Below are 65,149 nucleotides of genomic sequence, written 5' to 3'. Positions count from 1 at the left end.
ACTACCATGGTATCTAAATTGTAAGACTTGGTACTGTAATACTGACAACAACTACCATGGTATCTAAATTGTAACACTTGGCACTCTAATACTGACAACAACTACCATGGTATCTAAATTGTAAGACTTGGTACTGTAATACTGACAACAACTACCATGGTATCTAAATTGTAAGACTTGGTACTGTAATACGGACAACAACTACCATGGTATCTAAATTGTAAGACTTGGTACTGTAATACTGACAACAACTACCATGGTATCTAAATTGTAAGACTTGGTACTGTAATACTGACAACAACTACCATGGTATCTAAATTGTAAGACTTGGTACTGTAATACTGACAACAACTACCATGGTATCTAAATTGTAAGACTTGGTACTGTAATGCGGACAACAACTACCATGGTATCTAAATTGTAACACTTGGTACTGTAATACTGACAACAACTACCATGGTATCTAAATTGTAACACTTGGCACTCTAATACTGACAACAACTACCATGGTATCTAAATTGTAACACTTGGTACTGTAATACGGACAACAACTACCATGGTATCTAAATTGTAACACTTGGTACTGTAATACGGACAACAACTACCATGGTATCTAAATTGTAACACTTGGTACTGTAATGCGGACAACAACTACCATGGTATCTAAATTGTAACACTTGGTACTGTAATGCGGACAACAACTACCATGGTATCTAAATTGTAACACTTGGTACTGTAATGCGGACAACAACTACCATGGTATCTAAATTGTAACACTTGGTACTGTAATGCGGACAACAACTACCATGGTATCTAAATTGTAACACTTGGTACTGTAATGCGGACAACAACTACCATGGTATCTAAATTGTAACACTTGGTACTGTAATACTGACAACAACTACCATGGTATCTAAATTGTAACACTTGGTACTCTAATGCGGACAACAACTACCATGGTATCTAAATTGTAACACTTGGTACTGTAATGCGGACAACAACTACCATGGTATCTAAATTGTAACACTTGGCACTCTAATGCGGACAACAACTACCATGGTATCTAAATTGTAACACTTGGTACTGTAATGCGGACAACAACTACCATGGTATCTAAATTGTAACACTTGGTACTGTAATGCGGACAACAACTACCATGGTATCTAAATTGTAACACTTGGTACTGTAATGCGGACAACAACTACCATGGTATCTAAATTGTAACACTTGGTACTGTAATGCGGACAACAACTACCATGGTATCTAAATTGTAACACTTGGTACTGTAATGCGGACAACAACTACCATGGTATCTAAATTGTAACACTTGGTACTGTAATGCGGACAACAACTACCATGGTATCTAAATTGTAACACTTGGTACTCTAATGCGGACAACAACTACCATGGTATCTAAAATGTTACACTTGGTACTGTAATGCGGACAACAACTACCATGGTATCCAAAATGTTACACTTGGTTCTCTTATACGGCCAACTACTACCATGGTATCCAAAATGTTACACTTGGTACTCTTATACGGCCAACTACTACCATGGTATCTAAATTGTAAGACTTGGTACTGTAATGCGGACAACAACTACCATGGTATCTAAATTGTAACACTTGGTACTGTAATGCGGACAACAACTACCATGGTATCTAAATTGTAACACTTGGTACTGTTATACTGACAACAACTACCATGGTATCTAAATTGTAACACTTGGTACTGTAATGCGGACAACAACAACCATGGTATCTAAATTGTAACACTTGGTACTGTAATGCGGACAACAACTACCATGGTATCTAAATTGTAACACTTGGTACTGTAATACGGACAACAACTACCATGGTATCTAAATTGTAACACTTGGTACTGTAATACGGACAACAACTACCATGGTATCTAAATTGTAACACTTGGTACTGTAATACTGACAACAACTACCATGGTATCTAAATTGTAACACTTGGTACTGTAATACTGACAACAACTACCATGGTATCTAAATTGTAACACTTGGTACTGTAATGCGGACAACAACTACCATGGTATCTAAATTGTAACACTTGGTACTGTAATGCGGACAACAACTACCATGGTATCTAAATTGTAACACTTGGTACTGTAATGCGGACAACAACTACCATGGTATCTAAATTGTAACACTTGGTACTGTTATACTGACAACAACTACTAACACTTGGTACTGTAATGCGGACAACAACTACCATGGTATCTAAATTGTAACACTTGGTACTGTAATACGGACAACAACTACCATGGTATCTAAATTGTAACACTTGGTACTGTAATACTGACAACAACTACCATGGTATCTAAATTGTAACACTTGGTACTGTAATACTGACAACAACTACCATGGTATCTAAATTGTAACACTTGGTACTGTAATGCTGACAACAACTACCATGGTATCTAAATTGTAACACTTGGTACTGTAATGCGGACAACAACTACCATGGTATCTAAATTGTAACACTTGGTACTGTAATGCGGACAACAACTACCATGGTATCTAAATTGTAACACTTGGTACTGTAATACTGACAACAACTACCATGGTATCTAAAATGTTACACTTGGTACTCTTATACGGCCAACTACTACCATGGTATCTAAAATGTTACACTTGGTACTCTTATACTGACAACAACTACCATGGTATCTAAAATGTTACACTTGATACTGTAATACTGACAACAACTACCATGGTATCTAAATTGTAACACTTGGCACTCTAATACTGACAACAACTACCATGGTATCTAAATTGTTACACTTGGTACTGTAATACTGACAACAACTACCATGGTATCTAAATTGTAACACTTGGTAATCTTATACAGCCAACTACTTCCATGGTATCCAAAATGTTACACTTGGTACTCTTATACGGCCAACTACTACCATGGTATCTAAAATGTTACACTTGATACTCTATACGGACAACTACTACCATGGTATCCAAAATGTTACACTTGGTACTCTAATACTGACAACTACTACCATGGTATCTAAATTGTAACACTTGGCACTCTAATACTGACAACAACTACCATGGTATCTAAATTGTAAGACTTGGTACTGTAATACTGACAACAACTACCATGGTATCTAAATTGTAAGACTTGGTACTGTAATACTGACAACAACTATCATGGTATCTAAATTGTAACACTTGGCACTCTAATACTGACAACAACTACCATGGTATCTAAATTGTAACACTTGGTACTGTAATGCGGACAACAACTACCATGGTATCTAAATTGTAACACTTGGTACTGTAATACTGACAACAACTACCATGGTATCTAAATTGTAACACTTGGTACTGTAATACGGACAACAACTACCATGGTATCTAAAATGTAACACTTGATACTGTAATACTGACAACAACTACCATGGTATCTAAAATGTAACACTTGATACTGTAATACTGACAACAACTACCATGGTATCTAAATTGTAACACTTGGCACTCTAATACTGACAACAACTACCATGGTATCTAAATTGTAACACTTGGTACTGTAATACTGACAACAACTACCATGGTATCTAAATTGTAACACTTGGTACTGTAATACTGACAACAACTACCATGGTATCTAAATTGTAACACTTGGTACTGTAATACTGACAACAACTACCATGGTATCTAAAATGTTACACTTGATACTGTAATACTGACAACAACTACCATGGTATCTAAATTGTAACACTTGGTACTGTAATACTGACAACAACTACCATGGTATCTAAATTGTAACACTTGGCACTCTAATACTGACAACAACTACCATGGTATCTAAATTGTAAGACTTGGTACTGTAATACTGACAACAACTACCATGGTATCTAAATTGTAACACTTGGTACTGTAATACGGACAACAACTACCATGGTATCTAAATTGTAACACTTGGTACTGTAATACGGACAACAACTACCATGGTATCTAAATTGTAACACTTGGTACTGTAATACTGACAACAACTACCATGGTATCTAAATTGTAACACTTGGTACTGTAATACTGACAACAACTACCATGGTATCTAAATTGTAACACTTGGTACTGTAATGCGGACAACAACTACCATGGTATCTAAATTGTAACACTTGGTACTGTAATACGGACAACAACTACCATGGTATCTAAATTGTAACACTTGGTACTGTAATGCGGACAACAACTACCATGGTATCTAAATTGTAACACTTGGTACTGTTATACTGACAACAACTACTAACACTTGGTACTGTAATGCGGACAACAACTACCATGGTATCTAAATTGTAACACTTGGTACTGTAATACGGACAACAACTACCATGGTATCTAAATTGTAACACTTGGTACTGTAATACTGACAACAACTACCATGGTATCTAAATTGTAACACTTGGTACTGTAATACTGACAACAACTACCATGGTATCTAAATTGTAACACTTGGTACTGTAATGCTGACAACAACTACCATGGTATCTAAATTGTAACACTTGGTACTGTAATGCGGACAACAACTACCATGGTATCTAAATTGTAACACTTGGTACTGTAATGCGGACAACAACTACCATGGTATCTAAATTGTAACACTTGGTACTGTAATACTGACAACAACTACCATGGTATCTAAATTGTAACACTTGGTACTGTAATACGGACAACAACTACCATGGTATCTAAAATGTAACACTTGGTACTCTTATACTGACAACAACTACCATGGTATCTAAAATGTAACACTTGGTACTGTAATACTGACAACAACTACCATGGTATCTAAATTGTAACACTTGGCACTCTAATACTGACAACAACTACCATGGTATCTAAATTGTAACACTTGGTACTGTAATACTGACAACAACTACCATGGTATCTAAATTGTAACACTTGGTACTGTAATACTGACAACAACTACCATGGTATCTAAATTGTAACACTTGGTACTGTAATACTGACAACAACTACCATGGTATCTAAAATGTTACACTTGATACTGTAATACTGACAACAACTACCATGGTATCTAAATTGTAACACTTGGTACTGTAATACTGACAACAACTACCATGGTATCTAAATTGTAACACTTGGCACTGTAATACTGACAACAACTACCATGGTATCTAAATTGTAAGACTTGGTACTGTAATACTGACAACAACTACCATGGTATCTAAATTGTAAGACTTGGTACTGTAATACTGACAACAACTATCATGGTATCTAAATTGTAACACTTGGCACTCTAATACTGACAACAACTACCATGGTATCTAAATTGTAACACTTGGTACTGTAATGCGGACAACAACTACCATGGTATCTAAATTGTAACACTTGGTACTGTAATACTGACAACAACTACCATGGTATCTAAATTGTAAGACTTGGTACTGTAATACTGACAACAACTACCATGGTATCTAAATTGTAACACTTGGCACTCTAATACTGACAACAACTACCATGGTATCTAAATTGTAAGACTTGGTACTGTAATACTGACAACAACTACCATGGTATCTAAATTGTAACACTTGGTACTGTAATACTGACAACAACTACCATGGTATCTAAATTGTAAGACTTGGTACTGTAATACTGACAACAACTACCATGGTATCTAAATTGTAACACTTGGTACTGTAATACTGACAACAACTACCATGGTATCTAAATTGTAAGACTTGGTACTGTAATACTGACAACAACTACCATGGTATCTAAATTGTAAGACTTGGTACTGTAATGCGGACAACAACTACCATGGTATCTAAATTGTAACACTTGGTACTGTAATACTGACAACAACTACCATGGTATCTAAATTGTAACACTTGGCACTCTAATACTGACAACAACTACCATGGTATCTAAATTGTAAGACTTGGTACTGTAATACTGACAACAACTACCATGGTATCTAAATTGTAACACTTGGTACTGTAATACGGACAACAACTACCATGGTATCTAAATTGTAACACTTGGTACTGTAATGCGGACAACAACTACCATGGTATCTAAATTGTAACACTTGGTACTGTAATGCGGACAACAACTACCATGGTATCTAAATTGTAACACTTGGTACTGTAATGCGGACAACAACTACCATGGTATCTAAATTGTAACACTTGGTACTGTAATGCGGACGACAACTACCATGGTATCTAAATTGTAACACTTGGTACTGTAATACTGACAACAACTACCATGGTATCTAAATTGTAACACTTGGTACTGTAATGCGGACAACAACTACCATGGTATCTAAATTGTAACACTTGGTACTGTAATACTGACAACAACTACCATGGTATCTAAATTGTAACACTTGGTACTGTAATACTGACAACAACTACCATGGTATCTAAATTGTAACACTTGGTACTGTAATGCGGACAACAACTACCATGGTATCTAAATTGTAACACTTGGTACTGTAATGCGGACAACAACTACCATGGTATCTAAATTGTAACACTTGGTACTGTAATACTGACAACAACTACCATGGTATCTAAATTGTAACACTTGGCACTCTAATGCGGACAACAACTACCATGGTATCTAAATTGTAACACTTGGTACTGTAATGCGGACAACAACTACCATGGTATCTAAATTGTAAGACTTGGTACTGTAATACTGACAACAACTACCATGGTATCTAAATTGTAACACTTGGTACTGTAATACTGACAACAACTACCATGGTATCTAAATTGTAACACTTGGTACTCTAATGCGGACAACAACTACCATGGTATCTAAATTGTAACACTTGGTACTGTAATGCGGACAACAACTACCATGGTATCTAAATTGTAACACTTGGCACTCTAATGCGGACAACAACTACCATGGTATCTAAATTGTAACACTTGGTACTGTAATACTGACAACAACTACCATGGTATCTAAATTGTAACACTTGGCACTCTAATGCGGACAACAACTACCATGGTATCTAAATTGTAACACTTGGTACTGTAATACTGACAACAACTACCATGGTATCTAAATTGTAACACTTGGTACTGTAATGCGGACAACAACTACCATGGTATCTAAATTGTAACACTTGGTACTGTAATACTGACAACAACTACCATGGTATCCAAAATGTTACACTTGGTACTCTAATACGGCCAACAACTACCATGGTATCTAAAATGTTACACTTGGTACTCTTTTACAGTCTGTCACTACCACGCAATGTTAAATGTAACACTTCGTACTTTATGCATAAATTCACGTAGGCAACTTTGCTTTGTTACACTGGTGGACTAAAATCTGTTTTAAGAATTTGAACAATTTTAGCGGAGTTCAACTATTTAATAACAACTACATAGCATTAATTAGACCACCAAAGTTTGCAATTTTGGAGACACACAAAATAGAAAAAAAAATATAAGCAACGTTTAGTGTTAAAGACTTTAAAGGTGTAACCGACCATATTTTTAAAATAACTCTCAAGTATTGTCGCACTTCAAGAAAATCATTGACGTAATGTTACGCATAAAAACTCGCTGTTCGTTCTCACAATGTATTATATTTCATAAGGTCTTTGCATGAACATATTTACATTTGAAATATATCAATATATTGATTAAATATACACATGGTCGTTTAAAAAAATCGACAAACATTTATTTACAACATTCATTCTTTTTTTCCTTTTCGATTTATATTTACACATTATATACAATTCTAGCTTCAGCTTTTTTGATGTTTTTGTTTGTATGGTAAAGCTCATGGCATGGCATGAAGCACATGCGAATGCCAGTCAGGTTCATATTTAGCGTCCTCGTATATTTAGCGACCAATGCCTCCACCAAGAGCACAACCCTCATTGCCTCACAGGGACATTTTTTAATCCGCTGCGTCTGAGAATCTGAAATTTTAATTAGCAATATTATTAATAAATGTTCTGTGAAGAATATATTTTATGCATTACTGAAACAGTTTGATGATAACACGAGAATAAAATTGAAATAGCAACCCCAGACCATTTTTTTATAGTTAAATATAGCTTATTTATGAATTCCATTGAAACCATTAAGACCTTTACAGAACATTTTGATTTTTTTTTTAAATATTTTATCAAATTTAAAAGTTATGGCATTCTAAAGTCAACAATTCCTGGCGACAGTTATGCATTTTTGCCCTTAGAAAATCATATACTGGGCATTTGCTTAATTCCGGATTTGCCTAAAAAAATAGAAATCGTTAAAAAGCGTTTCGACGACCATGATTAATGTAGAATGATAACAATCAACGCAACTGACCTCCATAGCAACAGACACAACAAAAAATGCAGCTATGTGAGAATAATCACAAAATTGATACCTCTAAAATGTCACTTTTCCAAATGTCAATATTAAGTCACGTGGAGATGACGTCATACAGCGCGAGCTTTTATATTGAGGTATCGCAGGATGCACAAAATGCAAAAAGTAAAATATAAAATATATAAATGTAAAGTAAATAAACTGCTGATACCATTGTGTTTGTGTTGTGCAGCATTTGGTATGAAAAGAAGAAAAAATGAAGCAGATTCGTTCTTTCAAAATTTTGCAAATTCGGACAAAAGAGTATTTCGGATAGGCCGAAAATACACATAAGAATATCTCGGAGACGTATAAAATATATATGCAGGTTAAACATTGAATGCATGCTGTTCAATCAAATAGCATTTAGATATTTGTTTATTGACTTGATGATCTTAACTTTGTTTTTTCAATTAATCCGAATATTTAGGCACTGAATGCATGTTTTCGGACGTCGTCTTTGTCCTCATTTCGTACTGAAAATTATATTATAACTAATTGTTGTTGTTTTCTTTTATTCTCTTTCCATTTCGCTTAATTTTGGACTCAAGATCTTTCTGTCAAATTTGCATGCACTTATGTTAAGTAATTCCGTCTGTATTTTAAGAAAACTTCAAAACTGATCCGGAGGCAACTGCCCAGTATAGCGGTTCGGGTGTCGCGGAACTCGTTTTTCAAGAAATTTCACTATGTTTTCATAACATGTGTTTAAACAATGAAACTTAATTACATTAAAACACAAATCTTATACTTATATAATTATTTCAATCCAATATCAGTCGTGAGTGGAATTAGTCACACGAGGGGGCTGTATAGGTGTGCGAGTGTGATTTTTGAAATTTGAAATTGAAATTTGAAATCGCTAATGATTTCTAACTTTAGCTCGTACACCTATGCAATGTAAAAAAACAACACCAGAAATCATCAGGAAAAAAATGAGCCGCGTATCTTGGTTTCAGAAAAAAGCTTGTTACTCTGTGTTCTTATAAATATCTTAAGCTGCTGCATATCTGATTCACGTGTTTTTCACGATCTGCCAAATTGCTAATGAAGTTGTTTCTGACATGTTTGACATCAACCGAAGAGTGAATGAATGACTGTTATTCGAGTTTTAAGAGCTTAAAATTATATGCAAACATGATTTGTTGTAAATGTTTGAATTTTACTAAAACATGAGATGAAATCTAAAAAATTGCTTTATCGTGAAAGTGAAGTAATCATTCCAGTTTGAAGCTTTTTTAAAGACGAAAGTGTTCATGATGCTTAATTTTTCACTCAATCGTTGCATTACTATTGCAAATTTCTCATGTACAACACTAATTCTAATTTCAGTTACAGTTTTATTCAAAATGTAAGCAGATAACAAAGTACAAACAAGCATGCACACTGAAAGCATAACAATATACATAATAACAGATTCGATTCATGAAAAACAAACAAAAAAGTCTACAATTGTTACAATGTCAAAAATCCAAAGTAAAAAGAATTGTTTTGACATGTAATGAGGTAACTCCCTGTTTTTCATCCAAACTTGTGACTGGCATTGGTCAGGTTACCCTCCGCACCAGCGAGATCGAAAAATGGTAACTCTGAGCCAAAAACCTATTTTCCTAGTGTTATGCACTACGCAAAGTCCGCACCCTTTAGATACCTCCTCTGCGACCTTCAACAATTTCTTACATCTAAAGTGTAGAGTGCTTGGCTACTCGAGTGTAACACACATGGTATTGCTGACTCTTTGTAGGCATAACGCCGAACAAATGATCCAGATACATGAATGACTATACTGAGGCGACAGCCGCATAGATCGATTTAGAACGATTGCATGTATGCTATCAATCTCATGTACCTAAACCACAAACCAAGCTCAAAAACTCGTAGTCTTATATCTCTTTCGATCGAAAAAAAAGGCTACATAAATCACTTTCAAACCCACCTCACATAGAGGCGAGTTTGTTCGCTTTACTCGCAGGAAGGAATGCTGACTACGATCTCAGAAAGCATTTCCATTTTTGAGTTTTGTATCGCACCTTATGAGTAAAGAAGCGATTGTTTTAAATTTTGAATTTAATGCTAAAGGCAACTAATCGATAATGCGCACTTGGGACTAGCGTCCCATTCGCTGCGTCCACGCTCTGTGTGTACAGAAAAGGGTACTCGTGAGCTTAGAGATACAATACAAAAAAAACTTTGCAGTTTGTTCATTATCAATGCTATTCACTTTATTTTAAGATAAAATAGCACTAACTTAATTTGTCAAATAAAGTTATACTAAAACCAGCACATTCTAGTATCACATATAATTCAACTTAAAAAACAAGTTTTCGTATCCTTGATATTTAAGGTCAACTGCGCAGTATGTAGGGAAAAACCACTGTCTTCCAGAGATATTAGCCTCTGGCGCAAGTCCACAGCACAAGATAAATTATAAAATAAAAAAAATAAAAAAAATAAAAAAAATATTAAAATTATTTGTTCACTGTTTGTGAGTCTTTTCGAACTGGCCACATGAACATACCAGCAGTAAAACATGGTGCCATAAAGTTTACTACAGCCGTAGTTTCATTAACTTCTTCAACACATCCTTGGTACCAGGCATCTTGAAAATTATGAGATGGCAAGATGGTCATTCACACGAAAAGACTGAATTGTAGAGTCGAGAATTGGCTCCGATTCTGGTTGGTCAGATGTCTTACTGGATTTTTTTCTCTTGTGCTTCGATTCAACTTGCATGGTGTTAAAAAGTTCACGTTTGACTAAACTCTCCTCAGCTATGTGTGCCTTTCGCAAGTCACGACCACCACTTTGCGCAGCTTTTATGAGTGTGGCCTTTTCATTCTCAGATTTTTCATCACACTTCTTGAAAAGCTGTCGCATATTCCTCTTTATGAGCTGAACAATGAAGTGGTGGTGGAATGATGCTCCGGCCGTCTTCGCCGGGAGCTGTCCATGTCCGCAAGGTTGGTGACGTTGGAGAAATGGGCCCTTTGTAGGTATAATTTCGATGGTGTCCCTGCATAGCGCCCACCTTAAAGAAAATCTACCAGCTGTTTCTCTACAATGCGTCGCATTGCACCACAAAGCACACGGATTAATTTTTCAGGAGCAATTCATATGTCGGGTTATTTAAAAGTGTACTTAACTTTAAGTACGATGTGGGTAGATCGCGTAGGAATTTCAATTTAGCAATTAAACTTAATGACTTAAATATTGGGAATCTTAATTTTGTTTGCAATAATACACTTCACTGGCAATCGATTTAAACTTAAATCTACAAATACAAGCTAAAACACTACATTTAATGAATAATATGATTAAAAGATTTACGCTATACTTCTTCTGATGTACTGGCATACATCCGATGTTGTTTTCGATAAAAATGGCCATGGAACTCCGAATGGAAAAATAACTATGGGCATGTCTATTAAATAGACAGGAAACAGTCTACCATATGACGTCATAATATATCAGGTTATAAAATAGTAATTTACTTATGAGCTGTGAAATGTGCAGTAAATATTGACCTGAAAATCATTAATGACCTTGGTTTTTTTTTATTGTCTATAATAAATTGTTGATCATCATAATGGGCAGTTAAGCAAAAGTCAGTGTTGACTGAAGCGGCCTGAAAAAACATGGATTAAATCCTCGTTTCCAGGGTAGGTCATATTTAAAATACATTTTGTGATTTACTTGAGATAATGAAAACATGATACACAAAGCGATTAACGCAGTGGAAAATTTGGAATATATAGAAATTTAATAAATGCAGGGACTTCTTCACAAATGAGTAAATAGTTTTGTAATTTTAGGCATTAATGAGTTTCTATACGATTGATTTATAGGTATGTTAGAAAACTTTCAAAGATAAAACAACTTATTTGAAATATACCTTAATGAGGGAATTTAGATAATATTTAACCTCTCTCTCAGTGCGCAGGATATACAGCGCCTACTTATTGAGTCATCATGCTTCAAAGGACTTGCAGAACCATCAAACGTAGCGCATAACAACAGGATTATAATGTTTCGATATGATTTCACTTAAAGCTGCACTCTCACAGATATACCATCTTTACAACTTTTTATTTTTTTTATCTTGGAAAGAGCATTTTCTTGCATAAATTTCTGCAAACCAATGATTTAGGATTGCTGACAAAAATCAGATCGCAGATTTTCCGTTTATGGCTTAAACCGTTACTAACGGTTTAAGAAAATGTATAAAACATCATTTTTTGAACTTAAATATAAAAATCTGCAGTCTAAGTTTTTGTCAGTAGTCTTACATGAATAGTTTCCATGGATTTTCGCAAAAAAATGGCTCGTTCCAAAACAAAAAATAAAAAAGTTGTCAAAACTTCAATCTGTGTGAGTACAGCTTTAAAGGGAACTTCAAAAAAGGTTAACTGATTTTATTTCATTGCCGGAACGATCTATGTTTTAGAAACAAAACTAAAGAATGGACTTGTTATAAGGTTTCCATAATTAAATGACTCTTTGCTTTAATTTATAGATAATAACGTGTACTGATTTGGCTATGTTAAAGCGTCGCATCTAACTATTCTAATTGAAAAATGAAGTTTGATTTACCACATTTAAAAATTGCGTTTAATTAGTTTAATTTGAGGTCAGTATGAATTTGTTTTCATCAGTATTTCCGTTTTAAATCTTTCTAAGTATTCTCATATAACATAATTTTATTGAACAAGACAATGAAAAACAATTACATTATTTTTACCTACATTTTAGTAAGTGATAATGCACTGTTTCTTATTATACAGGAAACCTCATGGGATTTCAAGTTTGAAACCATTTCAACGTCAATTTGTCGTGCTGAAATACCCAATTTTATATTGAAAAATTCAAACGGTCATGGTGAAACTAGATGTAGTCTTTCCCAAAAACATGCAGACAGTTTTTTCACATATATGACCAGGTGAAACTGAGTCCTTCAATATAAAACGATGACGAGCAACAACAAAGCAACAATGCCGATGCATCGATTCCTGTCGCATTATTTCTATTCAACCATGTTTGGGCCATTGAAAGTGTGGTGATTTTCGATTGCTTGGAACTTGGAAAGTGAGATCACAAAAGGAATTAAGAATAAGCCGACATAGGACGTAATAGCCAACAACAAAGTCAATACTTATGTGAATAACTAGATCACGGAAATGGACTGTACAGCTTTGTGCGTGCAAGTTCAGAGTAAGGAAAGTATTAAAAGTATCAAAGTTGGAGGGGTATATAGTATGCAAAGTTTGATTATAAATCACTAATATTGGCTTGTTAACGTTGTTGTTTATTGGTTGTGTGCGCATGCGCGGAGGGAATATTCTCGCTCTGATGCAAGTCCGATGCCATCCGAGTTTTGTATTGAGGTTATTGTTGACAATTTATTCTTACTTATTTATTCATCTTTGCATACGTAATTAACATGTTATTGATCCTGTTAAGTGAGACTGTGCAGACTGATATGTTAAGCAAATCAGATTAGGTGGAGATGTACCTGTCATTCATAGGTGAGGCAAAGAGCCCTTGTACGATCTATTGTTTCTAAATATATAAAACAACCAGACCAACAACCCGCTTTACAGATCTGGCTCAGTACACCTCCAATTGCTAAATCTGAGGCACCGTGTCTATGACCGATTCGTCTACACGAAAGAGTTAAATCTGGAGGCATTGTTAAGGACATATCTTATTTTCGCATCTTGCCTTATTTGGACCCAAAATCTTACATTACATTAAACTGTGTCATCATACCTTTTGCAGCATAATTGTACGACACTAATCTACTGTAAGGTTTAAATTGATATTAGACAAGACGGCAAGGGCATTGTCAAACAAAAGTAAATAGGTGATGACGATGGCGTTATCGGAATCTACTACATGGAGAAATGACAATAATAGTTTTGCTCACGACAACTGAGTCATACGTTACGAAAAAAAGCATTAAGGATAACAAACCTTCAGCAAATTCAGCAAATTTAATATTGCAAGTAGCGCACATGAAGGTAGCGACGATAGAAGCGGCGACGTGCACAGTGTGAGATGTTGCGAGTTACGATACTGACGCTACTGCGAAGGTCGAAAGCGAGAAATATTAACGTAAACAATAACACCATTTGTAACATTCGTTTTATTTCTAGTTCTAAAAATAGAATGGTGGGTCAAAGTTTCTCAAAAAGTCGCCTTTTATATAATGAGTATGGTACATGACTTTACAACTATAAGTTATAAACTTCCAAGTGATTGCACACATATCGAAATGACGAGACAAGCACGTTATATTTTTCTTCCAGGCCCGCAATGCAACAACATATTAGTTGAGTTTGTGTCCTAAAGGTAATATATAACTTGGACAACTATTTCGAAATTTAAAAAAAGAAACTACGGACTAAAAACGGAAAGAATTAAATAAGATAATTTAAATACGATTGCCTCTTTAATACACCGATAGTTGTATTATATTTTGAGGAAATGTGTAGACTTGTGTGTATAACCAGGACTTCCTATTGCGAACATTTTACGCCTGATATCTGCTTAAAAAATGGCCGCCAAACGGTAAAATGACGTCATAATTTGGCTTGACGTCATAAATATTACGGCGAGGATTGGCTCATTATCAATGTCGAGTTTGGTAGGCTTGGTGACGTTGCCATATAAACTGCCTCCCACTTAGATGAGCCGTTTGTAATCGTTATTTTGTAATGCTTATCACTAAGTTGCGGCAAGCAAACTTGCTTTTAACACAAATGGATATTTTCTTTAATTTATTTAAGTGTGTTAAACTTATATTTGTGGTGCTTCAATACGCCATATTCCCATCTACTTGTGGTATTCTTTTGGAAGAGGTCCGTTTATATTGAAGCAATGAAAACACTTGACCGCGTTTTAACACCCCTAGTAGTATTTCTTTTTCAGTTTGTGCAACAGAAATCTATTCATTGGACTTATTGAAACACATTGTGAATAAAACAAGACCAATTACGTGATAACTCACTTGTCTCTGTAGGCATCACTAGTTCGTAACTTTGAACGTATTTCGGCATTGAAATGTACACTATATAGGTGATTTCAGAATTTTACAATCAACTTCTAAAGGAATAGAAAAAAAGAAAATCCCGCTTTAGGTTTTGCAATACAACCACACGAAACCGGGAGCAATCTATTACAACCTGATATTGAAAATTGATAAAAAAAAGTCGAGTGTACTTCGATATATGTTATATACGAAAATAAATAGATGTAATAGGTAATAGAAACATCTACTTTGCCTCAATGCACGCTATCAATATCTATGATACTTCTTTTGCGCTTCGTTTTATTAAAATATATCCTTTCAATTGCATTCATTTTCTAATATCGGTTACCCTTGTCCAACTCTTTTCCGGTAGCAAAGGTATTTTACTCGCACTGATATTTGAAAATCAGAGGCACTCAACAGCTCTTTTCCATAACAGACAGACAGACAGACAGACAGACAGACAAACATTTTATTTCAACTTGTACAATGTACATCGTCAACAACACATATATTTATAATTATCAATGTCAACGTGAATGAATAGTAACAAACAATATAGTACACACGGGTATATATACAAAAAATAACAAAAAGTTATAATAAATAGGTTAAATATTGTAATATTAAAATCTATCTAAATCAGAGGATGAACAATTTTTACCATATTAAGTTCTAACATTTATTAAAGAGGATCTTACTTTAAGAGAGTCTTTAACAAACCTACATAGTTTAATAAGCTCAGTTCTATTATTTGATTGCAGCAATTGTAAATATTTAAATACAGACGGTCTTATATAATAGCATTTCTTAATATATAACTTTCTCATATCATTAAAAGACGGGCACACACAGACAAAATGAAATTCATCTTCAATATCGTTGGAATTACAACATAGACAATATCTTTGATTGCGCACAATATTATTTCTGGCGTATCTACCGGTTTAGATACGAAGTGGGTGCACAGACAATCGTAGTCTACAAAAGGAAAATCGTAAACTTTTGGGCAGAATGTCAAGATAACTTTCATATTCAAGACTAGTTTTGAAATGTCTATACATACCTAACACTGTGCTGTTTTCTAGAGTACCATACCAATCTTGTTTAAACGCATCGTATATTCTACACCTGAAGACCGTCATAAATGTATTAACATTAATATTGTTGAAATCATCATAAACGTAGCTAAAACCATAATCATTTATCATCTTTCTAATGTTATACACCCAATTACGACAACCTTTATTACAATCATACTTTGCTTGTAAACAAACAGTTTTAATAATAATATTATCAGTGGTAGCAACCTTAAACCAATATGACAATATACGTACATATCGTTGAATATATAGCGGGTGTCTACCTAATTCTCCACAGTCGCATTGCAAGTATTGGTTTTGACTCTTAATAATCTTTTACAAAACTTAAGATGAATTCTTTCTAATTCCTTAGATTTGGTGTACCCCCAAACCTCCGCTGAATAATTTAAAATTGAACCAACAAATGCGTCAAATAACTGACACAATATTTTTGATTTTAAGTTATACTCTTGACATTTACAAAATAAAACATTCATTGCCTTAAGGGCTTTGCCAATCAAGTGTTCCTGGTTAAGATTAAAATTGCCAGTATAATTAAACACCACACCTAAATAGTTAAAGTCGTTAACAATGTGAATATCCTGGCCATTATATGTCCATTTTTCATTGGGTAATAACCCGCCTCTTTTACGAAACACCATAGTTTTGGTTTTATCGGAATTCACTTTTAATCCCCAAGTGTTGCAGTAATTTGCTAAATTGTCCAAATGGGTTTGAATTTCATCAGGAGATTTTCCTACAATGGCCATGTCATCGGCAAATAATAATAAAATCAATACAATATCATCTATGTGTAATCCTGAATTTATATCACTTTGCAAATATAACTCAATATCTTCTACGAATAGGGAAAACAATAAAGGGGACATAACTTCCCCGTGCCGTAAGCCTACAGCATAACTAAAATAATCAGAATATGATGATAATGATTTAACACATGATTTAACCTTTTGATACATGTCCCGAACAATTCTAAGTATTTTTCTTTGTATTCCACATTTATACATTTTCAGCCATAGTGCATTTCTATAAATAGTATCAAAACATTTCATCATGTCGACAAAAATAATATATAGCTTTTTATTTTCAAACAAATAATTCTGTATCAGAAATAACAGTATAAATATAGCATCTGTTGTAGAGCGACCCTTTCGAAATCCGAACTGGGCATCCGAAATAATATCATGTTGTTCACAAAAAGTTTCAACACGCTTATTTATAACGGTAGTAAATAATTTTGATAAACAGCTAACCAAAGTAATTCCCCTGTAATTATTAACATCAGTTTCTGAACCTTTTTTATGGCAGACGCATGTATGAATCTGTGCTATCGCTGTTAGATATAAAAAATCTTTTATCTCTCAACTATTAGCTATGAGATAAGCCAAATGCCCTCGTCTTGTGCGGTCATAACGATAAACAACGAAAGCAACACAGTAGGTAAATTGGAAGAAGAGACGTACCCTTTGCAACATGGGTATTGAAAACGCTGATGGGCTACATGCTTTTGTGAATGGGACACATGGATGATAGGTCAGTTAAGCAGTTATAAACGATAAAGCACATAAATCGACAATGTGTGCAATATATTTAGCGACAAACAGTTTTGAAATGACGCCGGAAAACAATATTTATGAAATATGTTGATAAGTAATAACTGACATAACATGTTTGACTCATACACGTAACAAAAAAAAAATAACTATGTGGCCAAGTGTTTCCCTTGAAATAAAGTGAAAATTGGAAAAATACGATGGAAAATAATTAAACTTAAAGAATCAATATATAACAATATAAAAATATGAAATTGTGTGCTGAACAAGGATCATAACTTGTACCCATCCACTGAGACGTTGTGATCAAACTTTCCACAGTTAACTCGCTTGATGTTTGGTATGCTTCAGGGAAATCAACTACATTGATGTTATTTTTGCTCGAACAAGTTCTTAGTTTAATGAAAAGGAATCAAATTGGCAGAGGTATCCCGATAAAATGCCTTCAAATTGCCAACACCGTCACAAATGCTCTTTTGCGGGACCCTCATCTTGTAATGGCTCTAGTTTCTCTTATTTTCCCACAAATCTTTATGTTTACATACATATTCCGAAATGTGGCAGCATGGGTAACATTACTCACTTTTGACAAAAAAGAGAAATATGTGTAGGAAAGTTTGTTTGAGTACAACTATCTGAATGAGTGAGATTCCTAAATGAATAAAGAGTATCTGGTAAACAGCGTGACCATGTGCATTTTATCATAATATTTTAAAATTAAAACCGTTGAAAAGAAATAATTAGCTCAAGTTTACTCACTACAACACTTAACGATAATGACATGTCTTAAGAGTTTAATTATTGTTACTGCGGAAGTAAATAACATTCATCAACAGATAGGATATACACTCGGCATTCATTTTGCAAAATGAGTGTAAAATGTGAAGAAAACGTGTTAAATAAGAAGGGAAAATATGACATGGGAACCATTTTGTGTTTAGTTGTTCTCCTAAACACGCCTTGTGCTTCATGTCTTTCAAGATTTATACTTGAAGTGGCCAAACAAGACATTGGAGATGTTAAACAAAGGCTTGTCAACATTGGATTAGTTTACGTTTTCAAGGTAAGTAAAAACAAAAAACAGACAGATAAACACTTTGAACAGACTAACCACTTCACTAACTAACTTACTGACTGTCTGTCCGTTTGTCTGGTTGACTGACTAACTGACTGACCCTTTAATGTATATATATGTACGAGGGATGATCAATATATACATATTATATAAATTGACTCTGTACAGTAGTTATTATCATTTTATATGGCTGGTGGTCACCAAACCAGTTTTATGTGAGTCAATCAGTAAATTTAAGTTTAATATATAATAGAACTATATTTTGGTTTATATTTCTTGCGACAAATGACGTCATATGGCGAACTATTCTCGAAACTTGGAAAATTATTCACAAACACGTAATGCATTGTTTTTACATTGTCAGGTTACTGACGAGTTTTACGTATTCGAGTCAAACGATGGAGCGAAACTTGCAGACACTATAAAACACGCAGCTAAAGGAAAAGTGCGTTAACTTTAATCCAGACACCAATGTTTTGTTCTTGTTTATAATGTCTACGATCAACTACGATACCGTTGCTTAATTTACTTACTAAAAGTTAGGATATGGGCTAAATACCTGGTCCCAATTTCTCGAAACTTCTTATGTCCTAAAACGGGATTAAGCTAAGCTCAGTATTTTGTCTTTCAATAATTTGCGTAATAATTACTTATTTAAGAGTTTTTATGCTTATGATAGGAATTATCATTATAATAATCACAATAAACCATTTTTCATTAATCAAAATCCAATTTAGGTATGTACTTTGCATTATTGAAATAAGCTACTTAAGCCTGTTAAGCTAAAGAAGTTTCGAGACGTAAGCTAAACTTTAATTTGTTAATCTTAAATAACCATAGATACCCATCCAAGTAAGGAATGTTTCACCCATGATTTGTCAAAATGGGTCTCGTGTATTGTGTTTGTTCTTCTTAATTCTTTTTTGCTTTGTCGCATTTATCGGGTTAGATCGTTTTAAGTATGGGCAATTCTAGTACTGTCTTTGAGTGCTAACAAAAGGTCAGCATAATAAAATCAGAGTCTTGTTGACGACTGGTGTTAAATCATACTGCGTATGCATTTATATTTGATACTCCTAGTCAGGATTTTAAGCTGCATGTATTAATTTGATACTGTTTTATCATAATTTGTGTAGCGGTTTGTTAAATTTTAGTAAGAATACATTGTTCGTATTAAAGTAAGACTAAACATATGTATTTATTGAAATAAACATATGAAAAGCAGAGAATGTAATTTAATCTGAAACGGAATGTATTAAAAGATATCCGTCCTTCCACCTAAATGTTAATATGGTTTCCTTTTCTTTTCATCGATTATGTGTGGATGGTTATGGAATCCTTTGTGGATTTGTTCAGGTGAAGAACATTTATGAGGATACAAGTATGTTTCCCGAAGCTGGTGAAGACGCCGGGACCGCTGCAGGCGACGATGATCGATGGGGTATGCCCAAATCGGTAAATATAATTAAACCTACGTATATAGGAGACATACCGTGCTCATCATTCTTCTTTTTATTTCTTAACCATGTTGTTTCCGGAGTAAAAAGCGTTAAGTACCTAAAAGAATTAATTGAAATTTGGAACTTTAAAAGATGACAATGTTAAGCTGTGCACCATGCAAAATTTATATAACTTATATACTTAATAGTGTAAGAAATTTATCACCCCTTGAATACTTTTATTACAAACTTTGAATGTTTATAGATGACATAGTAAAGTTCAACACTACGCAAACATTACTATAGTAATTTGCCTTACTATAGAAAGTATCTCCGCTTATACTTTTTAACTTCAAACTTCAAATCCAAAGAAATCTCAAACAATAACTGAACAACTTATTAACTAAAGGAAATGGATGAGACTGTAACATTGATTAAAAGCAATGTGAAGTTTTGCGAAGCTCAGAAAGTTTAACTCATAAACGTTTTCATTCAAAGTTAACTGTCTGGAAGTATGATTTTCACTTAACAATGTTTACCCAAAGCAAATCTCCGCGACCATGTAAATGAATTTCCACGCGCTTGAGAATGAAACTCGACTAAGGAAATTATTACAGTGTGCATTGTGCAATCATTACAACCATTGGAAACTATTGTTACAACGTTATCCCTTGTAATTCTATTTACTGAAAATAAAAGTGGTCTTTAATATAACTCTGAAACTACCGGAATAAATTTGATAAAGAAATTTTGCTGCGTTCTTATATGTTATTGTTTGCTTTGTTAATTTTTAATTGAACAATAGGTTGAAGGTAACAATCCTTATTTCTTACCGACTCGCTCTTTTTAAGAGGAAAAATATGACAGTTCTATATAAACTGCATAAATACTTCATGTATTGACCAAATTATTAATGGCAGTAAAGTCCAGTGCAAAGTATTTTTCACTGTGTTTACTTGCAATTTCTGTACTGGGAACACTTCGTTTAAAGCCTGTAGAACTGTTCAAACTACCTGAACGATATGATCATAAAACGTATAGTTTACGTTTTACATAAGTTTATCTAGTGAAGAGGAAACAACTTTTACAATTAGCGAATAACTTGCTCACGTTGAACGATTATAAATTGACCTTTGATACCGGAATTCGAGGAGGAATTTTCAAACTGGGAAATGTAAACAGGTATTTAGTATGTATATAACGACACTTGTACTGTCTCGCTGTCTGTTATAGCGACGCTGTAGTGTAACCATTATGTAGAGAGAAAGGTCATGGGTTCAATCTGAACAAGGTATTGTTGCAGTTCGGTCAGTCTGTTACATATACATCTGTAACAATAACGCAATGTTTTAAAGAACCTCTTCTCTTTTTAGGACTTCGAACAATGTCCTCCGTTCTTCGACACTGCTCAGCAAATAGATATGACATGGGAGGATGGTTTTACTGGAAGAAATGTCACAATTGGAGTGATTGATATCGGTATTGATGTCGACAATCCTGACCTTCAAGAAAATATTGTGAGGAATTTCGTTTTAAAGCATTTTTATTACTTTTGATGTGTTTAAACAGAATATCATGAACAAAAATAAGTAGCATTAGATCAAAAACTTAAATATATTTCTAACTTCCAAAGAATAACTGGGAATTCAAATAAAAGGATTAACCAGCAAATGTATTGGCTCTAGATAATCGTACTGTATGTGCATATTGAAAAGAATTATCAAGTCAAGAAGTGAGATGTGGGAGGGTACTTCAAACAATAAGTTATATAAAAAGAACAAACAAACCGCAAGAGTCAAACGAAATCGACTTGTTGTATCCACACAAAATATGCCCATTATGCGCAAAAACATTTTTGAAATGTTACTTATCATTGTCTGAAAGCGTCACTGCCCTTGGTCTATTTTTAATGCACTGATACCTTTTACTTCAACTGACATTTCTAGTATTTTCTGAACATGAGCCATATTTGGGTTATCACGTTAAAACATTTTAAACCAGTAGATAAGATTACAAAACAAACGTATAACTAGGAGAAAAACATAAACCTTTTCAAAAATATGTAAAACCGACTATGATAGGCACAAGACCTCAAAAAAGAAAACGTCACATTTCTATTTAATCACCGAAAGCTCTTATTTGAGGCTATGAAAGAGTAAATAGTAAAATAAATCTAAATATAAAAGATAGTAACGAAGTTTAAACACAATTTCATTTGCCCTGTCTATGAATTACACTTCAGCGGTATTTTTATGAATTGTTCTATTTTCAAGGAAAAGCCCTTTGACGTCCCATTTTAGTTAGTATGTGAAGTTACGTAATGGAGTTTAAAAAGTCAAATGCGAAGAAAGTGAGATATAAAAACATAATGCTTATTACTTCTTGCTCTTCGTCTGTTGCTTGTTTGCTTTTAAAGCAGCGGACAAGAGAATCGTCCGAACATATCAAATGTTTGAATGTGCTTGAACTGTGCGCAACAATTCAAAACTTTACGCGCGGTCATCCATTTATAATATTTATATTGATATTAGTTAATCTTATTTTATTACAACGATTGTGAAACAAATTATTTCAACTTATATTAATAACTCTCGTTGGCACGATGTTGCGCGAGAGTGTGGTCTTGTGTTGTGATATTGATATTGTTTGAATACTCGAAAAAGACCTATCATTAAATGTTCATTTTGTTATAGAGTTTTATCCAAATTAATATTAATGTTCCGTTAAAAAATGGTAATATTGAGAAATGCGTTTCACACAATTTCAAAATGAAGAAGTTCCTGTGAACAAGTATAAATATAAAACGTCAAATCGCACTTTAATACTTAATTACGGTACAGTTGTTTTAGATGACGATATTTTTGTCAATACAGATCTTCTCAACTCTCAATACTGCTACAAAGGTCCGCATATAATCTGATATTGATTTTGAAACATGTAGAAGGGAACTGACAGTTGCTTCAATGAAATACTGTACTAGCTGGGACAACAAATAAGGTGGTGAAGCTCTCTTTACCTCTTTACGTCAACATTTGCATCAAGAAGTAACCACTTATATTTGAGGAAAAAACGTTTAGGCGAGGAAAGACTTCATTCATAGCAGTAAATGATAACAAAACAACATCTTTATTTCATTTTGAAAATTATATTTACTGGATATGCACAGATGTATGTAAAGTGCGTTGTTTTGTACTTGAAAATTAGTTCGGTAAATTTGTTAAATGGAGTCTTATAGGCACACAGTAGGTATACCTATGGGAGTTAACTATGCATCTGTTCATGCAGACCTGTTTACATTTGATACGAAAGAGAAAACTTAGTTTAAACATATTTTAATCATCGGCGTATACACACATAACATAAAGACAAACAGAAACCACATGTACAATCTAGAAAAGGATTAGAACGAAATCTTAAAAAGTTATTCTCCAAAGCAAAAGTACATATTTAATGACGGACATTTGTACAGCTTACAATGTAGATGACACAATGAAAGTGAAAACTTGCTCAACAACTCAATATCTTGACACTGCTTGTTGAGAAATACCTTTAGATACATTGGTGACGTTTAAAGTATGAATAGTCCTAGATTTACTGAAAATATCAAATTAATATCTTTCAAAATTAAATCTTAGTGAACGTTATCTTTTTCCAAACCGTGTTTGGCAGAGGTGAGCGTTAAAGGCCGCGGAAGGTCTTCTTAGGGATATTGTGTCGGGATATTGAGTTATCCTTTTTCAGTACAAAAATCTGATGCTAGATGATGTTGCCTCATATATAAAAACTGTTTCTTAAAGATTATTCGACAGCATATATGTTGTTTTTCTTATAACTATATGTATACTTTGATTTCATTCCTTAGCTTCTGCTACTAAACAGGGGTTTATTCTTGATGTTTCGATTATTGCAACTGTTCCTAAGGCTATAACTCGCCGAAATGCAAAGGGGGAATATAAATAGTAGACGTGTCTGTGTGTGCATCCCAAGCGTTTTTGTCAATAGCATTACTCAGAAATTCTTTGAGGTGCAATGCGCAGGAATCATATTGCTCGCTGCAATATGTTTTTAGATATTTGTGTCTGGAGCAAAATTCCAAATTCTCTGAGGTATTGACTTCAAACGTTACATGCAGAAAGATAAGTTGCAGGAGCATTGCAGTGCACAATTATCGTAATTCTCGCTGCAATATGTTTTGAGATGTTGCCATTTCATTTTTGAATACATTAATTCAGTGAGGAACATAACTCGAAAAGCTTTTGAGGTATCACCTTCAAATTTCATATATTGATCAATCATATCGTGATGAAGATTAATGCATAGGATATGGACTCTGGCTATAATAAAAATATAATTATATGTATTGTCATTTGTTTAATTTAATTCTGTTTTTGTCAAGAGCATAACTCCAAAAGCCTTTCAGGTATTGAATTAAACGTCATATTCATATACATCATATTAAGGCGAAGTGTGCAGTGCGCATGAACCATGACTTTGGGTGATGTATTTTTAATTATTGCCCTTAGTTCGTATTCTAAGCTTGTTATAGCATCCCAAATCTAAAGACATTTCTGTGTGAAAGTTTCTTGTTTACATTGTTTGAATCCTGATTCTTGAAATAGTTTATACATTTAGTTATAATAGTAAAACTGGTATAAAAAGGGTATAAAAAGGGTGCATTTCATTAACTGAGATTTGCATTCAATATTTATGCAAGAAGCAATCATTACATCTCAAAATATGGGTGAAAGTGCTTTATAAGAGTCCGCCTCTAAACAAAATGGTTGTTATTTCGATCCCGACTAGAGGATTTCTTCTCACAAAATGACATAATTACTAGTTTCTACCAAGAAAATGGACTCGACCTTGATTCTTTTTAAAACACAACTGAGCTAACGATGATTTATATAAACTGACAAGTAACCTTCACAATCATATGTATTCTAGTTATTCTTTTCTAAGTTATGTATTTATTATACAATTTAGTCTTTACCTCTATTGATACGAATACAATTATTCTAATTTTGTCATATGATTTCAGATAGGAATGCTTTTATTTCAGAATGTGGGTTTGTCATATAATTTTGTCGATAACAACCCAAATCCAAAACCAGATTTCTTCCATGACTATCCCGAAAGTTTACCTTTCACCAAGTAGGTTATCCTTGTTTAGAAATACATATAAAAGTGCAATAAATGAAAGTGTCAACTACCAAATATCTAAATTTGAATTAGACTTGTTTCGAAGTTTTGTTTTGTGAGTTTTTACAAACAAATAGTGTGAAGACGCGTTTGTTCCGCTACAAAGCAAGAAGTATGCAGTGCAGAAGTCATATTTTAACCTGTTTACCTTATTTTCATAATGAACTCGAAAGTCATGGGAACGCTTGTGCTGGGGTCATAGCTGGAATAAGGAGCAATAATAACTGTACGGTGTGTGGTTGTGGTGTGGCTTACCATACAAACATTGCAGGTAAATATAGAACGAAAGCCGTTATGCTCATCTTTTAAGATATATCATTGAATTCTAATATGTTTAAGTTTCTAAAAAAAGGTACAAGACATTGACAAGAATAACTCCCTAGCCAGTGTATGCGTTATATGCATTGCAAACCGTTTTATGCTAAAAAGTACGAATAAAGATATTTTAAAACAAGAAGACGAAAATTCCAACTTTACCACACGCCTTTAACCTAGATAAGTGTTCATCAAGTTATTCTTTATAAGGTCATATATAATAACATACGTAGAATATCAGTCGTGAATTGATAAATAGAGTATCTTCTAGCTTTGAAGGCAGGTCGTATCCGAATGTATCACTGGGATAGGTATCCAGACATGACATCCAGCTCGTTTTCAGCCGCACTCGGCCACAAGAATCAGGATATTCATATATATTCAAACAGTTGGAACTTTGCCAAACCCTTTACTAGGCTGGAGCCTTTTACTGAGCGAGTTATTTGGAAAGGCATTGAACAGGTATATTTCCTAGAAAATATATAACATTTAATGACAAAAAATCAAATTCTCTTTGTATTGGTGAAAACACTTATTATTTCTTAAAGTTTCGTCACTTGTGTGTTCGGTTTATTGAAAAATTAACATATTATCATACAAAAATGGAAAAAATATTAACTGTATAACATACATAAACGCGTCAATATATAGAAGTGCGACGTTCATCCGCACAAACGAACTCATTAAGATGACCTACTGATTTTAATGATGCCTGCGTGACGCCCATAAAACTGCTGTGCCTTACTGAACCTCTTTAACGAATCCATCCGGCTTCAGCAAATCTCCGTAAAAGCACTTAAATTGATTCACCCTTTACCTAGACTTTCACTCTCTAGGTTTCAAAAGACCTAGAATATTCCGGCCTCGAAGTTTATATTACAAGTTTTTACGGGCTGTGCCGATATATTTTTAATCAAATGTTTCTTATCAACTTTAAGGCTTCTTGAATGCCCGTTTCTTCAAAACAATTGGTTGTGAGGAAAAAAATCCCTTTCGCAAGACTTTTCCCATATACGATGATCCGCAAAGCAAGAGGATCACGGGGGTAGCAAGAGTATTTGATTCTAAGAAACTTTGGCCTACCCGCACCCATTGCCGCATTATGGCTTGACTACGCCGTGGTGCCCTCAAGACTTTAAGTGGGTTCAAATGACGTCGCTCAAGTACTGACTACATTTCTCAATCGAATACATATATATTAGAAACGTTGATAAAAAAGAGCTTTAAACAAGAAAATCCGGGTCCGTTACTCTGCGAATATACCTTTTTGTGCTATATATAGTTTGGTAGATAGCACCGATACACAGGGAAGAACTTTCTGGAGTGTTTATAAGTATTGCGTACACCATTTTTCAAGTACTATCCCTTTTAATGCCGACAGCTATGCAATTGAGCTACTTGTACCATATTGTATCACCTTTCGGTATTACGCAGCAATGGACTGAACTTGCAATTGTTCGAAACTGAAGCGTACGCTGTAAATGTAGGCTGTCAGTGGTGTTGATTGATTTTATACACTTGTAAAAGCCCTTAGTAGTCTCATGTTCCAGTGAACTCGAGTTTCACCTACCGTTACAAGGCTGTTATCTCATCCTTTATTGTCATTCATCGGTAAGGTTTTGTGTACTTGCCTTTTGCCTTTAAATAAGGCTTATATTTGATTTTTGTGATTACTGCGACCAAAGAGAAAATATACCTCCATCGTTCTGTGGGGTACACACCATGATTTCGCAGCTACAATGCTGTGACGGCCAGGATTTATAAAATCAGAATCGTTTCACAGCACCGATATTTGTAAAGAATAAAATGCTGTCACTTTTAGAGTCACAGCATCATATTGGTCGAGTGAGCTTTCAATTATATAATTAAGTCACAATCCCATGGAAACCCGTACGACATACAAACGTCAGCGGATCAGAAGTGTGAAATGTGGCCTATAATTATGTTTGCGCTAGTTTATAAACTCATCGGATTCAGCGCTACCTGTTGTACAAAGTACTACCGATTAATCGATAATTTAAAATTAAAACCGGATAATAATTAAGGCGGTAAGAAGTAAAATTAGTTATATAAATAAACAGATGACACAGAAAAATAGAGTGTTCTTCGTTGGCCTCGGCACCTTGTACTAAGTAACCTTTTACATAGCATGCAAATGCGGTGGAATATGTCAACACTCGAATGTTTTGTTTTTTTGTGTAATACTAATACTTCAAAACAAGTTGCGTATGGTTGCATATAACTGCCGTAAAATAACATGATAACGTTCACGAATTGTTTCGTGTTAACCACCTAATTTTTGCAAAATATATCTAGCTATCTCAGTAATATTCGCCAAAATCTTTTCGGTGAGATAAATATGATCTGATTAAAACTAGGCTTGAAAATACTGTAACCCGTTCATCTTGTACAACACCAACAGGTTATTTAGTAACGGTTTGCGAAGTCCACTTAATAACCAACATAATAAACGATTAACTAGATAAGACTAGTTTCAACTTGTCTAAAAATGCATTTCTGGCTTCTAACAGTAACTGGATATTTATAGATGATTTGCTAATTCCAAGCCCAAAATATGATTGCAACTTGCTTTGAATATTTACTGACTCAAGTTTGAAGTAGGTTCTACAACTTCGTTCAATAAAACATATTGTTTGTTCAGTGTATGTATTTACACTAGGGAAGAGGAGGACTTGGAAGTGTTTACGTGTTTCCGGCTGGATACCCCGGAGATGGCTTTGCTAACCACTTACAAACAATTGCCGTCAACAATATCGGGGTAAATGGAAGAGTACCCGAAAATGCCGTTAAAAGTTCAGCTACCCTTGTGTCTGCCTTTGGACAAGGACGAACTAGATCGGACACAGGGATGGTAAAGCTAAGTCGTTTTGTTTTAGTTATGTTTGATCCTTGCATTGTTCATATCGTGCATAACGTTTCGCTGAACACAGGACAACGAAAGTATACTTATAAATATTTACTTATATGTGTACCCTCTACCATCCGACCTTATTTATACCACACCTCTCTTTCTGACCTTAGCCCAGTCTTTCCCTCTCCCTTCCTCTCGTCCCTACCCCCTTCTTTCTGTCTCGCCCAGTCCCACAATTTTTGTTTTCCATCATTTTGTTTATCTTTAATACTACCAAACTACATTAAAGAATGTTCTACAAACTATTGCCTTTAAAGTATTTTACGTTTTTAACATGTACCGGTATTTTTGTAAACCGCTTTGTTTTTTACGAAATCCGAGTTGGTGAAATGAAGGGAGACTAAAAAAAAATCATATTGAATTACTTCTGAGTTCTGTTGAAATTACGAGGTGTGTCAGTAGCTTTTAAGATCGCATTTCTATTTTTAAAAGACAAAGATGTTTAGGCTAACATGTTTTACTTCTTATATATGGAATTAAGATATAGAAGATTTATTACTATAATTCATCAAATATGGATTCGATAACATACCACGATAACTTAGGTCCTGGTCACGACATCATTTCAGCGATTTGCAAGACTGACAAATGTATAGGATACGTCGTCATTTCAGCAAATTGGAAATTACCTACACTTACCTTTTTATATTCACGAGAAATTTTACGATCAGAGAAAGAACTACAAAGAAAACAAACAAACACACGTACAGATAGAATTGCGTGCATTCTTAGTTCATTTTAAAGTTAAGAGTTAACCACATTTTCTGGCCCCTTAGTCACAGTGTTTACATTTTCTATGATATAAAACCACAACATATAATGGTCTGTTCAATGACGTTAAACAAGCGTCCCTATTTTACCAATGCAAGGTATCCACTTGACCATAATATGTTTTTTGTCCAAAGTCGCGTCGACATCAGGCTCAATTTGAGACGACAATCAAGGTAATAACAGTTCTTTGAAATTGAGACATAGCCTATCAAATTGCCCACGTACCTAGTGTTCATTAGCATATCAATGTTTCCTAAGAAATTTTAATAGTTGTCGAGAACACTGTTGCAAAACTACGATTTAAACATTGGTTATGAAGATAAGCTGATTCATTATCGTTAATTGTGGACGGAACTTTCAAATTATCATATCACCATATGGCACTATAATGAATGGAGACACCGAGAATAAATTGTCACTGATTTCTGGCTGTGTCATCTACATTTCTAAGCTGGATAACCCAAAACAATAGACAAACAATCTACTTCTTAGTGTTAATATCCGTGCAATGAATTGTTTCAAGTCCACCACGTATGAGATCAGGGTCTACATTAATACGGAACTGTTTGTATGGAATTGTCATTTCATCTTTATTGATTATTTACTCTATGCATAAAAATTGAGATATTCTGAAACGAACTAGAACACTAGAACATATACCAAAACTCCAAGTTTCCATGAGATACTCGCTAAAATATACATGTTTTTGATTTGGTATTAAATACAGTGTAATAAACGTCTCATATCTTTGAAAATAATCTATCTATAAAAATAAAGAAATTATGTTAAGTTTTAAAACAAAATTGAACTGCAATTTTCAATTTGTGTCATGTGTATGTTCAAATGAATAGTGTTTGGTTTAAACTGTATTCAAGATAAACAATACAAAGTAAGGTATAACCAGTATAAGTGAAAACACAAGCTGAATTCGATGGAAAATGTGTAATTTTGTTAAAAATGTATTGACGGAATATTGAAGAAAGATTAGAGATTATACATTTTCTCGTGTTTCTATATTTGACATTTTAGGCATGACAGACCTTAAATACCAGTATCCTTTGATGATTTAAAAAAACTTCAAATAAAACTTTAATAATTCTAGTGTTTTAGCAAATGAGATTTTTTAATTACCCAACACCATTGTCATCAGCTTTCGTTCCAGCTCCACACTTCTTACCCATTTGAAATATTTCATAAAAACTGCATAACCCATCATGGCGACTTAAAGAACCGAACTCGGAATCAACCTATGTTTTGCAGTCACTACTTACATCCCTTGTTTAATGACTCCAATATAAAATTGAAATGACATGACGCATGGACAATAAAATCGTACACCGATATATATAATTTCCTACGTTTGAGTAAAACGAATGAGAAGGTAATTAATTTCCCTTGTTTATAATGTAATAACCGCCAGGTGGCGATTGATAAGCACGAGGAATTCGTGCAAATATGAATGTAAAGGCATTCAGCTTTGGGGAACCGATCCGTTTACATCAATTCAATTGATTGTTAAATTTGAGGTCGTACCGGGCGGTATGCAGAAGTCCGTGTTTACTGAATAGGCCGTACAAAACATGGTTTAAATCCTCGTGCAGAGGGTAAGTCGTATTGTTTGTTGGATTTATATGACATGACGAATTACATGTATGATCATAATTATTCAATATACGAAGTGGAAAAGTGAACAATTCAGAAATGATGAGTTTATTCAGTTCACATGTACTGTGTTACTAGTGAGAAAATGTTCTTTTGTTTTTAAAGGCATCGATGAATTTGTGCTAGAGAAAATATTTCCGCTATTTTCATATTTAGTGCTTCGAGTTTTACTTATAAAGAGTGTTTTTCGTTGACATATTTTTAAAAAAATATTTAGGTGACATTTTTTATTTCTGTTTTACGAGCTACACGTTGGAGAAAGATGCAAAACAATGAAGTCGGGGCTCAAGGATTCCGCGGTTTAACCACGTGGTGTGAACGCATGAGCTGGTCAAGCAGGTCGTGACAACTGTTTTGGGTTGATTTCATCGCCTGTTCACGTGCCACGCTTCCGGTGTATTTCCCTCGACTGTTGGGGTTTTCTGTTCTAATATCACCACACAGCGTCACCCGTAGTTGTGGCCATACAGGCAACATAAAAAGATAGGTATTATAAATGAAATTCAATCATCTCTGAATTGAAAGAGAAAGACTTGAAGCAATGCTGTTAAATCTGCAAAGCATGACAAGTTATTGTATGGCAAAGCCATTGGCTTTAAGTTCAATGATGAGGCGTATGGAACGTTATGGAGTCTGTCCGTGTGTATGTCAGTTAAAAATGTGTTCGATATAAAAGGAATTCATATACTCATTATTCAATATTCAGTTGGTAAATGGTGTCAGTTTTTCAGTTTTTGCAAGTAGAATTTATGCCTGGCTGTATAGTGTCAAACTGTTATTTGCTCAATGTCTTTGTAACTTTAATAATAATAATAATAATAATAATAATAATAATAATAATAAGAGTTTGTCTGTTGTTGCTTCTCTTACCTAAGATTAATGTTTAACAGCATCGTAGATTCAATGGCAGCATCACCAAGACTATACAATTGTTATAAAGTTGTAATAAAAGGCGATATCGCTGATTCACGGCGAAACGCCAAAGATATTTATATAAAGTTTAGATGATATGAAGTAAATTCTTGATGATTAAGGGGAGGCGGGGTGAGTTTATTCCTCATAGGTTGACGCATTGTCAATGACGCAGGGACTGTGTACAGAACGAGTGAAATAAGGCGAAATATATGACAAGCACGAAAGTTGAAACTCTTAATAATTAAGTTTAGCACTTAATGATTGCTTATCTGCAGGTTTGTTAAGTGAAAATAAAGGCTGCATTCTAATAATAGTTTACGGTGGCATCACCAGTACGGTACTTGTTAATATGCAACTATTGTTATAAACTTATCAAAACCAGCATTGCTGATTCACGGAAGCTTCTTCAGAGATGTTTCGTTATAGTAGACGGTGGCATCACCAGTAATAGTTTATATATAAAACAAACGATATTAAAGAGTCATTACGGAATCGTCAAAAAGATGATTCGTTTTAGAACACGGTGGTAACACCAGATATAGTATATAAATGTAAATATTGTTTTAAGTGTATAAAATCAACATTAATCATTAATGGAGGAATCGACAGAGCTTATTCGTTATAGTACACGGTGGTTTTACCAGTAATAGTTTTTATGTAAATATTGTTAAAAAGTTATAAAAGCAACATTGATGATTTAACGGCAGAATGGCCGGATGTGAAACATATGAAGTTATAATAAGCGGCATCGCTGATTCATGGCGGAATTGCCAGAGATGAATCATTTTAGTACACGGTGGAATCACCAGTTCTAGTTAATTTATAGATACCGTTATGAAGTTATTTAAAACGGCATCCACTGATTCATGGTGGGATCGTCAGAAATGAATGATTCTAGTACACGGTGGTATCACCAGTACTAGTTTATATGTAAATATTGATGTTTTGTTGATTTATATGAATGTAATAATTCTCCAGGATATAGCTATTAGTATCTTCAAAGTTTGTATGAAAAATTCAATCTCGCTTGGGTTAAAATGGATACCGAGATCCCAAAAATGAAAGGGCAGACTTCTTTTCTAGAATAGTGGATTATGATGATTGGGGTATCTCGTTTGAAACTTTGGACATAATTATTCAGAGGTTTGGCATATTGGAAGTAGACTGGTTTGCATCAGAACACAATGCTAAATTGCCAGTATTTTTCTCTAGGTTTTGGATTCCGTCTTCAACAGGGATGGACGCCTTTTCTGAGTCATGGTACGGAAGGTTCGGCTTATTTGTTCCCCCCAATTTGCATGATTTTTAGAGTCATACGCAAACTAGAAATTGACCAGTAAAGGGAGTTTTGGTAGTTCCTTATTGGAAGTAAGCAATGTTTTGGCCATTATTGTGTCCAGATGGGATATTTATATCAAATATTGTTGATATGATTGATTTGCCAACACAACGATATGTTTTATGTAGCATGTAAGAACGGAAAGGGCATTTTTGGGAATGCAGATCTTAAATTTAGAATGTTACCTTTGTTGATTGATTTTAAGGGAAAGTATTCTGTAGATGAAAACTATTATGGTTTGTTATAACCTTCCTTTGCATAAATGTACAAAAGCGGCTTCGCTGAGCTAAAGCGTCTTTGCCTTGAGAGACATTCATCAGGCGGCTTCGCCAGAAATGAATGAATTTTAGTACACGGTGGCTTCACCAGTACAGTTATATTATATTGAAACATGTTGTTATAGCATCAGTCATAAGCCATGATTGTTAACTGAATTGATTTATGTGAATAAGTTATAAATGGTGGTTTTGCAGAAACATTTTCGTGTAAACGTCTATTTTTGCAGATGCATAAAGATGGCATTTTACCAGATGGTTTACCGTATGGTTAACCAGAAGGCTTGGCGGGCAAGGTGGATCTTCTCCCGGAACTGCTAAAGAAGTGGATGGCCAAAAGTATTATTCTCGAACGAAAGTTATTCATTAACAGTTGGAAAAGTAGGAATCAATTTACGGTTTAGGGAGAAGGGATATTTTGCCTGCTTAAGTTTTACTATTGCAATGTATTCATTTTCATAAGGTTGAAGTGCCTAAAGTGTTTTGCGACTTTCGCTCTTGCAACTGTATTGGTTTAAGTACAGTATGCGTGAATGATATGTATATGGTATAAATCTATATAGTAAAAGAGGCAGTTCGATGATTATAATAGCTAGAACTCATTCCAGCTTGTGTCGATTTCAACTGTTGAAAAAGGATTCAATAATTTGGATGATTTTATCCGAATTTTGTACTGACTATACATGATATGCTGTTGATTGATATTTAATATGGATATATGAGATGAAATTATTCGGACAATTGCTCCTGACATTGACGATATTAAAAGCAGCGAACATTGAATAAGATCTGCTGGAGAAACAAGTATGTTCAACAATGGAGTTAAGGACAGAATGTCAAAAACATGGTGTTAAATAAGTGAATCTATTAAACAAAGATACGTGTACAGGTTAATTTATTGTTTGAAATCGGTATTTAGTTTGTAAACGGAAGATTAAAATTCCATGTCAATTATGAGTATATTTGGACAAGATCATCATATTAAGAATATTTGTTTATTAATATCCTCTTACCCGTTCTTTAAAGCTGCACTCTCACAGATTGAACGTTTTGACAACTTTTTATTTTTTTTGTCTTGGAACGAGCCAAATTTTTCGAAAATGCATTGAAACCAGTGATATAAGACTGCTGACAAAAAATTTGGAATTTTCATAATTAAGTTACTAAATTGATGTTTTATACATTTTTTCTTAAACCGTTAGTAACGGTTTAAGACATAAAACATTAATTTTCGAATAGAAATATGGAAATCTGCGATCTGATCTTTTGCCAGCAGTCATATACCACTTGTTTGCAGATATTTACTCAAAAATTGGTTCATTCCAAGACAAAAAAAAAAAAAAAAGTTGCCAAAATGGTAAATCTGTGAGAGTGCAGCTTTTAACTTCATCGGTTTCCCAAGTGCTTCACTGAGACTTAATACCATTGAAAAGTATTGATTTTGTTGTTTTCTATACGAGGTTATAGAATGGTATTCAGGGAACTATAATTTCCTACGTTTGAGTAAAACGAATTAGAAGGAAATTAATTTTCCTTGTTTATAATGTAATAACCGCTAGGTGGCGATTGATAAGCACGAGGAATTCGTGCGAATATGAATGTAAAGGCATTCAGCTTTGGGGAACCGATCCGTTCACATCGATTCAATTGATTGTTAAATTTTACAAGAAAAAGTTTATTGTGAAAGGTTTCTGGTACTATGCAATTTCATCATATGAATGATAAATATGTTTTTCATTTTTTCTTCAAAGAACATAATCATGTAATGTACATTTGTATAACTTGATAAAATACGTATATATGAACCATAAAAATTATGTTTTCTATACATCTTTGTTAAGGAGCTTATGGGTGATGAGGCCCGACATCTAGTGGTACGAGACAAATCCTGTAAATCTGGATGACAAACGGGCAGAGGTTTCTGAGTTTTCCCCAGAAGGAGGGTTTTATCTCAGTTTTTCCTCGGTCAGTCGACCACGTCTGTAAGCTTCATTTTTGTCAGGCATGATGTAAATAAGACATACTTTGCTCATGTTGCAAGTTCATGCTGTATGTGTTAATCGGTTTCCCAAGTGCTTCACTGAGACTTCCAAAATATACAATTGAAAAATATTGATTTTGTTGTTTTCTATAGGAGGTTATAGAATGGTATTCAGGGCAACATAAATCCCATCTTTGGATTTCAGAGATTTACTGTGATATACTATCGTCTCATAAGGTAGAAATACCGTGTTTTCTGTACATTTTTTTCAAATTTAACGCGGTATTCACATAAGAAACATTGTTTTCGACATTTATTCATCCCTTTTGGAACATTAAAATAAATGTATTAATGTGGTAAATCTTATTTTAGAGTAAGAGTGAATCTTTAACAAAATAAATGAGACACATTAGTTTCAGAGTTATCATATAAATAAAATTAATTAATGAGAAGAAAAAAACATATTTAAGTTTTTCGAATTCAATATCTAGACTTATTTTATCAAGCATATTAAAAACAAAAGTATGAGAACAGTCCAATTCAACATGATATGGAATTATTTATTTTTAAGTTAACTTCCATGTAGGCCAGGGCTTGCAAATGTTTTCTACTCTAGGCTAGGCTGAAATATCGTTGTTGCCATGAACATCTATGCCTGGAATCTACAATCACAATGAATAAACAGTGTAGGAATCAAACATTTACTTACTCAAAAATGTTAGCAAATTCATCCGTATATATTCCGGATCCCAATATATCAGCAATGTTAGCTTTCGTATTAATATGCATATACAGCTAATACAGATTGTTTCAACGCAAAGTCCATTGTTCTATGTACATGTAATTTATTGTTCAACAATCCATGGTCATACAACCTCTGCTTTGGTGTTTAAGTTTCAACAAAGCATTAATTTATAAACAAGTTGAAGTAGGGAAATTGACAATGTGGAGATATAATTTTTTTGTAATATCTACACTAGTGGACTAGTAGTGGCTTCAACATCATCAATCTAGACAACAATAGACCATTGAAACTTCGATCTATCTCTTTAAAATCGTCACTCTAGCCAATCACTTTTTTTCGTTCTCAGATAATTTATAATATTGAAAATAGTCTTAAACGTACGAGTGTACGTGTATATTTAAGAAAAACAAAGTGTGTTATACTTTTCTTTTTACAAACTTTTCCCACATTTAGATAAATGGACATATGATTAGCTATGATCTAAATTGAAAAAGCTTTGGTAGCAATTGACGGTTGTGTCAAGTACATTATAAATGCTTTTCCTTACAAATATAGGAATAATCATTGTTTAGGTATATGATTGCTTGATTATCGAAAAGAGGTAAACTAAGTTTCTGTGCGGGTAATTTATAATAAAAGTCTCGAACGTATAACATCTAAGCGGTTTTATGTCATTTTACACCAGTTACCGCCACCGTGGAACAATGGTCAGAATCTCTGCGATAAGTAAGAATATAGTTATTTTTATCAAGACCCCATAGCTTTGGGTCGTATCAATATTACCTTGATTTTCATCTCGAAACGAGCCCGATGTCAATACCATTTTGCACAAAAACAAACCATTTGCTCACATGGATTTCCTACCATGTTATACATTTGCCTTTGTTACGTGTGTTTAGACTTTACAAATCACTATACACTTGCTTGCTTGCTTTAAGGCATGTTCTCTGAAATGTGAAGAAGTTGATATGCATACCATGTGTATTTAATGACAATTTAATAAAATATTTTAGGTATTGCGCTGTTTATGTTCCTTTCAATGTGGGTCCTTTTCTGCTATATATAGCATATATCCCAAGTGTCAAACTATTTTACGAAAGCACTTCGTAACTTATAGCATTGTTAAGCACTAAACATTATCCTTTTTGAATGATTAATATGTAACGTTACGTATTTAATGCTGTACCATTAAATGCTACAAATACTGATTAAATCTATGAGTGTTTGACTTGAAAACAGCTCACCGTTACTCACACATCACGGAGACGTGACGGTAGAAATTGCTCTAATACATTCGGCGGACCCTCGGCAGCCACTGCTATTATCTCTGGAATAATCGCTCTTTCTCTTCAAGCAAAGTAAATATGTTATACAAAAGATTAACTTAAAGCTGCATTCTCACAGATATACCATTTTTACAACTTTTTTACTTTTTGTCTTGGAAAGAGCAATTTTTTGCGTAAATATCAGCAAACCAATGATATAAGATTGCTGACAAAAAAAACAACAGATAGTAGATTTTCATATTACCGTTCGAAAATTAATGTTTTATGACTAACGGTTTAAGATAAATACATAAAACATCAATTTTTGAATTTAAATATAAAAATCTGCGATCTAAGTTTTTGTCAGCATTTTTTGTATAACTGGACAAAAAATTGCTAGTTCCAAGACAAAAAATTAAAGTTTACATAACGTTCCTTCTGCTAGAGTGCAGCTTTAAACAATCGTCAATACGGTTTCATCAAGCGTGTTCTATACCCTCAATAAGTAAAATATGCTGCAAACGAATTCAAGAATTAGCACAAGAGAACTTTGCCTTTGTTATACTGGAAATGTGAACATATTTTGATACTTTGTATGCTAATAAATTATTTACAATCGATATTTTTAGAAATAGTGGAGGCTTGTTTATATGTTTTCACTGCTCTTGCTCTTCAAGCCAAGTAAATGATAGACTTAATACGATCTTTAAGAAAGTTTCGAAAATCTTGTTTCTTGTTATATGCCAACAATAAGTAGTAAATGCTAAAAAGTAACTCATTGTACAGACTAAGCATGGGAAATCTTGCCCTTGTCATATCAGGACATTTCTACATCGTTTGATGCTTTGTATGTTAATTATATGCTTGTTTAATTGCAAATGATCATATTGGATACAGTTAAAGTTCAATTACATGTTTTCGTTGGCGATTATTGTTCATTACAGTCCACAATTAACGTTGCGAGATATTCAACATTTACTAGTGGAATCTGCTGGGTACATTGGACTTGCGGAGTCCTCAGGCTTCAAGAAAAACTGTGCCGGAAGATACTGTTAGTCTTTTATCTGTAGATTTGTTCTTGATCAGTTTTGTTAATGTAGTTCTATGTGTATGCTGTGTTATCTGGATAAACTACAAAATAATTAGCATACTACGTAAAATTATATATTTAATTCAAAATGAAAGTACGCAAAATATAAATGTGTATTTATTTTCTAGTTCACAACGTATTTGGTTTTGGTTACGTGCAAACGCTGAAAATGGTTCACTTAGCAAAGACTTGGAAACCGCTTTTGCCGTTGCTTACTCAATCGCGCATATCGTTTGATGTCACGTAAGTACAAATATAACAATGGTAACTGCAGTGACGAGCCCAACAGTTAACACATAACACAAGCCATACAATAGTATTTACCTAACTGGTTCAAGAACGGTTATAGGATAAGCTTGCAGTACCGGTCATAACGCACAATAAAAATGAAATATTGAGATAGTTTAAATGTTTAGAACTACAGTCAAACCCGTTGGCTCGAACTCCCAGGAACCGGCGAAAATACCTCGAACCTCGGGAAGTTCGAGCCAAACGGGAATGCTTACACTCGGTAGAAATAAATCGGTCCTTTATATCCAGTTCGAGCAACGAGGAAATCGAACCAAGCGAGTTCGAGCCAATGGGGTTTGACTGTTTGTTACTGACTAAAGTTATCTTAAATGGAATTTATATACACACTTCCTAAAGTGTTGCTGACAATAAAGAAAAGATAGAATTGGTTTGAATTCCTCGTTTGTGTTGTTCAAATAGGCAGAGTGGCAACGATTCCAGCCCAGAAGTAATTTCTACGTTCAATAATATTTGCACAAATCAACCACATTGTATTGAAAACATTGAAAAGGTAGTCGTTCACATTAACTTCGTATATCCGAAGCACACTAGGAGCATTCTGTCAGTTATTTCACCGTGTGGCACAGAATCAATTCTTCTAGATCACATAGGAGAGCCACCGGAGGATGAAAGCGACTTTGGCAAAAATGAAGGAGTTAATATCGATGCATCGTTTCTTTCAAATCACTTCTGGGGAGAAAACGTAAACGGAAGTTGGCTCGTCACACTAACCGGCCTGGGATGTGATTCGCGTAAGAAAGCCATAAAACGCGTTCTCTGTGTTCTTTAAATGCATTGTGGTTCTTACACTCTCTTATAATTACCATCATTGGATGTTGATATTATTATTTTCAGAGAATTATTTTCCTAATAAGCTAAATTAGCAGCTTAGAATGATTAGCGAATATGTAAACTAATAATAATTTGTCATTTTGGTCCTTCATTTGGTCAACCTTATTTCAATTTTCAGATGAGTTATGTTCCATTTATCAAACAGAATTAATATTTTATGGGACTAACGAGAACGTTGTTAAGGATGATTCGTCAACGCAGACTTCAGCAACAGTTTCAGATATAAATACAAGTGTAGCAGTAACTACTGGATCCAAAAGCCATCACAGCAATGTAGGTGTCATCATCGTCGTTGTTGTCGTTGGTGCCTTTGCTTGAATTGCTGCTGTCTTTGGAGAACTATTATTCTATCGTCGCCATCGCAATCGCCCTAAAATATTTGAAAGAGAGAATATACAGTTGGCGGAGTCCTCGGCTTATGAAATTGCTTCATAACGCCGAATTTTACTTAAATATAAAGTTTAAGGTATGCCCAAAAGTACCATTTACGTGTATGCGAGACGGATCGAAACATCCGACCATGGAGCACTCTGCGTGGACACCCTCGGCTTCCGGCTCGCATTTTTCGATCCGCCCCGCTTACACGCAAAGATATTTGCTGATAAAACTCGTTCTATAAAATATAGTCATCGACCAAGCATTCAGGCTTAAACTTTGATAATAATTAGTTTTTTACGCTCATTTATATATCACAAAAACAATATTGCACCGAATGTCAATCCTTGAGGCAGATTTTAATTATTTTATAAATAAGAAGAATTCAACGACGTTTCCGATAAATGTTTTATTTTAAGTTCGCGCAAAAGTACTGGACAGGGTCAACCATGTCAAAAGGATTCTTTAGGTAAAAAAAAAATTCCCAAGAAAATTCCTTTATATGTGTCCTTCAGGCATGTATCAATTAGTTTGATATGTAACGTATGGAACAAATGGTATTTCGAAACCCTGATTGAGCTTTATGAAGAATGTAAGTTTTTTGTTAAATATAAATGAATTTATGCGGCAATTAGCTTTATAAATTTTGAAATAAAAAGTAAAATACATAAAGGTCGATAAATGCTCCGCATATCCTTTTCTCCAGCTTTAATTTATAACTTGGTAATGTCTTTTTCAGGAAAGGTAAAATACTGATACCTAGATCTTCGTTTAACTTTTTATTAAAGAATGTGATTGTTGATTTGCAAATAAGCAGTTTTCGTTATATCATTTGCTATATTCACAAAATTATTATGTATTAATCAACAATATTGTGTGGGGTTTTAATGACAGTTTCTTTTCTAATGAAACATTGTGGTATCACTATATCAACTATCGGATGCAACTGAGATATATCAACTAACGGAAACAACTGAGATATATCAACTATCAGATGTAAATGAGATATATCAACTATCGGATGTAAATGAGATATATCAACTATCGGATGCAACTGAGATATATCAACTAACGGAAACAACTGAGATATATCAACTATCAGATGTAAATGAGATATATCAACTATCGGATGCAACTGAGATATATCAACTAACGGAAACAACTGAGATATATCAACTATCAGATGTAAATGAGATATATCAACTATCGGATGTAAATGAGATATATCAACTATCGGATGCAACTGAGATATATCAACTAACGGAAACAACTGAGATATATCAACTATCAGATGTAAATGAGATATATCAACTAACGGAAACAACTGAGATATATCAACTATCAGATGTAAATGAGATATATCAACTATCGGATGTAAATGAGATATATCAACTATCGGATGTAAATGAGATATATCAACTATCGGATGTACATGAGATATATCAACTATCGGATGTAAATGAGATATATCAACTATCGGATGTAAATGAGATATATCAACTATCGGATGTAAATGGAATATATCAACTATCGGATGCAACTGAGATATATCAACAATCAGATGTTAATGAGATATATCAACTATCGGATGTTAATAAGATATTTCAACTATCAGATGTAATAAGATATATCAACTATCGGATGTTAATAAGATATTTCAACTATCAGATGTAATGAGATATATCAACTATCGGATGTTAATAAGATATTTCAACTATCGGATGTACATGAGATATATCAACTATCGGATGTAAATGAGATATATCAACTATCGGATGTACATGAGATATATCAACTATCGGATGTAAATGAGATATATCAACTATCGGATGTAAATGAGATATATCAACTATCGGATGTAAATGAGATATATCAACTATCGGATGTAAATGAGATATATCAACTATCGGATGTAAATGAGATATATCAACTATCGGATGTAAATGAGATATATCAACTATCGGATGTAAATGAGATATATCAACTATCGGATGTTAATGAGATATATCAACTATCGGATGTTAATAAGATATTTCAACTATCAGATGTAATAAGATATATCAACTATCGGATGTTAATAAGATATTTCAACTATCAGATGTAATGAGATATATCAACTATCGGATGTTAATAAGATATTTCAACTATCGGATGTACATGAGATATATCAACTATCGGATGTAAATGAGATATATCAACTATCGGATGTACATGAGATATATCAACTATCGGATGTAAATGAGATGTATCATCTTTTAGATTTTGATAAGATGTACTCTCACAGATTTACCGTTTACACAAAAAATATATTTCTTGTAATTTTTTGCGTAAATATCTGCAAACCAATGATAAAAGATTGCTGACAAACGATCTGAGCGCAGATTTGCATATTACCGTTCGAAAATACTAACGGTTTATGAAAAATGCATAAAACATCAATTTTTGAATTGAAATATAAAAATCTGCGATCTGGCTTTTTGTAAGCAGTCTTATTCAGCTGGTTTACATGGATTTTTGCAAAAATTGGCTCGTTCCAAGACATAAAGTAAAAAAGTTGTAAAAACATTCAATCTGTAAGAGTGCAGCTTTAATAAGTTATATTTTATCAGTAGTAGTGGCTATATTAAAAACTTTATTTTTGCTTATTTCAATTATAGAAATAATATTTCTACGTGTTCTTTACTCCTCGAATTACAGTTACATTTGTCTTGAGTGATTTTATATGATGTGTGAACTAGAGATTTATATCAAGTGTGAACTAGAGATTTATATCATGTGTGAACTAGAGATTTATATCAAGTGTGAACTAGAGATTTATATCATGTGTGAACTAGAGATTTATATCATGTGTGAACTAGAGATTTATATCAAGTGTGAACTAGAGATTTATATCATGTGTGAACTAGAGATTTATATCATGTGTGAACTAGAGATTTATATCAAGTGTGAACTAGAGATTTATATCATGTGTGAACTAGAGATTTATATCAAGTGTGAACTAGAGATTTATATCATGTGTGAACTAGAGATTTTGTTAAAGCTCAATCTGTTTATTTCTTTTATAGGAGCATACATATGCAGATAATATATTGTTATATCTGTGTTGCTGTTAATGTTGTTTTTCGACTTCAAATATTGGTTGGTGCTTAGAATTTATATTTACAATTACCGATATTCATCTGTTTATTACTTCAGGTCCCAGTTTCTTGACAACTCACCACCGGTTCTTACTATTTAACGCAATACGCTATTTAAATCCTATGTACAATGCAAATGGAAAGCAAATAAATTCTGGTTCTTTCCTATTTTATTTTATTTTTCATTTGTTTCAGTATCTTTACCCAATTGTGTATGTTAACTTCCTGTATAAGGCCATTAAATATGCCAGAAAAAAAAACGCAGCTGAGTTAACCCTAAATTTGACTCAAGTACATTTCTTGCTCTAAAACAAAACGAAAGAAAAGATCCATACAGAGTAAAATATTTAATATTTTGAACCATGGTTAAATGAGTTGAGTAAGAAAGGGAGTAATAACACTTTAGTATTTTTCAAGAAACTGTGGCCTGATATGGCCCGCAATTTAAAACATGTGTTTTATGTACATTTCACAACTTCATTTTTGTTGCGAAACGACAAATCTACATAAACTCATATTAAATCATAAACTGAAGATATTTTGAATTGCATGTAGAGCTTTGAGCTCAATAAAACAGAGCTCAAATGGAACTAATGATAACATCAATTGAGAATAGCTCTCTAGTTCAATTAATGAAGGCAACACATAATTTGTTGCTAGCAGCCATTGTCGAATGATAGTAAATGAAGTGCTCTCTTTAAAACATTTGAATAACTTTTCAATTTATTTGAAGCTCTTTTATTATTTGAAACGGTCTCCCATTATTTGAAGAGCTTTCCACTTAATTGAAAATATCTTCAAATATTTAATTTTATTTTGATTCAGTTTCATTTTGTTTTTTATATCCATTACTGCGTTTCTGATTGTTGTAATATATATTTAGCCGGCAAATCAGGTAAACAATATAGCTTGTACTATGTTTGAGAGCGTTTCCTTTGTTTTCGTCTATACTTTAACTCAGATATCTGAACCAGTGTGTGTATACTGCGTGATAAGTGACGTCATAATGCTACGTCGGACGGCTTTTGATAAGAACGAATATCAGAGGTAACTTTTTTATTTCTTCATTTTCTTTAAACAAACCTATTCAGAATTTCCGTTTATCTATTGTCTTACTGTTTTCATTGTTTTGAATGCTTGTGTATCGGATATTGCAAATGGACTTTGATATTTCCAAACATGTTTGTCGAAGTGTATGGAAAAACTAAATCCCTAATCAAACTCTGGTAAAAACCGGAGGTAGGGCACTATTAGTGGCGTAGACTGAGCTATGCTTCATTAAAAATGATAAAGAAATAAAAAAGTTACCTTTGATTTTCGTTCTTATCCGAAGCAAAATACTGCCGTCCGACGTAGTATTATGGCGTCATTTTTCACATGTAATACACACACTGTGAACGGTAACAAGTAGGCGAAGCTTGACCGTTTAATTGTGTGCGTATGGATGAATTTCAACTGTGTTTATGAAACTGATATAGAAAATGGGCACTTTTTCTTCGAATGATCACATATCTGATTGCCCTTTTCGCCGCTTTGAAGGAACAAGTTCACGTTAGGTTTATTGCTGAATCGGAAATGTGAAAGGTTGATTACTGTTGTCATAGATATAACAGATATACAATTATATGTATAGTACACCGTTAGAATCTACAAAGTATAACAATGGCAGTCCTGACAGTTATGGAAAGACCTGATAGTTCTCTTTAGGGCGTTGAATCCAACCAATTTGCTTTTTGTATACTCTATATCCATTGTTGCAAATACCAATCATGTTCTAACGGAGAAAACGTGAATGAATAAGACGTCAAAACAAATATCTCTCTAAAGCTCTCTTTATCATACCAGGAGGTCCGAGATCTATTGATTGGCCCTCGACGTCATAGCCGCCCATCTCCCCGAGATACTAGTAATTCGGAATCAGATCGGGACGGTGAGCTCGTCGATTTGGTCTTACTCTTTAAGAGGTTCACTTGGGTTGACCACCATATCCTGATAGCTATGCAGGTGTATGAGTCCTAAAAGCCCCAATGAACGGATCCTTTAGCCATAGTTACGACTTTTCGGTCACTTGGCAACAAGTAACCACAGTCTTGAAAATATGTCTAGCGCTTTGTTTTAAGTCCCAGAGTTTCCGAATAGGCCGCGCTACTGACCTTGCAATAGACCGCGCTACTGACCTTGCAATAGGCCGAGCTACTGACCTTGCAATAGGCCGCTCTACTGACCTTGCAATAGGCCGCGCTACTGACCTTGCCGCGCTATTGACCTTGCCATAGACCGCGCTACTGACCTTGTCATAGGTCGCGCTACTGACCTTGCAATAGACCGCGCTACTGACCTTGCAATAGGCCGCGCTACTGACCTTGCAATAGGCCGAGATACTGACCTTGGAATAGGCCGCGCTACTGACTTTGCAATAGGCCGCGCTACTGACCTTGCAATAGGCCGCGCTACTGACCTTGCCATAGGCCGAGCTACTGACCTTGCAATAGGCCGCGCTACTGACCTTGCAATAGGCCGCGCTACTGACCTTGCAATAGGCCGCGCTACTGACCTTGCAATAGGCCGCGCTACTGACCTTGGAATAGGCCGCGCTACTGACCTTGCAATAGGCCGCGCTACTGACCTTGGAATAGGCCGCGCTACTGACCTTGCAATAGGCCGCGCTACTGACCTTGCCATAGGCCGAACTACTGACCTTGCAATAGGCCGCGCTACTGACCTTGCAATAGGCCGCGCTACTGACCTTGCAATGGGCCGCGCTACTGACCTTGCAATAGACCGCGCTACTGACCTTGCAATAGGCCGCGCTATTGAACTTGCAATATACTGCGCTACTGACCTTGCAATGGGCCGCGCTACTGACCTTGCAATAGGCCGCGCTACTGACCTTGCTTGAGATAAGCTACTGACTTTGCCGAAGGCCGCGCTACAGACCTTGCCATAGGCCTCGCTACTGATCTTGCCTAATACTAAGCTACTGACTTTGCCATAGGCCTCAATACATACCTTCCCTTCGATTAAGCTACATGCCTTGCTATATGCCGCGTTATTGTCCTTTCCACAGGACGCGTTACAGACCTTACCTTAGACTAAGCAACTGACCTTTGTATAGGCCGCGTTATTGTCAATTCCACAGGCCGCACAACAGACCTTGCCATAGGCCACGTTACTGACCTTGTCACCCTATTGACCCTGCCATAGACTAAGCTACTGACCCTTCAATATGCCGCCATACTGACCTTGCCATAAGCCACGCTACTGACCTTACCATAGTCCGCCCTACTGACCTTGCCATTGCTGACGCAACTACTTTTGTAATAGGCCGCGCTTCTAACCTTGCCATATGCCAGGCTACTGACCTTGCCATAGGCCCCGCTACTGACTTTGCTTTAAACTAAGCTACTGACCTTGCCATGATCAGACCTACTGACTTTGCATTAGACTAAGCTACTGACCTTGCCTTAGACTACGCTACTGACTTTAACATAGGCCGTGCTACAGACCTTGTCTTAGACTACGCTGCTGACCTTGTCATAGGAAACATACGTGACCTTTCCCTAGACTACGACACTGACCCTGCCATAGGCCGTGCTACAGACCTTGCCTAAGACTACGCAAATGACCCTACCATAGGCCGCGCTACAGACCATGTCTTAGACTACGCTGATGACCCTGTCATAGGCAAAACACGTGCCCTTGTCTTAGAACAGCGACTGACCCTGCCAAAGGCCGCGCTACTGACCTTGCTTTAAACTACGTTAATGACCCTGTCATAGGCCGAGCTACTGACCTTACCTTAGACTACGCTACTGACCCTGCCAAAGGCAACACACGTGACCTTACCTTAGACTACGCTACTGACCCTGCCAAAGGCAACACACGTGACCTTACCTTAGACTACGCTACTGACCCTGTCATAGGCAACACATGTGATCTTACCTTAGACTACGCTACTGACCCTGTCATAGGCAACACACGTGACCTTACCTTAGACTACGCTACTGACCCTGTCATAGGCAACACATGTGATCTTACCTTAGACTACGCTACTGACCCTGTCATAGGCAACACATGTGATCTTACCTTAGACTACGCTACTGACCCTGTCATAGGCAACACACGTGACCTTACCTTAGACTACGCTACTGACCCTGTCATAGGCAACACATGTGATCTTACCTTAGACTACGCTACTGACCCTGTCATAGGCAACACACGTGACCTTACCTTAGACTACGCTACTGACCCTGTCATAGGCAACACACGTGATCTTACCTTAGACTACGTTACTGACCCTGTCATAGGCAACACACGTGACCTTACCTTAGACTACGCTACTGACCCTGTCATAGGCAACACATGTGATCTTACCTTAGACTACGCTACTGACCCTGTCATAGGCAACACACGTGACCTTACCTTAGACTACGCTACTGACCCTGTCATAGGCAACACACGTGACCTTACCTTAGACTACGCTACTGACCCTGTCATAGGCAACACATGTGATCTTACCTTAGACTACGCTACTGACCCTGTCATAGGCAACACACGTGACCTTACCTTAGACTACGCTACTGACCCTGTCATAGGCAACACACGTGATCTTACCTTAGACTACGCTACTGACCCTGTCATAGGCAACACATGTGATCTTACCTTAGACTACGCTACTGACCCTGTCATAGGCAACACACGTGATCTTACCTTAGACTACGCTACTGACCCTGTCATAGGCAACACATGTGACCTTACCTTAGACTACGCTACTGACCCTGTCATAGGCAACACACGTGACCTTACCTTAGACTACGCTACTGACCCTGTCATAGGCAACACACGTGACCTTACCTTAGACTACGCTACTGACCCTGTCATAGGCAACACATGTGATCTTACCTTAGACTACGCTACTGACCCTGTCATAGGCAACACACGTGATCTTACCTTAGACTACGCTACTGACCCTGTCATAGGCAACACACGTGACCTTACCTTAGACTACGCTACTGACCCTGTCATAGGCAACACATGTGATCTTACCTTAGACTACGCTACTGACCCTGTCATAGGCAACACATGTGACCTTACCTTAGACTACGCTACTGACCCTGTCATAGGCAACACACGTGACCTTACCTTAGACTACGCTACTGACCCTGTCATAGGCAACACATGTGATCTTACCTTAGACTACGCTACTGACCCTGTCATAGGCAACACACGTGACCTTACCTTAGACTACGCTACTGACCCTGTCATAGGCAACACACGTGACCTTACCTTAGACTACGCTACTGACCCTGTCATAGGCAACACATGTGACCTTACCTTAGACTACGCTACTGACCCTGTCATAGGCAACACACGTGACCTTACCTTAGACTACGCTACTGACCCTGTCATAGGCAACACATGTGATCTTACCTTAGACTACGCTACTGACCCTGTCATAGGCAACACATGTGATCTTACCTTAGACTACGCTACTGACCCTGTCATAGGCAACACATGTGATCTTACCTTAGACTACGCTACTGACCCTGTCATAGGCAACACACGTGACCTTACCTTAGACTACGCTACTGACCCTGTCATAGGCAACACATGTGATCTTACCTTAGACTACGCTACTGACCCTGTCATAGGCAACACACGTGACCTTACCTTAGACTACGCTACTGACCCTGTCATAGGCAACACACGTGATCTTACCTTAGACTACGCTAATGACCCTGTCATAGGCAACACACGTGACCTTACCTTAGACTACGCTACTGACCCTGTCATAGGCAACACATGTGATCTTACCTTAGACTACGCTACTGACCCTGTCATAGGCAACACACGTGACCTTACCTTAGACTACGCTACTGACCCTGTCATAGGCAACACATGTGATCTTACCTTAGACTACGCTACTGACCCTGTCATAGGCCGAGCTACTGACCTTGCTTAAGCATACGCTACTGACCCTGCCATAGGCAACACATGTGATCTTGCCTTAAACTACGTTACTGACCCTGCCAAAGGCCGCGCTATTGACCTTGACTAAGACTTCGCTACTGACCTTGCCTTAGGCCGTGCTACTTACCTTGCCTTAGACTACGCTACTGGCCTTGCCTTAGACTACGCCACTGACCTTGCAAAAGGCCGTGCTACAGACCTTACCTTAGACTACGCCACTGACCTTGCAAAAGGCCGTGCTACTGACCTTGCCTTAGACTACGCCACTGACCTTGCAAAAGGCCGTGCTACTGGCCTTGCCTTAGACTACGCCACTGACCTTGCCATTGGCCGTGCTACTGGCCTTGCCTTAGACTACGTTACTGACCCTGCAAAAGGCCGTGCTACAGACCTTGCCTTACACTACGCTACTGACACTGCCATAGGCCGTGCTACTGACCTTGCCTTAGACTACGCTACTGACCCTGCCATAGGCCGTGCTACTGACCATGCCTTAGACTACGCCACTGACCCTGCCATAGGCCGTGCTTCTGATCTTGCCTTTAGACTACGCCACTGGCCCTGCCATAGGCCGTGCTTCTGACCTTGCTTTAGAATACGCTACTGACCCTGCCATAGGCCGAGCTACTGACCTTGCCTTAGACTAACATGTACCATGATGCCACTTGCAGTAAAATGATATATGAAACTTAGTAATATTAGATCATCGTTGTTATTGATTGAACTCTACTTACTATCACGGTAAGAGCTCATCTATATGGTAACCGTACTAGTATATGTGTTACGAGAACTAGAGCATCGACGTTAAGAGAGAAACCTCTCTCCAATATGGTACAAAAATGGATATTTGTGGGTATTCACTACTGTTTGCAAATGAACTAAGCATTTGAAGGTTTTGATGCATTGCTTGGTCATGGCTTTAGCTACACCCTTATACACTTATAAAGCCTACTGCCTCTGTCAAAAGGACCTATTCGTGCGCATTTTTATCATTGACCGACAAATTAAATCGCGGCCAAAAAATACTCTCTCTGAAAGCCTTAAATTTACTGTTAGAAACAACTTTTGGGGCGATACAAATTGATTGTGCATTTTTGCAAAAGGTATTTTAATCGGTCTTTTTATCAGCTGGTTATAATACGTTCTGTTAAAAGTATTTTCTTCACCTGATAATGCCAATTACTTGCTTAGTTCGTTGTTTTGTCCATCGAAAGAATGCAATTATTTATTTCTTGTTCCTTTCAAATGTAAATCAGCTATGATGAGCGTCGAGAAAATGTTCATGTAGCGCAATACTTAAACATGGCCTCTAAACGCCAGCTCCACCACTTTACGGTGGTGCAAAGAAAAAGAGCTGTCGACACTTCCATGGTGGAGCTGTGCCCTATGTTTACATGAACAAACGTGAGTATGATTTATATTTTATTTGATAATTTCATTTAACGGACATATTTCGAAAATCGGAGAATGTGGTACCGTGTAAGAACACTTCTACTGTAGGCTGGTCACTATTTCGTTTCAATATTGTGCAAACTGTGGTGCCAGGAGCTTTTCTCCCGAATTGGACTTGTGCATATTTTGAGATCTGATTGCATAGCAAGTACATTTCGGTGCTTACATACCCCGTAAGAACATTCTCACGCATGCAAACATAACTGTTATGTAAAGTACCTATGCCGGAACACAACAAAACTGATAACACATCTTAAAAAGGAAAAATACACATATTTATAAAAGTGGTGGCGCTGTTGCCCTAGTGGTGGCGCTATCGAGTATGTTTTGCGCTTGAAGTAATATAAAAAGTTAACGTTTTTGGAATGAATACCATAGTTACTATGTTTATCATTCATTGAACATTATGCTGTTTATGCATACTACTTGCGGAAACAAAACTCTACGCGAACTACCTTCGTTCCAACATACGTGCCTAAGCCAATATGCATTTGATTTACTGATGTTATTTTGAGTTCACACTGTTCGTTTAAGCACACTTGCTTTTACTCCATTCACCTCGAGTCTTTTTCAACCAAATATGATTTGTGAACTCGTGTCCATCATCTTTTACTCAAATAAACGTTCGTACTTCAAATTATAAATAAATAGTGAAAGAAAATAAAACAAATAATTCCACTGTATGAGTATATAATGTGTGTATTTCGCAAGTAGTAAAACTATTTTTTAAATGATCAAAATCTTCAGGACAATCAGAGTTTTAATAGTACAATTTATTGATATTTTTGCAATAGAATTAATTCATTTTTACTGTACAACAATGCAATTTAACTTTAACTTTAAAAGTTGCTTAAAGTGTGATCGTTCCTATAAATAATTTGTTCGCGGAATAAGTATCGATAAGTCGCGTCAATTTAGTAGGCTAATCTGTTGAAGGGACATTTATCAGACCCTGATGTCTTCCTTATTCACACGGTATTACGGATAAACAACAACACTCAATTACAGTCTCTATTACATCTGGTCAGAAATTCCATGTCGCTTCTTGTTGTTTTCCGGATTACAGTACGCCCTTAGCCAGTCAACCGAACCATTTGAACTAAAAGAAAATTTATGTGTTCATGTAGTGTTTGTTATATAACATACATTGGCAATAAATACAACAACTGTAAATAGAAAATGGCTGTTATTCAGGCCGCATTAAATGGAAGGATTTTACCTCGCTTAGTTCTGTTGTATATGACGTAAGAAGCAATTACAGTCGAACCCCGTTGGCTCGAACTCCCGGGGACCGGCGAAAATACTTCGAGCGTCGCAAAAATCGAGCCAAGAGGGATTGTTAGCCTTCAGTATGAAGAAATCAGTCCTCTAAATCAAGTTCGAGCCAACGAGGAATTCGAGCTAAGCGAGTTCGACCCAACGGGTTTCGACTGTATAACAGTAAGCTGTTGATTAAATCCTTACCTTTACATGAATACCAGCCAATACATGCATGTATACATCATAATGATACAATATATGTTGAAAAACATATCAACCGATTGATAAAAGGAGTCATTCGTTTATTTCCGACTCAGTATGTGCATTGCCATTTAAAAAATAATTTACAAATAACCTCATTACCTCTCGTAAAGGATTATAAGAAACAATAAGAACATAAACAACACAAGTTATACAATACCACTATCTCAACAGAATACTTAATCCATCTAAAGCAAGATATTCTACCTTCAACCTCAGTGACAACGAACGTTAAAAGTCGAAATCGGCCACTCCAAAAACCCTTTAAAATTGCATCCTTTATATATGTATTGTTTGTATTTGCAAACCTTGAGATAGCGCGTTCTTGAATAACCCGCTTGATTTTGTGAATTCGTTAAAACCCGTGCACAATGAAACTAAGACTCAAATAAACCAAACATTATTTCAACAGGAATTTCTTTGTCTCCAGGTATACCATACAGGTTACAAGTGACTGGTGTATAACGGGAATACAATTGACTGTGATTGACGAATATTGGTATAGGACAAGAACGATTGGAAAGCACCAAATAGTATAATATCATTTTCCGATACCATTTACAATTTCTCAGTTCTTTGCGTATAAATGACGAAAGCTGATCACTGCTTCTCCACTAAAGGATTTTAACGGCAGGGGTATTAAATTAATTTACCTTTAAAAGTTAAGTATGAACGCAACATCAGAGTTATACGTCAATGATACATATTTTGAAAAACTGTCAGTGTCAATTGCGTCGTTGATGAGGGTTAACAGTCTTGCAATAGTATTGATAAATTCAATAGTTTTTGTATGCCTGATTTTAAAGAAGAATAGTGTTCCAAACGTTTACTGGATGCAACTTATGTGCCTGAGTCTTAATGACGTTATTGCAGGTTTGTCAAGTTTCATCGTGTCTCTCCTGGATTTGGAAATGTTTACAAAAACCTTAGTTCTATGTTGTGGAACTTTGGCATTCTTCTTATCCTCGCAATCTTCAACGCTGTATGGAATACTTACCATTGGGATCGTTCGGATTGCAATTCTTCGCAATACAAGATACAAAGCCTTACCGAGGAAATGGAGACTGCATAACATTTTAATTTTCTGTCTGGCAACATTCAGTTTGAGTTTTCTGATGTGTCTACTACCTTTCCTGATTTGGGCTCGACGTGACATACGGTATATCAAGCATGGATGCTCGATGGAAACAGTGTTTGGCGATAGTTTAGAACTCGCCATGCGGGTATTGGTTGTTATGTTTCTAATTCCATTGATGACCACCAACATCTTGTATTGCATTGTGTTTGCTTTGTTGCGAAATGTTCGGAACAAGGTTATTCCACGAACTCATGATATAGACACAGATAAACAGCAAGCAGATGCACCAGCTCTTAATCAAAACACAAGCAAATCAGCTACACGGCCGTTTAAAGAATGCAAAAACAATGTAAGGATAAATTCAAGCAAAGAAATGCTTTCTGGATCTCAGCTTCGAGAATGTACAATGGAGATGAACGACATACTTTACTGTATTGAGAATATCCCAGATGAGGATGAACCCAGTAACGTTTTAAATGTTGCGACCACTCGCATTGCCCGCAACAACCAGGGAACATTAGTTGATAATACCATCACATCACAGGTTGTTGTAGCACCCACTTCTCAAAGTCCAGGACCTGAGAGAATCATTGTGCACTCTAGTACACACTTTATCACTCCTAGAAATTTGCAGAAGGCATACGTGCTGCTCGGTTTAATAATTTTATTTCTTAATCTATGTTCATGGCCTGGGGTTATCGTGCTCATGATGGAAAGTATGACGGACACTTGGACACTTACCCGAGCTGTCAAGTTTCCTATATTCACAACTATCTCCTGTAACGCTTTGGTGAACCCCATTCTTTATGCCATTCAAGTAACCGAATTTCGCCGTGCTCTAAAGTCGCTATTTTTAGACTGCGCCAGATGCTTTGAAAGATAAGCAATTCAACTGAAAGGCTAATAAAACCCTACAAAAATTAGATGGACTTGTATTTTACTTCGCAAGATACATACTTTGATTTATATCAGTGTCGTCAACTTGTTTTATTATACCTCACTCCTATTAGTTTCTAAATGATATATAGCATCAGTGGGCGACACTTCGAAAAGTCCCCCGCTCTGTATGGTCTCCCGCTGTTTTTATTGACAGATCGATATACATGCGGTTTGATTGTAATGTAAGATGAAGAAAGGGTAAATATAATACCATGAAAATATTGCAAATACGCTGTTTTGACTTTCAAGCATAGACAAATGGGTTCTTTATTTTCCATTTTAGTTTAAATAATAAATAATAATAATTTAAATAAACACTGTGATGACTTTTCTATTATGTTTTCCGTTCATTTAATTCAAATATTAGTACTCGGTGAGCAATACCTTTTCAAACGATGCCATCATAACGTGGAGTCAAAAGACATACATTAAAGTGACTGCCAATGTTTTGATAAGCTGGCGAGTTGATCTCTTAAGGGCTGGGAAACCAAAGCGTATCCTAATGTTTGAATGTAGTGTGAACGGCACAGCATTTAAATTATGTATTCTTGTAGCAAATAGTATTAAAGCAATACTTCAGCGTGATTGTACATGTATTTCGGATGATACGTTTAGGATAACTTATTTACAATAACGAATGACGATCAAATCTTCGCCAAGAATCGAGTGTCTACCAGAACTATCAAAATCCCTGTGTTACAGGGCATAAGCATTGGACCAATATGGGTGCATCTTCTGGAATAGTTGGGTTATTCTTTAACTGGAATGGAAAACATTACGCAATAATTAGAAATGAGATTTTCCGTGACAAGGTACCGTATTATATCATGCATAGGACGCACTTTTTTACCTCCAATTCTTGTCTTAAAAAGGGCCTGCGTCCTTTCTATGCTATTAGAATTGCATCTGTTTTTTTCCAAGTCCATTTCAGGTCGAAAATATCGGACCGGGGAAGAACGCGGTAAAAGTAAGTATCTGTACTGCGTCACCGAAGAGAACAACTGACATAGGTAAAATCACGCAAGTTAACACACGCAGAAATGTTTACTTTAAAATGATTTATTGAGAAATAAATTGAAAACAAACATGAGTGTTTACTTTTTTACAAAAGGGACGCTACTCACAAAAACTCGATGTGAGTCAGCACTTTAACTGGTTTGAGTTATAACGGCAACGGAAAATCGGGAAAGGAGGTAAATATCAATTAATCGTTGTTCATGATTTTAATGTTTCGATATTTTACAAAACATTTTGTTGTATCTTACTGTTTTAAAAAATAATAAAAGAATGTGCATAACGCAAAGTAGCATTATTGTCACTATCAAATCTTTTTCAAATGTGCGAAGGTGTGAAAAACACCCGCTGTCTGTCATTAGAAAAACATCCATAGAACGAACTATTGAGATGTTAATACCGTATGGTTGTTTGTTCGCACTTTACCCGTCGTGCCTTCCGCTGGCAAGGATAATTACCGACACGCATTAATTATGCCTGACATGCTTTAATCCGCGCAGCGACAAGCCTTATCAAAACAATCATCAGTTTTGACAATACACAGTTTTGCAACGGTTGCAACGGTTGACTGTCATTCAGAACGCATGTCGGAACTATTGCAACGGTTGCAACGGTTGACTGTCATTCAAAAGGCATGTGGAACTATTGCAACGGTTGACTGTCAGTCAGAAGGCGTTTCAGGACTATTACAGCATTTGTATAAGTCTTATAATATGCGTGAATGTTCTCAAAATGTCAAGACTTATATCATTGTTGTGTACACTAAATTACCGAAATACGACGATAATTATCGAAATACACAAGACAGTTATCGAAATATGCCTTATATACATTTTTTTTTACTTCAATATATGTTATAAATACTTTACCAACCTCAATTTTTCGGCTCCGATTTTGACATTTTTTCGCTGCGTCCTATCTTATATATTAAGGGTTTTTACCCGTTTTTTCAACTATTTTTTTGCCTGCGTCCTATCTATGCTAGCGTCCTATACATGATATAATACGGTACGCACACTTGTGCAGGAAAGGTATGTCAAATCGATTATCGATTACGTAAGCAATGTTACATTGTGATTATATTTGATGACAAATAACATTTGCTATTTTTATCCAGTTGAATTGAATCATAAAGAAGCCTTGTCATATATTTCCAAATCCTTTAAATGTTCAAACGATATGAAATGTGCGGTCAAGTTTCCAATGGTCACTAAGGCGTTAAGGGTTTCAAGTCACTAGGGCTGTAGTTACGTAAGCTGATGATTAGAGAATCATGCCTAACTATGTGCAAGTAATAGATACAGTACGAGTTTTTCTCCGAGGCGAAGCCGAGGATTAAATTGGTGTTCGTCCTAGCGAAACGACTTCTTACCTCTGAAAGAGGACACTTCTGAAGAAAAAACGAGTAACTGTATCTGACTTATACGACGATAAGTGCATTTCATAAACTAGTGAGCAAATAAATGCATTAATAAATAAATTAATACAGATTTATAAATAGATATATATTAATATTTTTACGAAAGATAAACATTAGATTATTATCGTGGCCTTTCTAAATACAATGTATCGGCTAGTGGGATTGTTCGAAATTCTCATGCGCGGTCCGTTTACAGTCGTAAGAAGACACTTTTTCAATAGCTCTGCTGGGCGAATAGTCGTATACGCTACTTTGGAACTAGACACAGTGTACTAAAATCAACCAAAATAAGCTTTATTAGCACGTTTTTTAAGCTTTATTGTACTACAACCATCGTTACTGATTTGTTTTCTACATAATTTTAATATTGTGATTCACATGCCATTACTTTATTGTATTCTTATATTATCTACAAAAAGGTGTTGCATCCTCTTCACGTTGCCAGTAACTTTAACTATAATTGCACATGTATATTATCATTATTGACGATGGCAGAGCTGTGAAGAATATAAAGAGAAAACAATACTATTGTAATCAAGCGATTATAATTAAGACAGCAAGTACGAAGGCAGCGGAGGCGGCGAAAACGAGGTTATGATTTTGAAGATATTGACTGTTCTGATTGATGATTATAACGACAAATCAATGTAACGATGATCATGTTAATGTTGAAGTTTATGATGTCTTCAAAATCTAAAAACATGTTCAGTTTCACGATCCCAAACTTTTCAAATGTAACTTAAAACGAGTGTTGCACAAACACGACCGATTGATGTCAATACTTGAACTCGTCGCTACCAAAATAAGGGCGCATCAAAGCTCCTTTAAGACCTTGATATGTGTTGTTTTAATTGATGTTCTTAATAAAGCCTTGACATTATTTTGAAAAAAGGAATACACCCATAATGTACTATGAATCAATATCAGTATGAAAAGTTTTAAAACCCATCGTAGCCACTAAAGTAAAGCGTATCTACCGCCAGGTCACATTATATTTATTGTCCAGCTGTACAACAGAAGCAATATTATGTCAAAACCAAATGTGTTGATGAAACTGATATAGAAAAGGGACATTTAATCTACAAATTATCGCATTTCTGATAGCTCTTTCAGGGAATAGGGTCGCGTAGGGCTTATTGCTATATCGGAAATGTGAAAGGTTGATTACTGTTGTCATAGATAACAGATATACAATTATTTGTATAGTACACCGTTAGAATTCACCAAGTATAACAATGACAGTCCTGACAGTTATGGAAAGACGTGGTAGTTCTCATTAGGACGTTGAATGGGGATAAGGATTCTGATGAAAAATGTTTTCTAAGCGAATATATAATAGCACTTATTTTCAAATGCAAAACAATTTGATTTGTTGTAGTTGTCGTGCGCACGGCGTCTAACCGCGCCACCCGCGAATACAGCCTGTAACCATGCTCCTACCTTAAAAGTTAAAACGTAGCTCGCCATGCAGGCCTTTTACAGACGTCAGCCACTCATATTCACAAACAATGTCAGGGGAGCAAACCACGCCCTTTACTATGTAAATACCAATGAGATTGAGTGCTTTTTCCAAACTGATATCAATGCTATACACATACATTTGATAGAATATGTTGATCAAGAGTGTACACATAGAAATGGGTTTAAGTATGGCTTTATGACATTTTAATCCGACAATACGAGGTTTGTTCTTAGACTTCGTACAATGCAGTGCCTTCAAGCAAATATTTTGTTGGGGAGTAGCACGTGCAATCGCAAAATAATTTGATCTGCGATGTTCTTTAATGTTTACAGATTGCGAGAGTCCGCCAACAGGCGCCTGAGTTAGGTGGAATCACATAAAGATATCTTCATCGAAGAGCTGACTCACTATTGCGATGTTCCTTAGCAAACAAAAACACGAGAATGACATATAACAATGCATTAAACGCGTTTCAAACCAATGCTATATGAATATAGTCTGGAAACAAGCATGCCGATTCTAACACAGCATCCAGTATGGTTCACAGTATATTGTTTCAAAAACCGCCGCTCACCAAATACGATTAAAACATGCATTATAGGCCTTAACTTCAATTTTAAGTTAAATTCTCAGATTTTCCCCCAAGATTTAAGCGTAATGGGTTAACGCTTCAGAGACATTTTAAGTTCAGTGTTAAGTGCTGGTCACCCTTTGAGACCATAAATCTTTTGGCCGTATTTAAATACCATGATGTAGATGTGGAATACTGATACATATTCACTTTACATTTCTGAGTTAAATTGAAAACGCAAATTGAGTGTATGAAAATGACATTATTTTATCTGGGAAATATTTTATAAGTCTAAATGTTAAATGTATGAACACAATTTACAGCAACATTCTGATTTACAGCCCAGTTTATTGGATACTGTTAATTTTTTATTGAAGATAGTACAAGTGAAATAAAGAACTATCAGTTTACACAGCTTCATTCATAATAACTTACGCGTTATTCTAAAAGGGGCTCATTCGACAGTGTAATGTTGGCAACACTTTTTTAACTTTCTCTATTAGTTTTTAGATATTTTACTTACTAGTATAAACGGACATAAAACAGTCTAGCTGATACATTTTAATTGAATTTTGTAAATCGGAGCGCAAATCAGTTAAAGCTTTCAACAGAGGAATTAAAGCATTTGCAAAATAATTCATTTTTACACCAGCATCATTTTACATGTATCAGTAATTTTAATTAAAGCTGCGCTCTCACAGATTGTTTTGACACGTATTTTTGTCTTGGAATGAGCTAATTATTATGTAAATGTATGGGAACCAGTGATATACGACTGCTGACAAAAATGCAGTTTTCATAGTACCTTCGAAAACTGATGTTGTATGGTCAAAAGCGTTACTTCCGCTGTACGAAAAATGAAATTTATTCGGCAGCTTTCTAAACAATTGAGATCTGTTCTATTGTGAGTTATCTTATATGACTAAATTGAAGACTTTGATGCCAAAATTATAAAAAGAAAATCAAAACTGTCACTCTGTGAGAGAGCAGCTTTAAGTTCAAATAGTATTACGATATTTCATTCACGGAGACACAATCTTTCCCCATTTTATTTCACACGTGATATAAATTAAAAGCCTGAATAAGTACCTTTACTTGTAGTTTGTCGACACAAATGTTTATTCAAATCATTTTAATTTGCAGATGATAGTATGAAATACATTGCCGGAAACTACACATTGTTATTCTAATGTAATACAAACTATATCCAATGCAATAACGTTTATATGTAAAAGAATAGCGTTGGCTCTGATCTAATACCCAACTCTATAATACACTAATTATATATTTGTTTAACTTAAACATTTTTTTCCCATTTGATTCCCATGACAAATTGTGATTTCTGGCAAATCTATGTCCATTTGTAAATGAGATGTCATTGAATGGTGAATTCAAGGTGGTTGAGGATCTCCAAATCTCCAATGTGTAAACGTGATCTTGGAGAGAGCTAACAAGCTTCTAAGTGGTGAGCCCAGCAGGCCAGGGTGTTTTATGACCACAGGGGCCAGTTTCAATACTCGATTGTTGTCGTATCTTAAATCTGTGTAAAGAGCACCAATGGTAATTCATCATATTGTTCTTATTTCCTCATCTCTGTGTTCATTTGAATGTTGGTTAAAGCTCGTTTCACTCAAGTTTGAAACAGAGTAAAGAAACTATAATACATGTACTAAGATAATTTCAATTTTCAACTAAAATTGACTAAGAACTTTATCGAAATGCCCCCCCCCCCCCCCCCCCCTGGTCTCTGTAAAATATGGTTTGCTACGCTTCGCTTGAGAAGTGTCAATTTGGAATAACTGAGTTGGACTGTTAAGTGACATTTGAAGGACACGAGGCGTCCAACAGACTGAAAATATTAGCGTTTTCCCTATAGTAGGTTATAATTCGTATCAAAGTGCCTTCAGGTTATCTCTTTATGGGGTATTTAATGGGGTATTTAGCAGACAAAGAAGTTAGTTTTTTGCATCAACGAGCTCGTTAAAGCGGGGAGAAGGTATCCGTCACTAACAACGATAAGTAGGCATCAGTCACGCTACGTATGTATAAAACCAGTCAGCGCCAACCATCAAAATGGACAATGTTAGATGCATTATTTGATATGTAATATATTTAAACATAAAGGTGTAGAATGCGAGTCCAAAATGAAATGTTTGGTAAAATATGCAGCATATTTACCATTACAGGCAATGTTTACCTTTTCAAGCCACATTAAGTCGTTTTAACAATGCGTGCTATAATAGCGAGTTTTTATGAAATATAAAATTGGTGGAAACTTCCAACCATAGCCATTTTTGTAATACATGTATGTAATTAGTTATGTGGACTGCTGGCAAAGTTTGAAGGCAGACACGTAAATGATTAGCAAACTGATCAAACTTTATCAATATTTGTATTGAAAGTATGTTAAAGTAATATCAACCCCATTACATGCACTGGTGTTGATAATGCGATATTACTTAAGTATTGAATACTTATGTATGATTATATTAAACTGGCACTAGTTTTAAGTGTTACGTTTCATCGACGACTTACAATATGACCCGCTTGTGTCTGCAATGATACGACTACGACACACACATATGATATCAATGTTAAATGGTGAATCTGGAACACAAATATACACACCATAAACAGCAGGTGTCCGTGAATGTCAAATCGTAAAACTCATGACACAACGATTGAGTTATAATCCCAATCATAATTCATAGAATAGTGCTGCACTTCTGCTCATGTAAATTGAGTCGTCTGCTTTATCCCTATACGGAACTTTCGGTTTGGAAATACAGGTGATGCTGCATCTCAATACGAAGCTTCCAGTCTGATATCACAGTTTCTACTTGTAAGGGACTTCCGGTTTGGTATCACGGCTGAGGCTACATTTCAATACGGAGCTTCCTGTCCGGATGTGCGATGTTTGTTTGATATTTATAAGAAGCTTTGGGTCTGGTATCACGATTAGTTCTTCATTCAATACGAATGTTCCGGTCTTGTCCCGTGGTGTCTGCTTGATAACTGCACACAATTTCTGGTCTGGTAGGTAATGTGTGTGTGGCATTAACTCGTTAGTTAAAATATACTAGGAGCGCTGGATCATGATGCGCAACTTCCGGTCTAGTGCCACAGGTTCTGCTGGATCACAGCACGCAAGGTCCGGTTTTGTTTCGTGTATTCTGATGATTTACAACGCATACTGTCCAGACTGGTGTCAGAGATATTATTGAAAAATTGCACGCAACTTCCGGATAAGTGTCGCGGTTGTCGATGGCTCCCAACACAGCATCACCTAATAAAAATCAATAGTTTGGGTCTATGGCAGCTCATTTGTCATTAACTGAAAGTAGTTCGAATACTGTAATAGGAATAAAGATATTCCCTTCCACCTCCTCAAAATTGTATTTCAGTTATTATGAAAGGAGTTATGGAATGGTGCTGCACTCTGTCCTCTTTTGGTAGCACCTTTCTGCTCCATGGATACGAGCATGGATACCCTTCTGCCTTCATATAACTAAATGCTTCATACTTTCAAATATCTTTTTTTGTTTTTATTTAAACTCATAATAAGCTTATAAATACATACACAATAAACGTAGTTGGCAGTTAGAATATTACTTCGAATAAACACAATTTCTAACATTTTTTGTCAAATTCATTTTTTAAAGTTCTCCACAGTCCGCTTCAATATACCCTTTTCTCCTGTAGTAAACTAGGGATACTTTGGTATGGTCTCAACTGTGTAGAGACACATATGATGCCAACAGTCCATGAAGAATTGTAAAAAACTGTTTGCTCAAGGGATATGTTTCCGTGATATGAGCTACCCCCCCCCCCCCCCCTGCCAAACAAGCAACATAAAAACGAACAAACAAACAAATTAACAAACTAAAAACAACACAATTAAAACGTTCCCTTCTTTCTACATCAGTTAATCAAAGGACATGAACCATTTTCAAGAGAGAATTAAACAACTTGACTAATTAATATAAAGTCTGTGTTTTGTTATTGATAACATGTTTTTAAAATCATATGTAAATATCTCAAACTAATCATATTGATGACCAACGCGAATGTGTTCTTTTCCACTGTCGTCAAGGAATATTTCATTGATTACACTGTCGTCAAGGAGTATTTTATTGTCTACACTGTCGCCAGGGAATATTTTATTGTCTACACTGTTGTCAAGGAATGTTATATTGTCTACACTGTCGTCAGGGAATATTTTACACTGTCGACACTGTCGTCAAGGAATATTTTACACTGTCGACACTGTCGTCAAGGAATATTTTATTGTCTACACTGTCGTCAGGGAATATTTTACACTGTCGACACTGTCGTCAAGGAATATTTTATTGTCTATACTGTCGTCAGGGAATATTTTATTGTCTACACTGTCGTCAAGGAATATTTCATTGTCTACACTGTCGTCAAGGAATATTTTATTGAATATTTTATTGTCTACACTGTAGTCAAGGAATATTTTATTGTCTACACTGTCGTCAGGGAATATTTTACACTGTCGTGTTAGGATTAGGCCTAAATATCATTTAAAATCAATTGAGATATTTGTATCAGTATTTGGTCTAACATACAGCCTGTGATGGTGTTACTGCGCGTTGTTGAACTTTTGACCTCATGACCTACATTGGTTTACCCAGACATGACCTATAGCCAACCTTGACCTATATATGATAGAGTAAGGTAATTAACCAACAATTGTGTCATCTAGTTTGTAAACAAAAGTTGTTCAGCATTAGAAAATCGGACCTTTAATCATGAGACGTTAACAATTCTAAAACAAGGCGTTGATATTTTAAACTTTAACAATCTTAATCCGTGTCTGATTGTTATTTTTTAGAACTTGCAGCATCATTGGTATAAGAAAATTGACATGGTTCCTATAGGGCTCGAGAAAATAGTACTGTTGTCACGTGTGACCTACATTTCAACTTCAAATGCCCACAAAAATCAAACATGTTAATTAAACTTTCAAAGCAATTCAAACACAATTTTCACAGAAACGTGAAATAACGACATGGAAATAAGGCTACATGAAAATAAATTTCAAGGAAATAAGGTTACATGGAAATAAGGCTACATGAAAATAAGGCTACATGAAAATAAGGTTACATGGAAATAAGTCTACATGAAAATAAGGTTACATGAAAATAATGTTACATGGAAATAAGGTAACATGGAAATAATGTTACATGGAAATAAGGCTACATGGAAATAAGGCTACATGAAAATAAGGCTACATGAAAATAAGGTTTATAGGAAAAAAACTTACATGGAAATAAGGCTACATGAAAATAAGGTTACATGGAAATAAGGTTACATGGAAATAAGGCTACATGAAAATAAGGTTACATGGAATAAGGTTACATGGAAATAAGTCTACATGAAAATAAGGCTACATGAAAATAAGGTTACATGGAAATAAGGCTACATGAAAATAAAGTTAGAAATGAAGGAACATGGAAATAAGGCGACGAAGTGTTGACGATAGCCGAAGAGGAACAACGACCGCTCGATCAGAGAAGCTAACCAAGACCACTTCCCCTGCGCATTATGATAAGCCATTGACAGCCATTTTTATTATTCTGCAGATCCGTTAACATTGAATTTTAACTGTGAACTTCTTAAGGTTCAAAACGCTTACCATATACAATTCAACGCTCTGTGAATTCCACTGAAGTTATCATTTATCCCGGCCTGATAGTAGTCTATTCCCAGTCTCCCCGTCATGGATAAATAGTCTGCTCCGCCTTAGCCTTAATTATCTCCGTACATGGATACAGGCATCTGAAAGGCAAGAATGCAAAACCTCGAGCAATATCCATACACTATAAATATCTAGGCTAATTAATACTTAATACTCAATATTTTCTTGGTTGATTCGTGTTAAGAGTGTTTGTATCATGTGCAACAGTCGTGGGTTCGATTCCCGGTTGGCCGGCTTTGCACACAAGTCAATGGTGATCATGTATG

At 35.5% G+C, this 65,149-nt stretch overlaps 1 protein-coding gene across 1 annotated transcript; it reads left to right on the top strand.

Moving 5' to 3' along the window:
• The first annotated feature begins 18,672 nt into the window (after positions 1-18,672).
• Positions 18,673-41,971, top strand: LOC128234937 (neuroendocrine convertase 2-like). Its single transcript, XM_052949586.1, has 13 exons — positions 18,673-19,139; positions 19,516-19,596; positions 20,508-20,606; positions 21,964-22,107; positions 25,650-25,741; positions 25,963-26,060; positions 26,376-26,566; positions 28,785-28,976; positions 37,964-38,082; positions 38,934-39,040; positions 39,208-39,322; positions 39,791-40,122; positions 40,341-41,971. The coding sequence occupies exons 1-13, from the start codon at positions 18,945-18,947 to the stop codon at positions 40,538-40,540; spliced, it is 1,965 nt and encodes a 654-aa protein (XP_052805546.1). The 5' UTR covers positions 18,673-18,944; the 3' UTR covers positions 40,541-41,971.
• The last annotated feature ends 23,178 nt before the right edge of the window (positions 41,972-65,149 follow it).

The sequence above is a fragment of the Mya arenaria genome, chromosome 5 (assembly GCF_026914265.1).
Source record: "Mya arenaria isolate MELC-2E11 chromosome 5, ASM2691426v1".
In the NCBI taxonomy this organism is placed as follows: Eukaryota; Metazoa; Mollusca; class Bivalvia; order Myida; family Myidae; genus Mya; species Mya arenaria.
The sequence above is the reverse complement of the archived record's forward strand: the minus strand, read 5'-3'. Positions and strand labels throughout refer to the sequence as shown.

Excerpts from the sequence above, each read along its gene's own strand:
- LOC128234937 (XM_052949586.1), top strand. The coding sequence starts at position 18,945 with ATGAGTGTAAAATGTGAAGAAAACGTGTTAAATAAGAAGGGAAAATAT. Across the intron at positions 25,742-25,962 it reads GAAAGTTTACCTTTCACCAA|TCATGGGAACGCTTGTGCTG; the intron begins GTAGGTTATCCT and ends TGAACTCGAAAG. Across the intron at positions 39,041-39,207 it reads AAACTGTGCCGGAAGATACT|TTCACAACGTATTTGGTTTT; the intron begins GTTAGTCTTTTA and ends TTTATTTTCTAG.